This window comes from Amphibalanus amphitrite, unplaced genomic scaffold, assembly GCF_019059575.1.
Source record: "Amphibalanus amphitrite isolate SeventyFive unplaced genomic scaffold, NRLGWU_Aamphi_draft 000873F_arrow, whole genome shotgun sequence".
NCBI classification, from domain to species: domain Eukaryota; kingdom Metazoa; phylum Arthropoda; class Thecostraca; order Balanomorpha; family Balanidae; genus Amphibalanus; species Amphibalanus amphitrite.
In genome coordinates this window covers 243,515-314,728 of record NW_024882367.1, presented here as the reverse complement: position 1 = coordinate 314,728, position 71,214 = coordinate 243,515, and the positions used below count along the sequence as shown (strand labels likewise).

Genomic DNA, 71,214 nt, shown 5'->3' with positions numbered 1-71,214 from the left:
GCAAACATAGCCTTTTGCACCCTCCAAAAGCCGTATAAGAGGCCTGCCACACCCCCAATACATTTTATCCTAAAAACCAGTGATCGGGAAACGAACGATCATGTGGAATCACCGATCATCAGACGTCCAGTTGTTGGTCAGGAGCGCCCTATGCTGGTCTGTGGGGCCCTCGCCCGCTAGGAGTGTCCCGAACCGCGTTTGGTGCCCCATGACGGCATCTGAGGACCCCACGGAGACTCCAGGGTTACGCTGCCTCTGAAGGCCCCCACGGCGGTCTCTGAGGGCCCTCGTGACACGGTCCTAGACCCATTTAAGGTCTGAGTGCCCATCGGGCTTTAGACGGCCCACGACGGCCTCTGAGGGCCCCAACACAACCAGGCTGCAGGGGCTATGCTGGCATCTGAGGAACCTGTGACGGTCTCTTGATGGCCCTAACGATGGACTCTGATGTCCTTACCACAGCCTCTGAGGGCCTTGCAAAGATACCTGAGGGCCCAGGGCCTATGAAGACCGTCATGATGGCCAAGGATCTTCATGATGACCTCTGCTGGTCCTCTTGAAGGCTTCTAAGGGTCCTCACAACGATTTCCACAGCGATTCCACCCGAGACGGTCCCTGAGGGCCCTCACGACGACCTCTTTCATCTATGGGCCCTCACGACGACCTCTAGGACCCAATGCAAGCTTCAAATGCCCACGCTGGCGTCTGAGGGCCTCACGACGGGCTCTGATCTGGCCTCAACGCAGGCAGACTGCAGGGGTCATGCTGACCTCTGAGAGTCCTGTAACGAAGGCTCCAAGGGCCCACGCTGGTCTATGAAGAACCCTACGACGGCCTCTGGAGGGCCTTAACGCAGGCAGGGGACATGCTGGCCTCGGGGCCCCCGCGAGATTTCAGATTCAGAGGCCCTTCACAACGACCTTTGAGGGCCTTACAAAGGTATCTGAGGGCTTACGCAGGCTCGTGGGATTCCACACTGATTGTCAGGTCCCATGTAGGCTTGTTGAGACACTGTATCCGCTCCTGGTGCCCCTTCGCCGGCCTCTGAGAGTCTCAACACCGGAACTTCTTGGCCCTACACCGGGTTTTATGACCATTACATCGATCTTGGTACCCACGACCCATCAAATATGTGTCCAAGCGGCTTCTAAGAATCCCCATGCATGTTCCACGGACATGAAGCCGAATTTTGGGCTCACACGCGAGCTCTTGGGACCCCATGCTGCACGCTCCAGGGACCTACCTGCCTCCAAGAGCCTCACACATACTTTTGGGGCCCTAACGTTTGCCCCTGAAGGCCCCACTCAGACTTCTACCCTTTCCTCCACACCGGTTCTTTAGGCTAAACATCAGCTCCTTTGGCCTCTATCCCGGTTTTTGAGGGCCTCCATACAGGCTTTTTGGGTCCGATGCCGGTCTTTGAGAGCTTTCCAGACTCTCGAGCCTACGCTTTCTGAAACCCTTCAGCACCTTCTGAGGAACCGACCCTGGTCGGGGACTCATTCAATCTGAGAAGTCGTGAAGGCTTCTGGAGGAGCCTCCATTGAGTCATTAAGTTTCCAGAGGGTTTTTAACGGTCTTGTAAGAGTGGACCCGTAGGGCTCTCAAAGGTCCACTGCGGATCCAGAAAAGTAGTTTGAGGCTTGCGGGTGGTGGTTAGCATAAGAAAAATCACCCAGTAAAAAAAAACTTGTTGCATTTCACTTATTTAGGTATGCTGTGATTTTGTTAGGTTCACTGAAATATACAAACATTTTGGATAACTTCCTGTATGGATTGTTTCCTTAACTTTTGGTTTTCATAAATCGATGATTGACAGCTTGAAAAAGTAAAGGGGCCCAAAACCTTCAGTGGGGCCCCTTGAGAAAATTTTGCATCCCCATCCAAAATTTATCTTACATTCCTCCCAGTGCGGGGGCGGATAGGGGTCGTCGGATAGGTCGGAAACTTTTGCCCTCCCCAAACGGATCGGCTGGATCTGCCCCTGTCCTCTTGACTGCCTATTTGAGCTGTGTGGGGTTGCTGGGAGGTTTTGTCTGGTTAAGCTCCTGCTGCACAATTTTTTTCTAATAGATTTAGTCCAAACATTTTGCTAGGAATGATTCACAAGGACAGAGCCACCGCTAAACGAAGCTGGTTGTGGTGACCCTGCCCCCTACCCTCTGATCGCGCTATTCCAGTTCTATGACAGAATTTAGAGTACAAAGTTAAACGTGTGCACATAGCTGCACATGGCCGGTCTCCTCGGCCCTCACTGACTTCGCCTGGCTACGGCCTGCCACCAACTGCAACCATACCTGTCAGGAGGCCCATAAATGTCAAGCGCCCGTCACGCTTCGAACCCGGTCTTTTATAACCGGGAACACGTGCTCTCACCACATGGAGTCCAACGCTCTACCAACTGAGCTACGGGACCAGCCCATAGCAATTCGATCAAATTCCCCATAGCAACAAATTCCCCATAGCAACAAATTCCCCATAGCAATTTGATTGCATTTAGCTTGGGTTTGTTCCCTAGCCTTGTATCATTCGCCCAGATAGTAGGAAGATGCTGCTGGCGCCTGGCACCATCTCTAAGATCAGGGAGACCAATGAGAAGAAGCATTGTCTTCCTGGAAAATGTTATCCGACCTGTGTGGCAGTTGGCACCATGCACCGCTGAAGAACGGAACCCATGGTGGTCATCCTGTTGATGGCAGGTAGACAGGCTTTCTTCAGGATATTCTGTATATAGTAGTCAGCATCGATCACCATTTCCAACGGAATCGCATGCAGCTAGCCCAGGCCCTGATAGGAAATCCTGCGCTATGGCATCAAATGAAACCAGAATTTCACGATACAGTTTTCGGAACCTTAATCATGTTTTCAACCCATGCTCGCTTTATCTGGTGGTTTGTTGGTAAAACAGGTGGAATAGAGACTTGTCTCTAATGATGGCCCGTTTCTACTCAGTTCCACTCTTCCACCATCCTGTTCTTGCCTTTCTTGCAAAATTTAAGGCTCTGGAATCACTGATTTTCCGCCAATTTTGGCCTTACATGAGCCTTGTGGGCCTTCAGTAGAAGTTTGTCCCACCAGTATCGCCGGACAATCGTCCCGGACTCCAGATGATCCATTTGAGTTGGAATTTTACCCAGCTTTTTTGCAGAGTGCTCGGAATTTCCAGGTGCTTTCTCTCCAGGTTGAAATGCAGAAGGGCCACCGAGGTTGGGGTCTTCCTATGACGCCCCCCCCCGTCTCCTTAAACTTCTTCCACCAGCGCTTGATAGTGAGGACTGGCATCCTTAACCCTCGCCCGTATAGGGGGGGGGGGTCGAACGGACCCCCCCCCCATGGTTTTTCGCGAATATCTCGCGTAAAAAGCGGCCGATCGCGACGAAACTTTCAGTACCTACCCTCGCGTTAATCAATTTTACACCTACTCTGAAAATTTCATGACCCTGACCCCAATGACCTTTAACCTGTGACCTACTTTTCGTGACCATGTTTGGCCGGAATCGCGATTCGGCGTATGTCGGCTCGCATTAGCCGCGCGTTTGCAGTCTTTTCGTGGTTTCAAGCGTTCAAACATGTGATATGATGTTGCCCCCATGCGTTAGGGTGGGTGTCAAGGTCACCTGAAGGTCAGGTCAGGTCATTGACCTTTGATGACCTCGGTTCACTTTTTCGAGTTTTACATGTTTCTAGGCCAGTTTTTGCAGCTGAATTCGAATTTAGCAACCATTTGAACATTTGCGAAGTAGTTTTGGTGCCTTCGTAACATGTTACGAAGCTGTCAGAGGCGGCAGACACCTACTAGGAATACCCGGCAGGACCCCTACTGGTTGACCTGACCTGACCTGACCCGACCTGGACTAAATGCATGAAGACATCATCTGTGATCAAAACTAACATGATATTCGTGATCAGCACCCCGAAAAACCCCGTAGCAGCCACACTTTACGACGTTCTAACAGGTCCCGATTTTCCCGACTTTTGGGTCATTGACCTGACCTGCAAGGTCAACCAATGACCTAAGACCAAAAAATTAGGTATCATCGGCTTCCTCTCGTCACGGGCAACACGCTCGTTTTTTCCCCGAAGCTCTAGCTCGATCAGGGGCGAAACGGCAAGGGGGGGGGGTCCAACGGACCCCCCCCCCCCTTATACGCTCGCGGCTGGAAAAACACCAATACGGGCGAGGGTTAAGTGTCAGGCAACGTCATTCTGTGAGTTGCCACGATAAGGCATGCCAATAGCGCGACTACGCACCTCTTAACTGAAAAATTGGATCCTCATGTCTGGGCCGTAGTTCATGCTTCGATCACTAGGTAAGTGATGACCCAGGCTAGTTACCCTCTGGGTCAAAATAGCTGCTCAGCTAATCTTGGTACGCCTCAGGGAAGGATGCAGGAACGCAAGGACGTTCTCAGCAACGCGATGTTTGGAACCATATTGGAAATATTCCAAGTTATATCGGATAGACGGAAGGTATCAATACTTTTGACGTATCCTATACACTGTTATTGTATTCCCACTGTTATTCCTATGTACTGTTATTGTTCTGATGGATTTCTGTCTTGCCTACAGTTCACCACCAGCGTGCAGTCTGCACTGAGCAACTCATCCAGTGATGGAGGCTGACGGCACCCTGCCAGCAACACCCTGGAGAAGGGTCATGGCGATGGCAGTCTCATCAGTTTGTCAGCAGGCGGGATTTACCAGTATCGAGCCGGCAGCACTCTCCTCACTCACAGAAAGCTTCATCAGTGGTGAGTGAACCGAGTTAAACATCATCGGACTTGGAACCAGTCAAGTTTTTGGCCCGCAAGAAAGTTCTTGACTAGTCAGGAGAGAACCGTTTAACTATTATACATGCATATCGCACTAGCCATTTGTTAAACATTGAACACACTTTACACTGGTTTATCGGGAACAGACGTTATCAGGTATTTGGTCTATCGGGTTGCACAACAAGCTAGTAAGCATATCGACCCCCCCCCCCCCCCCAGCATTGCTTTTGGTCTGCGAATTTTACCGCTGCCTGCCGGTGTGTTTCAGTGCTGAAGGAGCTGGGCCGGAGCAGCAAGGCGTACAGCGACCTGGCCTGCCGCAGCGACCTCGTCGTCGGCGACGTGGTTATGGCGCTGGTCGACAACGGCTTCAACGTCGCCTCGATCACGGTATGATGCTGTCTGCTGCTGATGGTGCAGCTGATAGTAGTTGGCTTGTGTACGGTAACGGATGCTAGACAATTAGTACCGTGCTTCGTGGAACTCGACGCTCGTACTTATCGTAAAATGGTGAGGTGTCTCGTGCTAGCAACAGTGTTTCGCACATATTCTGCGGGCGCAACGGGCGCAAAATGACCTTAGTAGTCGGCGCGCCCGAAAGCCCCAATAAAAACGTAAAAAATATATCAATTTAGGCTAATTTGTACTTAATGTCTCACGTACATATACTTCCGTCGGCAGTCAGACTCGACATTTGAGCCGTGCACCATAAACTCCTGACCGCGCACTTCCGTCTCTCCCAGGAGTTCGCCAAGCGTCGTCATCGTCCGACGCTGCCTACGCCGCTGCCGTCGGCGCCGACCAAGCAGCCGCCGACGCTGCAGGTCGGGGAGAAGCAGAACCACCCGGCCCACATCCCCGACCACCTGCCCGCCTTCCCCGATAGCCACGCCTACGTGCAGACGCCCACCCACAAGCAGCCCATCACCAACTATGAGGCCGTTCGAGAGCGGGCCGCCAGCCAGAAGCGGGATATGGAGCGGGCGCTCACCCGGTTCATCGCCAAAACGGGCCCCGTCGATAAACTGTTTGACTCAGACGAGCAGGCCCAGTTCCCGCGTGAGTGATCCGGTGGGCTGTTGAAGGGTTGAGGGCTGGGTGGGCAGTTTTTTAATGCAGTTGCTGCAATCCAAGGTGATGCGGTGATTTAGACTTTGTTATATGATGTGTTTGAAGTTAGTTGCTATCTCTCTTTAGTCCGTTTTTTTTTCCAACGGATCTCGGATTTAGATAAATCGTTGCTCGCTAGTCTTTGCTTACTCGTGTTTGTGCTTTATCCTTGTTTAGCAGACAACTCAAGCTATTCTCGAACAATAGATGATTTTCATGATTCGTGCTCGTACTGATCCCGTGCTCTTACCGGGCGTGATCGGCCCAGCTGATCACGTCCGTGTGGCCCTCGCTGACGCGTCTCCCGCCGGTGGCGCCCCCTGTTCCGCCGTTCGCAGTGATCGCCTGTCGGTCGATCGTCAACCCCTACCTCCAAGCGCTGGACCCTCGCGACCAGATCTTCGAGGAGGAGGAGGCCTACGTGCCGCGCAAGAGAAAGAGCTCGCCGCAGGACGGGGCAGAGCAGGAGCAGCGCGCGCGAGCCGCCGCCACAGCAGCCGGAGGGTATCGACAATCCCTTCCTGAGGCCGCCAAAAATGCCGCGCAAGCGCAAACTCTGAGCGCCGATTGGGCTGGACTGTGAGAGTCGAGCTGTTAGCGGTGTTTTGCGTTGGGGATGACTGTGTCGTGAATCGGGACGAGGGCTACTATGATGTGTACTGGACACACGAATTGTAAGTTCGTTTTGATCTCGCTCGGTAATATTTCCCTTCGGTGGAGTTTAACTGCAGTTTTACAAGCGTTTGGGTCCTGATACCGATCTGGGTGACCGGAAAACACTGCACACTAGCTGAATAGGTGTAAAATTCCAGTAAAACACCCGTGTTTCTGGGTTAGATGATTGTTTTACGTCATTGACGTGCATGCAGACGGAATGCGGGACGTGTTGGATGCTGTATCTCATGCTCGCCGTTGATTATCTGATGGATGAAGCAGATGGATCGTGAAGATATTGCATTGTACGTCCTGTATTGCTCATCTTCGTACGGATGTTTCATTAGAAATTCATTCGTGTATAATACATAATGCACATTTTCTTGTATTACATTTTTAGTTATTGGGTAAGCCAGTGAGAAATAATTATGCTTTGAAGTAATTATGAACATGTCGCACATTGTGCACCAAATATGTTATTGTCAATTGCCACACAATGCGCGAAAGTTTGGTCGTAGTGCTCTCGTTTGCTTGGCTCCAGCCTTTCAGTCTGTATTAAGATGCCTTGCGGAGTCGAAATGACTAGGAATTAGGAGGGACATTGGTCTGGACTGCCATTATCGTCGGGGCTGAGCCCGTCTCTATGGACGGGCTACCCAGCCCCGTGAAAGGTCATCCCACCGCACGATGGGCCTGCTCCTGAGGAGCGACTCACTTTGGATGAAGATGACTGTCGAACTCGGATCAGGGATTTATTTAGACTTGAGTATCTGTGCGTCCTGAGGAAGGAACAGAGGCATCATAGGAGCGATGATGAGTTCCTCGAACAGCAATCGAACCAACCACAGCAGTTAGACCGACATCTGTCAGGTCAGATGATAGGGCGACCTACTGTCAGGTTCGGACAGGTGCATCCCATCCCACTCGAGTGGAGACTGGAGTGGACTGGAGACCGGAGGTGAGAGTTCAGGCATCGCGTCAAAACTACTGGTCGCTGGAACATGATTGCAATCCCTACGTACTTTTGCGATGCGTACTTTTCCCGCGGATCAACATGGTTGCAATCGAGGTCATATAAGTTGTTGCAATCCCCACCTGGAGATTTATGACCAAAGCGACCAAAGCATGGAAAAGTTCAATTTCCTAGATGTCGCCCTAAAGTATATGAGAGGTGGCAGCACCTTACGGAGATCCTGAGCTTTGCTAGGTCCAACTGGTTAAACATTGGAGTTCAACGATGTTCCAAAGTTGTTAATATGAAGGGCGAGTATTTCAGTTAAAAACGTTCCAAATTTTACTAGTTTATTTGCAAGTAATATTGCTATAAAATGGGTTGTGAAATACGGAGCTCACTTGGAAAAGTAGTCCAAGCAGCGGGAAGTGTAGACATATAGTTTAATTTTGATGCTATTTTAAAGCAAAGTTTTAGCATTTCAGTGTTAAAAATTGGTGTAGTTAGGCTTCAAATTAGAATTCGTGCTTGAAAATGTGAAAAAGCTATCGTTTGAAACAAAATAATTCTTACAAAAGTATTCTGCTTAGAGCCGTAAGATGAAAACATATTTCTTACGCCGTTCTTAGCGCGTCTTTATTCCCGCGTGACAAATTCGAATATTCGAGACGAAATTCTGTGTTGTGTGTTGTGAGGGGTTGGTGCAGTGGTTGTTTCTTTTGATTTTTTGAAAGTACACGCGGCAATAATGAGAGAGATTGTTCATATGCAGGCTGGCCAGTGCGGCAACCAAATCGGAGCCAAGGTGAGTACGTTCTTTTTGTAAAGCTCGACTCATTTAGCGGCTGATTTCAATTTCGTTGTGACCATGGGGTCGCTAAGAATTCGGTGCTTGTGTCGCTATTTCCCTTATATTTCTCTTGTGGCTGAATTTTGAGCCAATTATCTAGCATAGAAAAGTGTTGAGTCGTAAGCGAACTCAATCTGGATTGATACTGCTGGATTGTCTGCTGTTATGCGTAACAAGTGGCCGGTTGAAATGATTAGACGTTTTAGGTCCAATCTCGGTGCATGGAGAAAGTGAAAAGTTAATGTAATGTCAAAGCTAAAGCTTTATTGTGCCCTTTTCTTCCACGCTACTTGCCTGCATCCATCTACTCGTAGACGACAATTCCTATTCGCGAGGTGAATGTTGTTGTTGTTGTTTTCCCCGGAGTCCACCGGTGGTACATATATTTAATCATCAACGAAAGAAGCATTTGAGATCAGCATCGGGAGATTGAGTGAAACGTGAATCAATAAATGGCGCTGCATAGGGCTAAAGGTGAGGATAGGATTTGTTTAACAGTTAGAATTGATTAGAAGAGTGCAGAAGATTAGTGGTTAGAAGGTTGGGAGGCAGCACCATTTATAAATGTCCTCCCAAAAGCGTTAATTTTGTTTCAGTTCTGGGAGGTGATCTCAGACGAGCATGGTATTGATCCGACGGGAACATACCACGGTGACTCAGACCTACAGCTGGAGAGGATAAACGTCTACTACAATGAGGCGTCCGGTGAGGAAATTTTCCCGTACTAAGCACTTATTTCAATATACCTAATCTCAATAATTTATATTAATAAGTTTCATTGATGTTTGATTTGCTGATGTTCTGCATTAAAACGACAGAGGGGCTGTATGAAAAAGTGGCAATGTCTTAAAGCGAACTGGGGTCATCGTGAGGGTAATTTTAAGGTTTGCGGTAATTGTAAAGCGCAATTTGAAACGTTTAGCCAGCCTCATGTCATTTTTGCTTATGCGTTTTCTTCTGCGCTCGGGCATTCTGCATTGATTTTAGTTACGCCGCAAAATAGCGATGATTGAAGCGCTCGATTTGTAAGAGTAGTGCTGTCTGACGTTTTACGCTTTGTCTTCCATCAGGTGGCAAGTATGTACCGCGGGCTATCTTGGTGGATTTGGAACCAGGTACAATGGATTCCGTCCGTGCCGGCCCATTTGGACAGATTTTCCGACCAGATAATTTCGTCTTCGGCCAGAGTGGTGCAGGTACGCTATCGCGTTTTATCATTTTGTTTTTAACGTGTTATCCAACTCTACCGGCGCTTTGAGTTGTTTTCCGGTCAGTCGTTCCGGGAATGTCGCTCTTTACTTGTAAGTTGTTATAGCTAAGCTGCAATCGTCATTTTTGTAGAATAACAAGCAAGCTAAGCTTAAACTTATTTTTGGTGTTTTGGACGGTAAATTCGTTCGCCGGTATGTTACTCAATTCTCAAGCTATCGTCTTACGTCTTGATTTGCAATCTACTTGATTCCTTAGCATACGGGGTAACTGGCTGGCCAGCATCGTGCCTTGCATGCTCCGTCACTCGTAGACCACTTCCCTAGTTGACTGTTACGTTTCTGTTTACAGGTAACAACTGGGCGAAAGGTCACTACACAGAGGGCGCAGAGCTGGTCGATTCGGTGCTCGACGTGGTTCGCAAAGAAGCGGAAAGCTGTGACTGCCTGCAGGGTTTCCAGCTGACACACTCCTTGGGCGGTGGAACTGGATCCGGAATGGGAACTCTGCTCATCTCCAAGATCCGTGAAGAATACCCAGACCGAATCATGAACACCTTCAGCGTCGTGCCCTCTCCAAAGGCAAGTTGAATGGAGACAAACTTCTACCATACGAGTATAAGGCCTAGTTGTATGATTGGACACCCCCGTCTCCTCCCGTTCATTCGTCATTGCGGGTACATACATCGACCTAATTTATTCATTCGCCAACGCACTTGAATATACTTGCTTTGCAGATGTACTTAAAATGCATTTAAACAAAGATTGTCGAATAACTATTTGTCACATAGCCACTTCGAGTAATTCAGTGCAGCTTGTGTATGTACTCAAATGATTTTATGCTATTTGTGTTTCAGGTGTCTGATACGGTGGTGGAGCCGTACAACGCTACGCTGTCTGTCCATCAGCTGGTAGAGAACACGGACGAAACGTACTGCATCGACAACGAGGCCCTGTACGACATCTGCTTCCGGACGCTGAAGCTGACGACGCCGACGTACGGCGACCTGAACCACCTGGTCTCGGCAACCATGTCCGGCGTCACCACCTGCCTGCGTTTCCCCGGTCAGTTGAATGCCGACTTGCGGAAACTGGCCGTGAACATGGTGCCCTTCCCCCGTTTGCACTTCTTCATGCCCGGGTTCGCGCCCCTGACCTCACGCGGTAGCCAGCAGTACAGAGCACTGACCGTCCCGGAGCTGACACAGCAGATGTTCGATGCCAAGAACATGATGGCTGCGTGCGACCCCCGTCACGGCAGGTACCTCACTGTCGCCGCCATCTTCCGTGGTAGGATGTCGATGAAGGAGGTGGATGAGCAGATGTTGAACATCCAGAACAAGAACAGCAGCTACTTTGTCGAGTGGATCCCGAACAATGTTAAAAACGGCTGTGTGTGATATTCCCCCGCGCGGTCTGAAAATGTCTGCCACATTCATTGGCAACAGCACCGCTATCCAGGAGCTCTTCAAGCGAGTGTCCGAGCAGTTCACTGCCATGTTCCGGCGGAAGGCCTTCCTCCATTGGTACAGGCGAGGGTATGGACGAGATGGAGTTCACCGAGGCCGAGAGCAACATGAACGACTTGGTGTCCGAGTACCAGCAGTATCAGGACGCCACTGCCGAGGAAGAGGGAGAGTTCGACGAGGAGGAGGAAGAGGAGGGCGCCGAACAGTGAGAGCGCTCACTTTTGACCATCTGACTGCGAAATGGGGTACATGCACGACCTCCGTCCACCAAAACCCAAGATGCTTCGTGTCGTACCTTGAGATGAATCTGAATTTTGCCACGTAAAATACAGAACAGTCACATCATTAACGTTTTATTGGTACGCCACTATTCGTTAGGACATTGTCACATCAACTAGTCACATTGAAGAAGAATGTCATTAAGCTAAAGGTAACGCTTGATTATCATGCGTGCCCAAAGTCTTGTGTTGTAAAATAAAATATGAAAGAGGCTAGCTAGACGACTTTGGAGTTAACTGGTCCGTGGTTGGGTTGAACTTTGGCTTTTAAATTGATAGGTTTTTGGTTCATTGTTCAGCAGCCATATCATAACGAAATGAATTTAACCCGGGATATCGAGCGTAGGCGGAGGCGTGCACAGTGCTGAATATTTTGTTGCTGAGACGTAGACAGACTACCGATGAAACTATCTGTGCTGGCCTTCACACTCAATGACTGAAGCCAGGGAGGGTGCCGTCGTATTCTTTCAGGTACTTTGTTTTGCGTACGCACTAGTCTTCTGGTGATCGGATTTCTAGTACGTTTTTGTCAGGTGTACCCCGAAAATGACCCGGACGTCGATTATTGACGCACTTCCGCCTCCGTCGCCCGACTAGCGTATACGCTGGGTTCTGACGTCATACGATGGCAGCTCGTGCGCTGCGGTCGGGCCAAATCGGGAATCCAGGTGACGTCAGTGTATGACGTCACGGCCGGCTGTGGTGCCACTCGTGCGGGGTCGTCTCCTCAGCTGTAACCTGCCCCGAAGCGGAGCGGCTGGCGAATACCACGGTTGGGCCTCGGCCGTTCTGTTCAGGATTTTAGAATGTAACTCCGCAGTACGACTGTACCTATTTTATACACTTCTCGCCGTTGAAATTGGTGGATAAGCGTATAGTGATCAGTAATTCAGTATGTTTGCTGTGCGTCGCTTGAAGCTGCATATGCTAGCTACAGTGCTAATAGAGAATAGCATATGCCATACATTACGGGACCTATTTTATTTAACGCTTATTTCTCTGATTTCCATACTGAACATAGAGAGCTGCCGCAAATTCGAGAATTTCATTCGGTGCACGTTACCAGTAATGCTGATTTGGCCTGAACAGGCGTGTTTATCTAAATATGTAGGTACTGTGATTGGAGGCGTGGAACGTTGACAAAATGCTCAGCTTGCAATACTAATGTTCAACCAATAACCATAAATCGATAAGTGTCGAGAAAGAGCCTATGGCTCGCGCACGATTTCCCATTTATTGTTTTACGTAAAATGTTATTCAAGCAAACTATGCTGCGAAAAAAGCTACGAGCTGTTCATCAAAGATCTAAGGACAGTTACATTAATGTGCTTCGGTTTTGAGTTTCCACGTCAATAAAATTATTGCTAGTCATTTTTTCCTGAACAGGCGACTGCCGGCCGTGTATTTGCTTACCCTTACTTGATATATCGACACCTTTTTTTAAACCCCACATCTGTTCGGTGAATTTCCGGGAAGCACGAAAGATCTCTTTTTAGAAGTGTCCAATCGTCCGATCCTGATCAAATTTGTGTGTTCGTAAGCTTGCTCTGGCATTGCTTGATCTGCCAAGCCAGACAAACTTGAGAAAATCGAGTGACTGTACCTTTTTTGAAGGTTTCTAAACAACTTGTCTGAACTTCACGGGAGAACAAATGTGGGGTTTAAAAAAGGTGTCGATATAGCAGTTCATGTATTTGTATGTCTATTGTCCAGATTGCCCATGCCTTAAAATGGCATGAGTCTATGGCAGCTTAATTCTGACGGGCTATTCAATGGACCGGACAAATGCACATAACGAACCATAGGTAGGCATCCAGTGAGAGCTGGGTTTGTGTCATATTTTGTCGATCTTCGCCGATGCACAGTGGACCAGTTTGTTGTTGTTGACCAGTTTAGGGCGAATTTATTCGTAGCGTTGTTAATATTTCTCAATATGTTTTTCAAATGGTTTAAATGGGTATATTTAGGCATTTTGGGTCATCCCTGATGCTTTCGATATATTCGATAATCGAAAAAGCATAAACACACGATACATATGTATTGCATCACATGTTACATACATACACTTTGAACACTCTCACGACACGCCGCGCTGGTTCGACTCTGCCAGTCACTGCTGTCACTGCTGAACAGTCACTGCTGCTGTGGCAGTCGTCGCTGTCGACAGCACTGCTGTCGGTGCCGTCGTCACGACGTAGCTGATTCTCTCTCTCTCTCTCTCTCTCTCTCTCTCTCTCTCTCTCTCTCTCTCTCTCTCCTCTCTCTCTCTCTCTCTCTCTCCTCTCCCTCTCCCTCTCCCTCTCCCTCTCCCTCTCCCTCTCCCTCTCCCTCTCCCTCTCCCTCTCCCTCTCCCTCTCCCTCTCCCTCTCCCTCTCCCTCTCCCTCTCCCTCTCCCTCTCCCTCTCCCTCTCCCTCTCCCTCTCCCTCTCCCTCTCCCTCTCCCTCCCCCTCCCCCTCCCCCGGCGCTGCAGACCCAGGCTGCTGAGCAGCGGGTCGCTCGCCACGAGCAGGTAGCCCAGGAGGTCCGACATCGTGTGGATCCTCGAATCCTTGCGGGTGTGTCGAAGAGTCGCTTGTGGGTAGCCTCTGCTGCTTCCTCAGACATCATACCGATCGGGAGGTGGCAAGACTCCACCACGGCCGCGGAGTGGCTCAGCAGCTTGTGCAGCGTGGTGGACATGTACCTCTCCACGTACAGCTCAGCCGTGCGGCGGCAGTACGCGGAGAGAGCGTCGATGTCCAGTCGGTGCGGACAGCTGACAGCCTGCAGCACCGTGCCGACCCGGTCGATCAGCTCCTGGTCGACGCCGGTGCAGGCCGCGAACTCGGCCGGCGAGCGGAAGGCGCGGCGGGCGGTGTTGCCGTCGTTGGAGTTGCCGCTGCCTCCTGCCCGCGGCTCGTCCACGCGCAGCCCCATCCTGGTCCTGAAGGCCTCCTGCACCTCAGCCGGGTGTACGGAAAGCAGCAGTACGGGGCAGGAATGATCAGGTACCAATAATCGAAATCATCGTGGCCAAAGAGGACTTATTTCATACTCTCGAAATAGGTTACGATACATTTGCCACCCAATGACTAGCTGACACACATCCTGACCCATAATAACAGGCTCGATGATTGGCTGCTGTAGACAGTGACATCACTCAATGGGCGGGACTAAAAACCACACGTCATTCCGGATCCTGTCGGGTCACGCACCGTCCGCCCCCAGGTCAGGTCACGGCGCGCGGCTGGGTCATGACCGAGCGGCGTGCCGTCGGTCATGTTTAAACTCGAGCTACCGGTGAGGCGAGCAAGTTCGAGCAGGAAAAAAAGGTCGGGCCAAGTCAAAAAATGCTGGCAAATTGCAATCATGCTAGATCTGACGTGGCGGCAAACGGCGGTAGTTGTTGAAATCTTCGGTTTTCATGAAACATCGTTATGAAAACGCATGCATGTATTGGTTTGATTCTATCAGTCGTAACGTGCAGACGATAGGTCAGCCAGTATTGCAAGTTATCCTATCGTTTTTTAGAGACATTGGGAAGAACAATGGTGTATGATTTATATCAATTCAATATGTATTACACTATGTAAACTTGCGTTACAAAAGTCGCGTTCTTGCCCGCAAATCGGCAGGATATGAGAAAGCCAACAATCTGTCCACTTTGAGTAGTCAAATCACCTCCTAAAAGTTGCCATATGTGCAAAATTCAGGTGGTTTCTTAAAATTCAGGCAATTTCCTATACATTCAGCCATATTTCAAGCAGATTTTCGAAAGTCACTTTCTTGATTAAATTCGCCCTAAACTGGCGCGCGGCCCGTCCGTGCGATGATCCGGACTGGCATACAATGGCGGTCTGGAGAGAAAACCAGCCATGTGCCAATAGCGCTGTGGTAATTCAACTGGGAAAGGCGTCAGGGATGTTTTGGAAAGGTTTAGATATAAGCTTGTCAGACCTTGGGAATGTTAAGTGAAGTCAAATAAATCTGTTTTCATTATGCATTGTCAGGTCACAATAATTTTTATATCTTGTGTTTTTTTCTTTTTTCTTTTAGCTTCAGAGTCTGAGACTTGGAAGTGGTCGATAATGACATGTTTTCTCGGCTGATAGCGGCGCTGCCGTTATGTTTCGGTGGCCGTATCGTCCACCGGGCAGCACACAGGCGACTGTTGTATCTGTCGTGACTGGCTTCCACTCTGAAACGGTGTCAGCACAGCCGACGCGAGGAACAAAGGCGCAACGAGGTCGGTGGGCCGGTGTGCGGGCCGCGCCCGTGCCAGGTCACCGCGGCACTGGTGCACGGCAGCCACTGGCCGCTGTAACAGGGCTGGTTCGAGCTGCTGGGCAGTCTGGACGCCATATGCTGCACTGCTTGACCGTTTGGAGTTTGCAGGCGGTGTGTAAATCGGGATAGTGATGGGTCTGCTGTAAGTTGATTGACCGTTTATTTCTAGCTGAGTTATGGACGTCCTATGCTCGTAGATCAGGGACTGCAGCCTCGGTCATCGGTAAATGTGCGGTCCGCCCGGCAATCCATCACTATACTGCCAGATCGCGCCCTGGCATGGTGTGCGCCTCGGCTCAGATTCGTCATCAGTCCTGACTAGCGTGACAGTTCCGTCTTACTATTTGGATTACTAACGGATATTGAAACTGCAAATCCACTAGGTCGGCTCTAGACCCAAACCCAGACTAAGGTCATGCCTCTAAACTCAAAGCCAGCAGTTTCGTCGACGTCAAGCACCCAAGTTTTGAATGCTTGACTTTGTGATGGAATTTGTGATTCTTGACACGGTGCTTGCAAAAATTTGCGCGGGCAAAGTTGCGTTGTTTTGTGTTCATAGGATAACAGCTCTAATTTTCGAGCTTTGAGGAGTTGCATCGCTGCCTCTAATATATTTGGGTGTCCTCCGCCACTATAAGAAGTGAGATGAAACGTAACAATCACCCAACGCCAGATTATCTTGCCAGGCAGGCAGACAGCTGTTGAGATGTTTCCAGAGTGGAATGGACCACGAAGGGGACGCTGAAGAGTGAACGTAGTTTTCCTTGGCATCGTTTATATAATCTGAGGCCAATTTCTGATGTCAATGTGACCTCGCTGAACTCGAAGGGGTATTTTGAGCTCTGAAATGTTTTCACACTCCTCACACGACTATGAGTCAGTTGCAGTTTGGGGACAAAATATCCTCATTTTAGTTATTTTCATGCAGTTGTCAGGAAGCTGGCAGTCAGTGTGGTATGTGGATTGTGGAACGGATATGCTTCTAAACTAGGACAGGGATGTCATTCCTTTGAATTGACATTGAAGCAGTACGTACTTTCTCTGCACGACAGTTAAGTTTTATATTAGGTGTCTGGCTATTATACTTGTTCTTTTATTTACGACGGCATTTTCTATCGAAACTTAGTACCATGGATAAGGGCTGAGATACGTCTTATCCAAGTTAGTACCTGCGGCTACATCCCTATATTTTAACAAGAATATTCATTGTTCGTTCAATGTTCATATGCTGACGCTAGACAATGCGCTCAAACATAGACCTCTGTACGGTGTACAGAGGTCTATGGCTCAAAAAACCCGTCAGTTTCTGGCTAGCAGCAGATTTCCAGGAGTGACTTGCATGCGTGCTCTGTTGGCGTGTCCGTCTCGCCGGGTTTGTTCTGCTCTGTTACTCGGGTCAGGCCGGGGTCACCAGCCGTGCCCATACATTGTGGCTGTGCAGCGCCGGGCCGCCGGCTGCGTCGCTCGGTGTGTGCGTCGTTCTTTGTCTGTCGGTAATTGCGCGTGAGGGCGGGGTGCGCCGGCGTCCCCTCGGCACCCCGGCGGCCTCATCCTGCCCGCGGGCGCGGGCGGCGGTATGTGGGCGCTGTGGACCGGAGAGGCGCCGCCGGCCGGATTCCGGCGCTGAATGGCCGGTCCGCCAGCTGCCGAGCCGGCCCAGGCTCTACTGCGCAGTTCGCTGCGTCAACAGGCGCCGCAGCGGGCAAAGCGGGCGTCGGGACGCCGCGTCCCCGGCGGCCGGCGCTGGCCGTCCGGCCGTACCGGGCCGGCGCGGCGGGTAATTTCCACTGGCCGCTGCACGGTCGGCGCAGTGGCTCGGCCGACGCTGCGTGGCGCGCTGACGCACACGCGTGGGGCGTGCGGAGGCGGCCGGCCCGCTCAATACGCCGCCACCGCTGCCGCTCGCCTACTGCGTCACTGCCGAACGGCTGAGCGTCAACATGTTGATGCAGTCCTGCCGAAAAACAGCTCAACCTCACACGTGGGCCCGCGGCGAAAGTTCAGCACGACGCCGATTTGGTGCGCTATTTCAGTAGATCCTGAAAAACAAGCAGAATATTTTACGGGTTTGAAACTGCATGCTAATTGAAAACAAGGTTTATTTTTCATAGCACGTGGCTAATATCTCTAAGAAGATCGGTAGTGTGATGTCCTTGCCAGACGGTATACCAGTACAGAGGTGAAGCCTCATTCAAACCCTTTGGGTCCTCTTGAACCCACACCCGTCTGTGGCGCCGGAGGTCACCTTCAATGCGATCGCCAGTGGGGAGTGCCCTCAGACCAAAGGCATCCGATCGTGAGGCCATAATCCCGGTTTGTAGGCTTTGCAGGCTGCACGGTGCATGCGAGGTGAACTGAACCCATGGCACGACTGCCCCGGGCCGAATGCCGCACCGATCGGCCATTTGCGGTGGATATTTACGTGCGACGTTTCGTGGAATCGATGGTCTGTCGGCCGCCCCGGGCTGGGAGTCCCGGCCCGGCCCCGGTGACTTGAGCCGGGCTCCGGCGGTCCCTGGCACGCCAATGGTTCTCCGGCCCATGGGTAAACACCGGCGTCAGACGGCCCGCAGCTGGTTGGGTGCCGCGCTCGAACCGAACAAAGAAAGGGGCTGGTCGTCTGTGTATGTGCGCTTCTGCGTGACGTGCTCTGCGTACGCACGGATTTTGTGGAGTCCTCCGTCCTGAAAGCGGGAAAGTAGTGGTGGCACATGTGCCATATCATTATAAACGGTTACTTTCAATAAGAACATGCAGTTTCCGAACTTTGCCAAGCAGTTGTCAGTAGTGTGTTCGCGGTTGGTTGTACTGTCCATCTACTGCTTCTCCATTTTTGTGCCTATTTTCACCCGAATTTCAAATGAATGTTGGCTCGAAACCATCTATTATTTTTTCTGAGAATGAAATCAAACCGCAGTCTCACTGTTCGGAAGCCTACCTATAACCACAAACTTTTATATAGAGAAAGATATCTATGGTGTAACTTCATTGCGGTGTGGTCGCTTTGATTGCCTCAGCCGGACGACCGGCTCTTCTGTAACCGTCCATGGCCGCTGGTCAAGTTACGCTGACAACCCTTCCATCAGTCAGCAATTCTGTAACGTGGATGTTTCTCGAAGCCGCTGAACCGGTTGTAAGTTGTGACCTCGGTGATTCGTCCGTGTGAGGACGCTCGTGTCCGTGTGCTGCGCTGGAAGGGTGATACAACCACGGCTCAGGGACATAGCGAGCTCAGCTGATAGCACAGCGACTCTGAAATGTGATGAACCATGGCTCATAGGACGCGAACGATAGTCGATATTGATTAAGATTCTTTGTTGGGTCACCATGGCACGAACACTTCTTATCGACTAATCGGTGCTTTAGCGTTCAATTGAATTAACCGTACTGCCTTTTGAACAAAATTATCTTACCGTACTAGTTTGAGAATATTATAAAATGTCCCCACGTGGTCGATGTTCTTTGTTCGCGGTTTGACCGTCTCCGTCCCTGGTGGCGCCGCTCGGGTCGGGTCGGGGCTGTGGACGGCCATTTGATCCCCTGATCGGGGTGCCCGTAGTCGGGTGCTCAGATGTCCGGTAATCCGGGCCGCCACCCAGCTGACTGGGAGAGGGGGAGGGGTGTCCCCTGTCCACCGGTCGGCCCATTGACGGTGGCCCCGTTCACTGAGGCGGCGCCCCCGTCACCGGCAGGCAGTCCCTTCCGGCCCCTCCCGGCGGGGGACCGGCGTCCGTAACAGAGGGGTGGCTTATCAGCTGACCCAGGGGGCCTCGCCAGCTGAATGGATGTTATCTGGATTTTTCCACTGCTGCAGCTGATTAGAGACGTTGTTATTCGTGCTCGTGACCACTGACCAGAGGAAATTTAGGTAATAAGCGTCCATCAATGGTGATGGTCACTGGTCAGTAGATCTCATTGAGTCCTATACCTGGGTATATTGTATTAATCGCACTCGTTAATTCTTTCTGTTTTTACATTTTGGAGAAAGATATTGTTCGCTATTTGTCTCAGAACACCGCAGATGTTCATTCGAAGACACTTCCTTCGCAGAGCGTTTCTTCCGACGATTCTGCTTCTCTAGTGGTAAATGGATCACTAAGAGGGACTTTTTTCCTGAATTGTGCATTTTCTGGAATTGGGTAGGTAATGTCATCCCGGTCCTGAATAAGTGATAGCAAATGTTGAACTCCAAAAGAAATGTCAACGGTTTTGTTGTTTAACTCTATGAATACCATTGGTTGGTCGCTAGACCATTGTCCATGGGCTTCGGGCAGTGGGCAATGTTGCTGTTCAACAATTTTTGCTAAAAAAAAAACTTCATTGCCGTAATAGCATTTGCTTTGGCATTGAAAACGCCGCTTCACTAGCAGAAGGGGTCCTTGGGATGAAAGCTTTCGTTGATACGACCAAGTGCACCAATGGAATCTGCAGCAAAACTCGCCAAGCAAAGTTCACCAAGCAACTGTGACGCCGGAGCAAAGGTGAATTTTTCGACCTCATAGCCCATAGGCGCCATAGGTAAGTCAATGGGAGAAAATCAAACCGCGCCCTTTGGAGCAAAAATCGCACTTAACACATTTAAGTTTTTAATTCGTTTAGTGCTTGCTGAATGTAAGGCGTTGAAATCGTTTGTTTTTGAATGACCTCCTTACAAAATTATACTTTTCATTCATGTATTTTTGTTTTAGATGAATTTTCGGCCAAAAATACATGAATGAAAAGTATAATTTTGTAAGGAGGTCATTCAAAAACCATTAAACATTTAAGTTTTGTTTGAAACCGTGACTCCATTCCCGTAGCGTAGGTCATGTAAGGTCATGGAGGGTCACAACACAAATAAGTATGACAATAACTTTTGAAATGAATTTCATGGGGCGATTAAAACACCTTAGATGTGTTCAGGTCAACCATGACGATCGGTCGATATGCAGCGTGACGTTTTCGGGTAAGGTCGTGACCTTGAACTTAGGTCAGATTGTCAAGTTGACCTTCAGTTCATTCGACGCGTCTCGACGTCAGAAGGGCGATGCGGTAAAATAAGCGTAAAAACTTAATATCAAAAGTTATTAGAGAAAACTATTTTTTTCACACAAAAAAGGAAATCTATTTAGACAGACACTTTTTACGACTACGATTTCAGTCCGGCCTTTTTTGCCCCGGCGTTCCTCAAGAGGCTTGTTAGCCGCCTTAGGTCTAATCTGGGTACTCATTAGTGAAAGAGCTTTAAAATGCCTATCGAATGCGTTTCACCACGCGATCTAGCTTTATTTGTGCACTTTTAACGTGAATTAAAAAAGTAAATTTTGGGGAAATTTGACTTTGATTTTCTTTGCTAACCTCGCCTAACCTAACAAATGTTCGAAGTATTTTTTTTTTCGCTATTTTTCGTGCCTTTCCAATGCCACAATCGTCTACATTCGAACTTTTGCAATTCCCACTGTCCACTGATATCCTACGTGCAGGAAGCAATCATTTCACAGGAATGCTTTATGCTAAGCCACGCTTTTGAGTTTTGATTTTGTTGGTGATGGGTAGGGCTTTTGTTCAAGCAAAATATGTCTTAATAATTTTGACAAGGTTAAGTGAACTTGTTCTTGCTCATTGTACCTACAATGGCAATTGACAACCTTAATTCAAAATGCAGTTTTCAGTAAATATATCTTTGAAATGCTAACACGCCGCTCAAATGTTTCTAATGAATAGCACCAGCGTGTTACTGTTGTTGACTGTGTCCGTTTGTTTCAGTTGAGATTGTTTCCCTGCGCTGATGAGCCACCGTTGGTGCCTGGGCTTCGTGAACACGCAGTGAAGGTGCCCTTTCTTTGTCCGATGCTGCCGCCGGGACCCGCCGCCGCCGTCCCTCCCAGCGTCCATGGGGCCGGGGTGTGCTACGGTTTCAGTCCGACCTTTTTAGCCCCAGCGTTCCACCCCGCTTGGGCCCCTGCTGCTGGGGCCCGTCAGCGGCCAGGGCTGAGGAGACGACCCAGCGACCGGCACCCGGGTGTTATTATTGGGCCGGCCTACGTGAAACCTCACCAGCCGTGCTAGCTGCACGCTGATTGGTCGAGCGACGCTCCGCCTCTGACGTCAGAGGGGCACTCGGAATGACCTTGCCGCGCGCTAGAAAGCGGGCACAGTGCAAGAGAGACTAGCGAGCTAGAAGGTTTAGTGGGAGTGTGGCTGTTTCCCACCGTCCACAAGGACAAAGGCTGTGTCACCAGTGTGTTTGCTGGTCAGAACACTTGGTTGAGCGTGAAGAAATTACTGGGTGAAAGGCACAAAGCACTACGGCCGTTCCTGTCTGTGCCACCCTGTCTCTAGTCCAGTGCGAGAACCAAAAGAAGCGATCATATCAAGACTTGGCACTCGAAGCCTCGCGCCGAGAGAAGTGGCTGAATCTGTCTGTCTGACTGTCGCATACTGTCGAGATCATCATCATGAAGTCCGAGGTGATGGCCGCGTCCGACTTCATCGTCAACCTGCTGCGCATGAGCAGCCCGGGCAGCCTCAGCGAGCGCGAGCTCCTCCGGTTCCGGGACACGCTGGCGCTGGTTATGCGGAACCACTACCACAACCACTGGTTCCCCGAGAAGTCGTACAAGGGCTCCGGCTACCGGTGCATCCGCATCAACGGCCAGATGGACCCTCTGGTGGCGGCGGCCGGCGACAGCTGCGGTCTGGACCGGGTCTTCCTGCGGTCTCTGTTCCCCAGCGAGCTGACGATGTGGGTCGACCCGCGCGAGGTCTCCTACAGGATCGGCGAGAACGGCTCCATCTGCGTCCTCTTCGACGAGCGGGTGGAGCGGCCCCGTGCCGACGGCTGCAAGGACATGGTGCGACCGGCCTACGGCGGCTTCGGCGACCAGTGGTCGACGTCCGAGCCAATGTCTGCCTGCGCCTTCAGCTAGGGCCCTCTCCGTCTCGCATCCTGCCAGCCATAGTGTGATATGATCTCAAGCAAAGTGGTTATTATTGAATGGTGCTAGTGATAACGGAGCACCAGGGCATGTGAGGCAATGTACCCCTGGGTCATTCCGTGTGAACAAAGCAGCTGTCATCTCGCCCCCATATCCCCCTGACCCCAAACTAAGCTGGGACATGACGAACGCGGAACCCATAAAAATAGTAAAACACTGGAAAAAGCTATATGCAACCAAGTCAAGTGATAATGTGTCCGCGCTCGTTCGTGTCCCGGAGTGGTTCGGGGTCGAAGCATCCGAGGACCTCTCGCCCCCCGCCGCCGCTGTAGGTGCCGCGTGCTGTCCATTGGGACGGCCGCCGCCGCCCAGTGAGCTTTCTAAGTCATCCGCCGAGGCGGGCCGTCATGGTTGCTGGCGACCAAAATGGTACATGCCAACCGAGTTCAAATGTATTTGAATTGTTGTTGACATAATTTATTTTGTGCGAACATGCGAGGCCAAAGTGTGCACTGAAAGGCAAGAAGCATGTGATAAAGGAATCCTCTTGGACCTTCCGATTCGCGGGAGTGATGTCATCGATGCTTGTTCTCATCCTCATCGTTCTTCATGGCTGAAAGTCGCCTGCCGCCGGCCCGTGCCGTGGGGCTCATCTCAGGTCGTTAGTGACCCGCAGGCGGACCGGCGGCAAGCGATGTTTGTTCATCGGCATCACTCAAAGGTAAACTCTCTCACCTGCCTTGTCATTTCCATTAATTCCTGTTCGAAAACCGAAAAAAGAAAACCGCAAGTACAAGTCGACTTCGGTCGGTTCTTTGCACAATCATACATTATGGTTCGAAGGATGGTGCAGATAAACCCACGTATTTTATGTATAAAACAGAGAGGTACTTAGTGCGACAACTAGTGTAAGTCACCCGAAGTTAAAAGGTACAAATAAGTCGATCATAGCCTGTGATTGGTTTCGCCACGCTAGTTTCTCCCTTTCAGCCGCGCTCTGTCGGCTGCTTTGTTAGCTTTACCAAGTTCACAGATTGACGCGTTCGGGGCGTGCCTGTGTTTTAACCGTCGTGCAAGAGCCCTGTATATAGTGGTCCTTTTCGTTGGCTGTGGAGTGCTCCTGGGATGGCCCGAGCCGGGGCTCACCGTGCACCTGCAAGACGCTTCAAAAATTGTATTTTGTTCGCCTCCGAGAGTCCGCTGTGTCTAGGGTGTTTTGTACAGAAATACATGCTAATTCTGCAAGTGCATACGGTCGTGTCACTGGTTGAACGGGGAAATGAGAAGGGAGGGATGGAGGGAAATGTCTCGAATGACACGGGTTGATGATTCAGACGAAGCTAGTTTGCCACGGAGTTGCGAGTAATTGGTGCGGCTGCAGCACAGGTTCGCTGCTGAGATGATGACACTGGACACGGTTAGGCTAAGATTCGACGGCGGCATATTGACACCATATGTTCTATCGTAGAAACGCACACAGTGGGACTGGTAGCTAGAACACTGCCGATATCGATGTCGGGAGGTTCATTTTGTAGAGCATCTGGTGATCATTCCGAAGAGCGGGATGGCGAGAGGCACTCTCCGGCAGTGATGAAGCATCGGGCAGCTGTGCTACCAACTGGAGCACAGCTCGAATGGCCAGTCATATAGGGAGAAATTGAACGGCTGACACGAGCCGAGGGACTGGAATGTCGATTATAGGACTGGCTTGCCTAGACTGTGTGCCAACTGCCAGTGGCCGAAGAAAACTGTAGATTTGGTTTCGGAATCCGTGACGTATGCTGATGAAATAGCATGTTGATCAATAACATTTCCCTTTGTCGCGGTAAATTCATGGTAAATATTTCTTCTAAAGAGGCTCGAAGGTTTTCCACTACACATTTTTTGTTCGATGGTAGACGATAGCACTAACAAAGTGGTTTTTCGTTAGTGATAGCCTGTGGGATTTTCCACTGTGACGTCACTACCTATCGTTCATGAGCAGCTCTCGAACTGCGCAGTACCGTCCAGGATATGTGCCCATATATGAGTTCAGTACCTGACATCATCCTCATTATAAATGGGTGCATAGTACACTTTCAAGTCGTGATGCTTCATACGTCCTGAACGAGCGTCTATGTGAAGAACTATATGTAACGTGCTATCTTACGGAGCCATCTTACATCGTGATCTTTGGCTATACTTTTGAGACCTCCAGACCACATTTTGATTAAGTCCGTTCCAGCAGTTTGTATTTCTAAAAATGAGGGCGGCATAAACATGTCAGCTTATGCTAAATGTTGTGCATCAGCATACACAACTGTGACGTCGTCGCAGCCATACTGTGGCGTCCTGTTAAATCAACAATCTGCCCCAACTAAGGAGACCGGGGACTGCTCTAGAAATGCCATTGGGGATTGTGCCTGGTGATATTGCAGTCTGAGTGGAGTTTATTGTCCTGAACCCCTTACACCAATCTACCCGCAGCAATGGACGAATGTTTGTGTTCTTTGTTTGTATGTCTGGCGATCTTACCGACCCGGCTCCCAGTTCCGGCAACATTGACCAAATGGTGTGGACATCGGCAGACGTGCTCTCGAGTCCTCGTGTGCCCTGCTGTCTGTGAGCTTATAGATAGTGCCCTCCGACCTCCCACGCGCGGCGCTGGCACTCTCCCGTCCGCGCTGCAACGATTGCAACATCCGGGAAGGGGCTCTCTAAACCGGTCAGCCGGCCGCTCCCTACTCCGTGCTCCGCTCGAGCCGTCCGACCGGCCCCGTGCCGTGGCCTCGGCCCGACCGGCCGGCCGCGGACGGAGCGGCGCTGGACGGCCGGCCTCTGAGCGCCGCCATTGTGTGTCCACTGCATACAGCGAGGCTCGGCCGGGCCCCGCTCTCGCTGGCCCCTGATAGATGATTTCAGCTGCAGTAACGCGCTAGTATGTATGCTGGGCTGCTGCAGTACATCATGGCCCACTCCTTATGGAGTCAGATGTATTCCATCACCGATAACTGGCATGTGCCAGTATAAACCGGTACCTACATCGTGTCCCAAATCAGAGGATCCATCTGAGCTGTCGTCTTCTCACGTTGAACCGTCGCGGTACACGGTCGCTGCCAACCAGGCTAGCCTTCAGCCGTGCTCCGCTTTCCACCCCTGAGAGCGCTCGCTGCCGCTGAAGGATTTCTGCCTGGCGACTGTTCCGCTCCACGTCCGTGGCCTCCACGGCTGCGGGCTCAGTTTCAAGGAGAACGGCCGCTGACGGCGGCTGGCGCACACGGTGAAAGCCTGTACGGCCGAGAGCTCGGTCCGACCGCCTAACCACCGCTGTGGAGAGCGCGCCCATCACCGTGTCACCGACACCTGGCCTGACCCGACCGCGGTGACCTTTCCCCAGCTGACCTGACCTAGCGACCTTTCCCGACGGCCCGATCGCAGCCGGGCGGCGCCGCTCGCCAGCTCAGCGGTTTCTCATTTGACGGCCCTCCCGGGACGGGGTGGTCTGGTCTGTCAGTCCGAACTCCGAACGATTCGTTCTCGTCAGCGAGCGAGCTGGACCGTTCACCCAGGCTGCTGCCGGGCAGACCTGGACGGCAGAGGCGGAGTCAGCCACGATCCCTCGGTAGGCTGGACCCTGGGCGCGCCTCTGCCGCTCGACAGCGGGTTCTGTGTATGACTGGCCGTACGATCCACGGCAGATGTCGGCTCTGGTCCACTGGTCTGCCAGACGCGGCCGGGTCTCTGGTCTTGGTCCACCGCGCTGAGCGGACCCGAACGGTGCCGCACACGCCGCGGACACAGCCGCCGGCAACAGCGACTTGTAGCGATACGCTGCCATTCCCAGATTTGTGCCCAATATGCCGTGACATGACTGGTTCTGTCGATAAATGGTCGGTTTCCCAATGCTGCCTGCCACGGAATATGGCCCGTTTTCTGACGAATTTCGCCGCAATATGGTGGCAATATGGTGGGTGACTGTCGTCAGGCGAGTAGGACAGAACTCTGGCCTTCAACTCTAGCCCTACGTAGTAAAATTTGAACCTTACCCTTATCGCTATCAGCATTCAGCCATGAACTGCGCATTCAGCTAAATAAACATTTAGTGCGACGTTGCAATATTACTGAGCCCTCGCTGTATGAAGCATTTCAATGTTATGTTCGTTGTTCATTGTTCAATGTTCATCCTCTTTTTATGGGTGGCCATGCTCCAATTTGATGGACGCCTTACATTGCTGCGCATATGCCAGACACTGTCGGTCGTTGTATACTGCTGGATGCCGCGTTATGGATGTCGGACCGTATTTGGCATTGGCTGGCCGGCCGTGGGGCCGCGTCTGGCACCGTTCCTGCGCCGTGCGCCGCGGCCGCTGGTCGGCGGCCATTATTAGCGCTCGACTGGGCCGATTGAGGGCCGCGCCGAGCCACCATTAGTCTCTAGGTGGGACGCTAGATCGCGTCTCCCGGCGACGCTCCGAGAAATAATGGCCGCCGCGGAGCGGGGCCGGCCGGTGCGCAGTGGGAGCGGCGGGGTCACGGCTGGCCGGCCGGCGGCGCTCCCCGGCCCGTATACGCCCGGTAATAGGCAGTACATGCGCCGGCAGCGGGCGGGGGTGCAGGTGATGTCACCCTCCACCTACCGCGCCCCGCGGGCTGCGCTGCTCACCGGAATTAATGCACGGGAGTGGCGTGCACGCTGCGTGGCAAACCGTGCATTCAAACAGCGCTCAGTGCTCGACGCCCGCAGCCGGGCCGCTCGGTAATGGATGCTCATTTCAGCGGCTAATTTCGTCGTCCGCCAGCGTCCGTTTCGCCAGGTCCGGCCATTAAATCACAGAGTGGTCGCTCTAGGAACGCCCCGGGCTCCAGCAGAATGGTCGAACGACCCACCTCGACTCACGGACTTAAAGGGACACTCCCACCTTAACATTAGTTTTGAGTTGAGATAGCCAAATTGGTGGCCATGGCCTGCAAATACCGGTTTGGGCACTCACAACATCGAAAAATGCTTTAATTCGAAGATATGGAATTTCAAACTTGCAGTTTTCGGATTCTAAGGGGCTAATGCATTGGAATGCCCCCTTAGAATTTGTGACGTCAGCGGAGATCTAACGATTTTTAAATCTTAGACTAAAACCATCGTTAACACGTGGTGGTATACGCTGCTTTGCGCGCAACGTCTGCCACACTTTAAGGCTGCCAAATTATTGCTTCCAAATAAAGTCGCTAGTAACAGGGGAGATCCCAAAAAGTAAACAAAAGTAAAAGCCTAATATCTTGAAAACCAGTGAATATTTTTCGGTGAAATTTGGTAGATATTCGTTTTCGCTCTTTCTTAACCAAGGGACATCACTTTCATGCCAATTCATTAACTTTTTTGAAGGTGGGAGGGTCCCTTTAAACGTACCAACCTGTTCTCAGGTCGGCCCGGGTTCGACCGGTATCCATGCCGAAAGTGGGTACTTGAGCGGCCCGGGCGCGGCCTAACTAAACCTCGAACGGCTCCTTGCGGTATATTCTCGGAGCGAGATCGCCTCGCAGAGTGGATTGCACACACTTGGGGAAAGTCGCGTCGCAAAACGTGCTTTTTATCGCGCTGCTGATCTCTACAGGAAAGTCGGTCTCGTCTGGCCAGTAGCCGCCCCGGCGTACTATGAACTGGGATTGTGCAACGCCCACTATCCACCTACCTTCTGTGCACAGTGAACAGCGCCCGCCGTATCTGTGAGCGCAGCACCGTGTCGACGGGGCCGCCGCCGAGCGTGAGTCATCCACTGCGTGGGAGCGAGCGTGGGCGCTGAACCGTATCCAGCACAGTGCCGGGCGGTGGCCACGGCGCTGGCCGGTGACCGGTGCTGGAGACCAACACAGCTCTCAGCGCTGGGCGTGGTCGGCACAGCGTGGAGCGTGACCAGCAATAACGGCAGCCATGGCCAGCGACATACGCATTGCCGTGGTCCATGGTCTCCTTACCAAGTTCCGTCGCCGCTCGTTTGTATGTGCAGTTGCATGCCCGAGTACCCGAGTGTCTGTGTCATTGCATGGTGATACAGGCAGATATGAAACAGTCAAAGCCCTGCCGACCATTGCGACGTTGAAATGTCAGCGGCCAGACTGAATCATGGCTGCTACGTCCTCGGGCTGAATGTCGAGGTCAGCTGCTTGCCGGACCTAAACAGTGCAGAAGGGTGATCGCATCCGTCACACACCAGGAACTGTCAACGTGACACGTTTTTGGGCACGTGTGTCGTTGGCAAGTCACTTCTATAACTTCGAAAAGGTATAGCTAGTGAACCCAATGTTGGTTATAATGAGTCCACACGTTTGCTGTTGGCTCATGCATCATAGTTTTACTGTTCATCTCAAAGCCAATGTTATTTTCTCGACGGCGTCTTTCATCGACCTCTGTTATCGTGGTCCCTTCTCATTTGACCTGTTCCCATTCTCACTGAGGGACGTGGCTTCTTCCCCTCCTCCTCCCGTCACAGTCTCTGTGAGTCCTTTGGCCTACCCTATACTCGCACCGTGAATCCTTTGACTGTTCCGTCAGTAGCCGCGAGCCCTTTCTGTCAGCCCGCTATATGAACCCATTCTGTGTGTGACGGCCGCCAGAACGGTGCCGTGTGACCTGCTCTGTGACGGCCGGTGCGCGTTACGGTGCCGTCACAGCCGGTCCCAGTACGGGCGGTGTGACGGGCCGTCACGGCCGTCTTTGTGACGGATTCTCTGACAGTGCGCGCCCTTCTGTGCGGCGCACCGCTGAATGACAGCCTGTCCGTCTCCATGTGCGGTCCGCCGCCCACCCGCCACCCACGGCTGGTCTCATTCGCCTGGCTGAGCCCGGCTGACCTGGCCGCTGTCTGAGCCAGCCGGGCACACTGAGACCGCTACGGCCGGGGCTGCATACAGTCTGCTATGGCTGAGGCTACGGTCTGCTATAGCCGACTGCCGAGGCTATAGCTGACCGCTTTGGACGAGGTTATATGGTCTGCAACGGCCCACGCTACGGTCCGCTATGGTCGAGACTACGGTACGGTCCGGTCGAGGCTACGGTCCGTGGCGGCGAGACGTTGGGACCGCTGCTTAGCGCAGCCCATGGGCGCTGACCTCTATGCAGAAATGTACTGTTTGATGGTCTCCCATCGGAATTCAGTTGATGGTAGAACATGTTTGTGGAGAAAGGATCATTTGTGGTAGGATAACCTAATGGATGGGCGATGATCAAATGGTCATGCTGATCTAATGGTTTTGCTAATGATGGCAGAGCTACATAATGGTGAATTTGCATCAGGAGTAACTTATGGTCGGCTGACCATGACGGGATGACCTGACAGCATGGTCGGGAGATTTAATGGTCTCATGACGATGGAAGGACATCTTATGATTGGCTGAAGGTATGAAGGAAGATATACTGATTACCTGCCGATGGCAGGGCGATATAATGCCCGCCTGACTATGATAGGACGATCTAATGTCGGACCGACAATGACGGGACGATCTGGCGGCCGTCTGGCGCGTCCCACCGTCCGGAGATTGGTGGACGTGCTGCCGGCTGATGTTCAACACGAACATGTTGTCGGCTGATGTTGGCTAACGACACGTATCGCTCGGTCACTGACTGGTGAACGTGACCACTTACCGGCGGCACTAATGGCCGGACGTGCCCAATGTGAAACGTCACCGGCGCGCAATGAGCCCATTAGATACATACCCAGGGCGGCACAGCGAGCCCATTAGGTGCTGCGCAATGTGCCCATTAGGTGCCATCCGTGACCGGACCGGTAACCGGTACTGCCGCTCAGAAGCCATACGGGAGAGGGCATGGAAAGGTCATTGCATAAGCTTAGGAGGTGTTGTGGTTTCGCCAATGAGTGTAGTGCCTTAGCAGCGTTCGTGTGAGCGTACCCCTGGACTCTAAGCACTTACGTCGGCCTGCTGTGTCATATACCATTTTTCCTTCATGCAGATGTAGCCAGTCAGCCATGCTGGTGTTTTCTCCGGCCAACATTTGTATTGTGATCTCGTCATGAGACGGTAATGTGCTGGCTGCTGACGTAGCCTGTCAACACCGTGCTTCTCCTCTGTGAGATGTAAACAGGATGTGACGTATCCCACCAAACTTGTCAGATGAGCTCTCATGGGTATGGTACACAAACCCCTATGCATTGTATGTAATGGCCTTTGGTTATAAACGTCGCTTTGCCACCTCATGCACAACAGAAGCTCTAAAAGTTAACGAAAGTCGAAACTGCCTTTTTATAAAACCACCGACCGTCACCCGTCCCAGCTCATTTTTAGCATCGTGAATGGACGATTTCCCAATTTTCTCGTCATGTTTTATATCCATGCTTTCTGCGTTTGTCGCCCGGCTGGCTGCTGCGGTCGGGACAGGCTGTCGGCGGTTCAGAGAGCGTTACTGTTCCGTCACACAGTTCACTGCTGTGACCCGCCGGTGCCGCTGTGCCGTGTGCCGCGCGGCTGCGTGCTGCGGCGGACGCGTGCGTGTGCGCAATGAATGTATCGTGACTCTCACACGCCCTGATCGAACGCAGCGGACCGGCGCGGCGCCGAGAGAACGCCCCCGGTTTTTGCGCGCTGATTTTGTGCCGGCGATTTCGGTTCATCGCTCTGCAGCGAGGGCGGCTGACCGGAGAGCCGGGTCACATCCGACCGCCGTGTCGACCCACTCCCATTATGGGCTAACGACTGTTGCGAGACCCGGGTCGACTTGTGAAACCCGTCGGCTATGGCCGGGGCCGGCGGTACGAGCCGTCAACGGGCGCCGGTGAAAACTGGCCTCTGCCGTGTCGGTCGGCAGTTCAGTGTTGTTTGGGGCCGACCGGTCGGCCGGCTGACCTGAGGCGCGGCCGTGCCGACGGTGACCGGACGTCAAACCCGAGCTCGGACGGCTCCGCGCTGACGTCAGAGCCGGCGGCGGTGACGTCAGAGGCGAGCCGTGACGTCACTCGGTACGGTCGAGAGAGCGGTGTGGGTGCGGTAATGCAATTCCGGTGTGCCGGCTTGCGATTCGACTGTCCATGGGGGGTACATGAGTCCGTGAATGCAACCATTCGTATCAGTATTGTTGCCGTTTCTATGCGCGTTGCACGCTCATACCCCGTGACTGAAATGTTTTGCGTCATGACCTCGGAGCGTTGCAGCAACACACAGGCGCTCTGTCAAAATATATTACAGGTGTTGTTCGTCAGCGGGGCCGCGGCAGTCATGGGGTTGATTGATGAATGTTTCGCACTTGGTAACTGTGTAACAACAGCTATAGATCAATGCTTGCTTGGAAACGGCAATTATGTGTGACGTTCGTCCGTGGCTCTAATTTCATAATTTGTATCAAACGTTTTATATTTTCCCGTGTCTTGGAGACGAACTATGTCGAACTGACCTGCCTGAAGTTATATCGGTTAGCACCTTTTCCATTGCCAACAGAGAGCGTCATTTTGGCGTTTCGTTGTTGCTCTCACACATGAGTAAAACTGGCCAGTTTCTCTGTCTCACCGTCCACCCGGCGACAGAGGTAGTCGGCCCTCAGTTCTCGGATTGAGTCATCAGCTCAGTCGAACCTCGACGGTTGTAGAGTACCCACTTCACACACAGTATCCACCCACCTATCGCTGCCACATCAGCCTGCTATCGCCGCTTCAAGTGGAGAGTCACGCTGCCACGGGCTCGTGATCGGGCTCGTGACGCCGTGGTCGGTCCGCCTGGTGACTCCCGGAAGGGAAACGACGCCATCGCCAGTCGGTTGGGTACTGAGGAAAGTTACCGTGTGGCAGCAGCGCGTGAGGGTTTCATATCGGATCGGCGGGCTACCTTACCGTTCGGGTCCGCAGGCTGACGATGTTAGAGCTGACAGGGCTGCTTTCAAGGGAAAATTGAGGTCTTTCTGACGATTCTTTCCTTAATCCTTACATGTGCTTGTGGTAGACGTTGTGTATAATTAGTGATGCTATTTCTAGCAGAGCCAGAAGTGGGAGGCTTAAGTCTTTTCAGTTAAGATTTTTCCATTGAAGTCTCAATTTTGACGACATATTCTTATGAAGTCGGTATGACACCACTTTTGACGGGTGGCGACATCAAACGTCTCCTGAGATGCAACCAGTTATCTGGTATCAGAATTCGTGGATCAACTATTCACGAAAGCTGCTCCATTCCATGAATTGCAGACCGCTGCAGTCTCACCAACCCCAGAGCTGTCGTCACCCAGGAGCGATAGCGATCTGCTCGATGGTGATATGCGGTGGCGACCGTCTCAGTGTGGTGAGTCGTCTCTGCACGGACCGGACGTGGCTGACCGCGGGTTGGACCGGCCTCCGAGGACCGCGGACCACGGACCACGGACCGGTCCCCGCTGTGCAGCGGCGCGGTCCTCGCCTCTGACGTCAGCGGCGGACCGGCTGTTGCATCAGCCGTGCCGGCGCGGGCGTGTGTCCTCGACTCGGGCCGTCGTAGGACCGCCGGCAGCGCGCAGCCCCGGCTCGGGCCGAGGACAATGGGCTGCCACCCCCCGTGCAGGGTACGGTGTCGGGTTGGAGCCGCCGCGCCGGCTGCCGAGGTTCGTCTCCGGTGGAGTCAGTGGATGAGATGAATTATGGACCTCAGCTCCGCTGCAGCTGACATCCCGGCTGGGTGGAATTACATCTCGGCACCTAGCTTCCTGCTGACGCTGGCTGAGTAGAGGGTCTGTCCTGTGTATCCGTGACCGCATACGGTGGAGGATTCGGCCCACATAGACTGTCGTCCTCACTGCCAGTGGCGTACCGAGCTTGAAAGGCTCCGGAGAGAATGCTTAACGATTAACGTCAAATTCATTTGTTTATCCCCGTGTACCGTGAAAGGCCTATTAAAATAACGGTCCTTGGGTTGGCTTCTTTGTTCTCTCACTCCGTCTCATCTAGCTCCCCTACAGGCACGGGCGTAGGAACGTCATGAAAAGTGGGTGGGCCACACTGTTGAGGGGCCTCCTTTTCCAGGGGGCCTCCTATTTTCAGGGGCCTCCAACTTTTTCATCGTACTGCTTTCAAGTATGACCTCCAAATCTAGCTTCTGAGATCGGGCAGATGTACCCAGGGGCCTGGGGCGTAACCGCTTAAGCGAACAGCGCGGAAAGTCCGCACTATTTTTAAAAGTTATTCCCGTCTCTGATTTTTTTCTTCTTAGAATCTATTTGTCGTAAACGGCGCATGACCCCTGAAAACCCTTATACAAATTTCTTCCTCGTTTCCCAGGCGCCCCTAGCTCCATAGGCGCCCCTCTTTGGCATATAAGCACCCTATAGTAATCATCAGAGACATCCCTATATGACCAACAGGCGCCCCTTGTTGCATAAAATGTGCCCTTGTCTTAGGCGCCACTCTTTTATTGACACTGGAGGCGCCTCTCTTTGCCATGCCGGCGCCCCTGTTTCGTATGAATGCACCCCTATGGCATTGATAGGCGCCCCCTCTATTGCATGTGGACGCCTATATACGTAGGCCTCGGAGGCGCCCCTCTATTGCATGTAGGTGCCCTTACCGCCTCAGAGCCGCTCCTCTTTGGCATGCAGACGCCCGTCTTTCGTACGGAGGAGCCGCTATGGCATTGATAGTCGCCCTCAATTGCATGTCGACACCCCAGTAGGCATCATATGTAGGTACCGTCTTTTGCAATCAGACACCCCTATGAGCATCACAGGCGGCCGTATGGGCATCGCAGGCGCCATGGGCGTCGAAAACGGAGGGACAGGGAGACGCATCCCCCCGGTTGAGGAATCCGAGGGGCAAATCCCCCAAAATAAACACCCGAGGATGCTTAAAAATGACTATTTGCATAATAGTCAACTCCGACCGTCTCCGGATTCTACCCCGCAGTTCTTACACTAAATTTCCAACTTAAAGGAAACAAGCTGCACGTTTGATGCAGGACCACAAAACTTAGAGGCTGCTTGACTCGGTGACCCGACTTTAGGTGTTCTGACCTCTTACATGCTACAAGGCTTGCAAAGTCTGTATTTTGGGGCTGTATTTTGACAAATGTTTTTGCCATTTTTCGCGACGCTTCGCGCCGCCGATTCCTACAGCAGTCAAAAAGAGAGATTGTGGCTGTAATATCTCCCCTCCTCCTACACGGGCATGAATGCATTATGTATCAGATTCAGATTGGTGGCATGCGTCAACAATTGGTACACCCTAAAAGAAGAGCAGCGGCTTTGCCCCTAATTGCGTCAAATTGAATCGGACTTCAGATGTGTACTGCAAAAAACCGGCTTGTACGACCTTTAACACAGATAGTGTATTGGGCTAAGAGTGCGGCGACAATACCTACTTTTGGGTCTTAAGTCTGCCGAGTGCCGATATGTCCCCCCCCCCCCGTCAAAAATCCATGGCGACGACCCTGGCAGGCGCCCTTCTCTTGCACACAGGCGGGCGCCCCTTTTCCTATGAATTCATATCAATTATCAACTCTCTTTCGCATGTAGGCGCCCTTATCACCTAAGCGCCGGCGTTGCACTCTTGACTCTTATATGCAGAGGGCGGCATGAGACTTATCAGAGCTAAAGCGATAGAGCTTGCCAGGCGCCTTCAGAAGCCCTGCGTGGTTCTTAGACACCGCATGATGCTCTGAGACGCAGGTGGGGCCCTCGGAGTCGACAGTGTCAGTGTGGGACCTTCAGAGTCGCCAACGGGTGCCCGACAGATGTGGACCCTCAGGGACGCCGGTATGGGACATAAGAGCTCAGTGAGAGCTTGTGTGGTGCCTTCAGTGGCCTTTGGAGCCGTTAAACATCAACATAGCGCTCTCAGGCGCCGGTGAGTCCTCAGAGTCACCGGTGTGGGGCCTTCAGAGCTCAGAGATACTGGTGTGGGGCCCTCAGAGGTGTCGGTGTGGGTCCTTCTGATGCACCTATAGAGCCTTGAGATGCATAGGTGTGTGGCCCATTGAGGCGCCGGTGTGGGGCCCCCAGAGCCACCGATGTAGGGCCTTAAGAGACACTGGTATGACCCTCAAAGGCGCCGGTGTGTGGCGCTCATAAACACTGGTGTGGAGCTATCACGGGCGGGTGGAGCCGTTAGAGGCCGGAAAGGGCCCTTAGATGCCTACAAGGAGCCTTCAGAAGCCGGCGTGGCACCCTGATGGAGATAAGCGTGTCTACTTAGGAGCCCTTGAGGTGCTCTCGCCTCTCATGAGCTCTGTGGGGCCCTAACAAGCCGAAATATGGCCCGAGTTTTTTCAACGGCCAGTTGCCGCCACATGGCTCTTCGGGCTATTATTCTCAGGCGCCTCCTCTGCCTAGTTTGAATAGAAGGGCCTCTCAGACCATCAGTCTCGGAGGCCTATTCTGGCCACCATCAGTCTCAGGGGCCTCCTTTGGCAAGTATTGATAGAAGGGCCTCTCAGATCACCAATCCCAGGGGCTTGCTCTGGCTAGTATAAACAGAAGAGCCTCTCAGATCATTAATTTCAGGGTCGTCTCTTGGCTACTTATGAATAGGAGTGGCTCTCAGACCCTAAATTTCAGGGACCTCCTCTGCCGATTATGAATAGTAGGGCCTGTCAAACCACCAGTCTCATGTGCCTCCTCTGGTCAGTATGAAAAGAAATGCCTCTCAGACCATCAGTCTCATGGGCCTCCTCTGGCTAGTATCAATAGAAGGGCCAGTTAGACCATCAATCCCAGGGGCCTCCACTGGTTAGCATAAATAGAAGAGCCTCTCAGACCATTAATCTCAGGGGGCTTTTGTGGCCAGTATAAATAAAAGGGCCTCTCAGACCATCAGTCTCGGGGGCCTCCTTAGAACAGTGTGGATAGATGGCCCTCCCAGACCACCTGTTTCAGGGGCCTCCTGTGGCCAGTATGAATATAAGAGCCTCTCTGACCATCAGTCTCAGGGGCCTCTTCTGACTAGTGTGGATAGAGGGCCCTCCCAGACCACCGGTTTCAGGGGCCTCCTGTGGCCAGTATGAACAGAAGGGCCTCACAGCCCATCAGTCTCAGGGGCCTCTTCTGCCTGGTGTAAATATGAGGGCCTCTCAGACCATCAGTCTCAGGGGCCTCCTCTGCCTAGTGTGAATATAAGGGCTTCACAGGCCATCAGTCTCAGTTCTGACTAGTGTGGATAGAGGGACCTCCCAGACCACAAGCCTCAGGGGCCTCCTGTGGTCAGTATGAATAGAAGGGCCTCTCAGTTTATCAGTCTCATGGGCTTCCTCTGCCTGGTGTGATTATAAGGGCCTCTCAGACCATCAGTCTCAGATGCCTCCTCTGACTACAGTGTAGATGGAGGGGCCTTCCGGACCATCAGTCTCAGGGGCCTCTTCTGACTATTGAGGATGGAGGGGCCTCCTCTGACTAGTGAGGGTAGGGACTAGGGGGTCTCCCAGACCGCCAGTGTCAGGGGCCTATTCTGACTATGTAGTATGGATAGAGGGGCCTCCCAGACCGCCAGTGTCAGGAGCCTCCCCAGACCAGTGTGGATATTGGGGCCTCCTCAGATCCACTAGGGCCCCTCAGGCCATAAGTCTCAGAGGCCTCCGCTGACAAGTATGGATAGAGGGCCTCCTTGGACCCACTAGGGTCCCTTGGAGTCCGTGCGTGGGGATTCGTGGAACTTATTTTTACCGAGTTTGTTTATTCTGGAAGGTGACGACGTCCTCTCAACTCGAGATGGGAGGGCCTCGAGTAAAAAGTGGGGGGGGGGGCAAAACACATGGTTGGCCCCCCCCCCCACCTCAAAAAGTGGGTGGGCACATGCCCACCTGGCCCCCCGGGTTCCTACGCCTATGCCTACAGGGGATGAGCCGATCCACCGCGGCCCGTCCTCCCAGGAGGATCAGTCGGCCTCCCGGAGCCGCCTGACCATGAGGCGGCCCTGCGCGATTGTATCGGCCCCGGTCCAAGGCGGACGGGCGCCCGGCCGCCTTTCACCGGCGCGCCGGGCCCGCACGCCACTAATGCACCCGCTCACAGACACAACTCTGTAGCATGTTCTCAGAATTATCCCCCATTTTCGAGATTACTTAATCGCAGCATGCATGACATGCATGTGTGCTGGTACTGAATAATGAGGTCTCTGCTATCTGTGTTATTTTATGCAACCGAGATGCATTAATTAGCCTTTATTTTCGGTGATATTCGGACTGACAAGCGGATTCAAGGGAATTGGACACAGTTTCGCGCGCGTTTGAACTATTTTCTGCACTAGCTATGTGTAAAAGTTGAGACCCACAGGTGTTTGACTTAAGCACAATGGATAAAATCACAGGAAAATCACAGCAGACAAAAAAAAATTGAACAAACTCATAAGCATATAATTAGATATTCATGTATGGGCTTAATGGCAAGGATTATAGGTACGGAAATATAAGCCTGAAAACATACCACAACCAAAGGCTGTTTACCGCTTATATGTGAGACAGACGCTCGCTTACCTCACTATAGTTAGCAACAAAGACAATGGCGATATAACGCCACATTTCCTTCCTTGCGCCCATCATTTTTCTTCACATCGCCCTTCCCCGTTGTGCGTTACAAATTACATTTGCCCTTGCGACAGAGCTCATACAGTCCAGATCACGTCTCGTCCGTACAGTCGTCTCTGGCAAAATGTTTCGCCACGCATGTGTTCTCCCCGGCGACGTGGTGAAACACTGCATTCGAACGCAGCTCGCCGGTTACCGCACGCGCAACCCTCGAGCCAGGCGCGGCGCGCGCGTCCGAGCCGCTCTCCCTTACGACACCGTGGCCACGGGCCGAGCGGCTGGGCGCGCTGCGGCAGTGGAGCAATACAGGAAGAAAGGGCTGCGAAAGCGTGCGACGTGCGTCCCATCATGAAATCACTCTACGCGTGTATCTGGGAGATATGAAAGCAGTTTTCAGACAGATTCTGGCAGATAGCAAAACGCAAACGTGATTCGTCTCGAACGGGATTTCGCACGATTGCTCAAACTTCCTGTAGTAATAATTGCATTTATTTATTTTTTGTTGTGTACTCTGTAGGATAACTGCCCTCATTATTCAAATAAAAAGTAGCCACAAATAATGACCACGAGCCTTATGGCTATCGTGTTCTGTACTAAGGGGATATTTTAGCACAGGAAATCATCTAAAGGAAACATTTAATTGGGACTGGCGTGGGCACCAACCGGCAAATTTCCACGTATCATGCAGCCGCTGTCGAGGTCAGGTCCTTTCCAGGCCAGGGAGTGGTGTGTTGACAACGCCGAGCCGCTGTGAACGGTGACTCATGCCACGAAAAACGTGTGAGCTAGTTGTCTCAAGGCTACGCAAACCGGGGCCTCGTTATTATCCGCCGATCGGCTCCACAGTGTGCAGGGCGCGACGTACATCGTCAGTCTAAGCAGGGGGCGGCCTAATTGGACTGTCGGAGCGGCTAACCTCGACTGGCGATATTTTTACCCGTCTCGACGCCCGGTGAATCGCGACGAAGGCCTTGGACGAGCCGTGCAGAAACTGTAACGGGAAAGACGCCTTAATACTTGTTTCAGAGCCTGAGCCGGTTGCACTGACGGATGTTAGCTTCAGCCGTCTTTAGGTAAGAGCATGCAAATCTTCCCGACTTGCCTCAATGCGGATTCGGTGTTTTATCTCGAGCATCGGTGGGCCAAGCACCACGGAGTTTCCTAAGTGATTACCTGCGTGTTCACCTGCGTGTTCTTATCTACAGCGCGTGTTAGTCTTGTGGCTGATAGAACACCTGCCCTGCTCTCTATCCATGTTGGTTCAGTAGCCCGGGAATAGCTCGCTCGGTGTGGTATCAGCGGCCCACGCGGTGCGTGCCAGCCGCCCGGTATATTACACACCATCCCGGGAATGGAGCCGGCTGCGTGGGCGGCACGCAGGCGGGTACGTGGGCGGCGATCTAGCGGGCCGGGCAGCGGCCGCTCCCGGCGACACCGGAGCCATGTCAGTGTGGGCGGCCGGAGCAGATGCGCTGAGGCGGTGAGGGGGTCAGCCACAGCCGGCCATCCATGACGCTGGGTTTGAAGCCACAGCCAGCCATTCACAGCCCAGCCACGACCAGCCAATAGTCATCCATCCATAAAAAGCTGGTCTCAGTCAGGGCGGCGTCATCGACACCAGACCAGAGTCGTCATGGGGCATTGGCAGGACGTCATCCGACCGGTGCGTGCCGACTACAGACGCGTCATCCACGGCTGTGGGTCTGACGCGGCGGCTGGCACCGTCTCCTGTGCGAGCCGGCTGGCTCGCGGCCGGGACTATTTTGGCGTGGCCGCGCTCCGGGGCCGAATTCCTGCGAGCCCCTGGGGGCCTCCCGGTCACGTCACCGTCCCGCTGATGCCAACTGAAGTCCCCCGCCTGCTCCTCTTACCAGGCCACTGCCAAAAACGCCGACCGCCCCACAAATATGAGGCCGTCAGGAAGCGCGACCGGTCACATTCTTGGACGGGCTTTCCGGCCGTGTGTATTTATCGATGCGTGTAAGCGGAGACGAGCCCATGGCAGACCACCGTCATTAGAGACGCAGGGATCAAATTGACGCACCATGAATGGAAACCCAGATACCTTTCGCTGTGTCTGGATGGAAAAACGATGAATTGCTGGGAACTTTCAAGTTCAGCTAAGCTGTAAGTTTAGGCGCATTAACAGAACATTTTTCACGAAGATACGATAAAGGTGTACCGAAGCCTGACGTTTTTATGTATAGTTAACATTTTTGATTTGTTTGAACCTTTTGAAACATGCTTTTAACATCATTAAAGGTACTGTTTGAAATGAAAAGTAAAACAGAAAAGGTATTTTCAACCCCAGCACCGTGGCGGTTTGATCTCGAATCCGATTGTGGTAGCTGCGTATGCAATTTCTCGGGTAGTTGTATCTGCGCACCTTTCTGTTTTTAGTGCGTCGTAATTGAAAAGCCACTCTACACGTTTCGCAATGTTTTGATTTTGTCGTGGTCTGATGCAACTTGAGATTTTATCTGGACCGCGTCAACTACAACGACGCATGATAACTGCGCAACAATTGCGCGTTGCCGGAATACCTGCGCGGCAGCGCTAGACCATCGAAGTAGATTAGCAGATTACCTCATTTGGGCATATTTATGCCGGCTCAGTGAAACTTTTTCAGCTGCGAATGCAATACCCGGACGATGTATCGCAAAAGGAACTAGCCAGAACGTCTACACCTTATACATACGCAATTTCAGAAGCCGATTTACTTACAACAAATTTAACCACCGTCCCCCAACCTTTGTCTCTCCACCTGTATTTAGGGCCTTGTCTCCACCCATCTCTAATCGTGTCCGGTATCCCGAGCTGTGTCCTACATGGTGTCCCCAGGGAGTGTCGGGCGGCGTGCGTCCAGGTCCACCGTTTCCTTTGTTCACCTGTTGTTTACCGGCCGCAGTGGCCGCTGGCCGTTGGCGGAGTGTTGTCATTAGTGGATGGCCGCTTCGTCTCCCCCGCCTCCGGTAGGTGGTCTGTGGCTTGACTTGGGGCAGGAAAGGCCTTAGGCAGTCTGACATGGAATGATGAAAGTCTGAGAGGACAAAGCTTCAATCTGGAAGGGAGTATGGAAGGGTCGGTCGTCTTGTCGGTAATTTGATATAGGGGCTGCATTAGTCTAGGATTGTTGACTCTGCATCTTGGCGTTGTGTCATGTCGATGTTTAGGTGCGACCCTCCGGCCTCTGGCATCGGCGCTTGGGTAACCACCGTAGCTGACATCACCGCCATCTGAAATAAACTTGGCCAGGGGTCGTCAAAACATAAAACTGATCAAACTCCTTGTGCCCATTGCTCATAATAGAGGTAAACCCCGACGTATACCACCGCTGGAGTAGCATGTATATTTTCATTGTCCTGACCATGGTATGCACACTGTGCAGTCTCGCCTCTACAATGTATCACTAGCGCGGCCGTTGTGTCCCAACGCCGGCTCATCCTTTGTGTGCCACCGTTCAGATTGACTACATGGTATGAGGCGTTGTGCTTGATACCCGGTAAATTGCCCTCTGCTCTCCGTGTACTACCTATGGCCGGCGTGATGTGGACTGGATGTGGACGCGGTGGTGGAATAGTGTGGACTGCGGACTGTCTTCTGCCGATGCGCCGTGCCGTGTGGAACTGAGGTGCGCCGGGAGCGTCCGCCACCGGGCGGCCCGGCGCCAGAGAGGCGCCGGTGAAACCGGCCGCGCCCCGGGCCGGCCGCCGCCGCCGCTCGGCTGGGAAAGCGGCGGCGCTGTTTCACCGGCAGCTGCCGGCCACGCCGAGGGGAGCGGAGCCGCGCGGTGCCTCCAACAAAGGCCGCCGCAGCTGGCTCCCGGCGGCGAGGGACGCCTGACGGCAGGGGAGCGACGCTCCCCGCCCGGCCGACCCGTCCGCGGCAGACGCCACTGGCGGCCCGTCAAACTATAGGGGAGGATGATTCAGACCGGTCGACGCCCCAGTCGCAATCAAGCACAAAATCCTCTCGCAAAGTCCGCTACAATGACAGCTGAGTGGAACCCTCGCGATTACATTCAATATCAGGCTCATTTGATCTGAAAATATAAATGTCTGGTTGAGATCCTTTGTCTACGCACCCACAGACCATATTTGCGGCAGACCACATGACTCGCTGGCTAGTAACAGTTGAGTCCTTTGTTCTGACATTTCTCGACACATGTATTGCAGCACCGCCACTCGTTTGATGATGCCACCGATGACTGGCGGCGCTATTGGCACATGAATGCCCTCTCCCCCGGCAGGGACATCAGGTTATGAAGGTTCTGGAGAGGCATGGCGCTGCCTTGCGACTCTGCTGCGGCTCATATCTGTCACCGAACCATTTCAACGACATGATGATTGGCAGACGCTGTTTGCACTACGTAGATGTAGCAAATAGCAACGAACTGCGCAGACAAACGACCTCTGAAAGTGTCTACCCAACGAACCTGAGTCGAGCGAACCCAATGAACTCCTAACTCCTACGTACCCAGTCAATATCTGATTTACCTGACGCGTCACGGACACATCGAAAGTGTCTTTGTCAGACGCCTTTCCACTGTACTAGTGGGGGCCGCGGGAAAACTTTTTGATTTGACGATAGCCGAATGCCGTGTGCGGTAAACAGGCCCTAGTATGCAATGCAGGCCACTATCCGACTTTAGCAACTGTTGTCCTTGTTATACCAAAAACCGCTTCTTCACACCATCAATCGTTGTGAGCCGGTTTCGCCTCTATATCGATCTGGGCTGGTGCAGAGCTGGTGCCGCCTGTCACCGTGAGCTGGTGCCGCCCGTGTGTGAGATCATGTCTGGTGCCGCCTCTGTCGATGTGAACTGAATTCTGGAGTTAAGTGCCACCTCTGTCTGTATTAGTGGGAGGCTGGTGTTGCCTCTGTCGATGTCATCTGTATTTTGGTGCCTGGTGCCGCCTCTGTCATGTGAGCCCCGTTCTGGAGCCTGGTTCCGCCCCTGTCGGACCACCGCGCCGTCCCCAGAGAGCGGCGCGGCCGTCACCGCCGGCGGAGAGCCGCCATCCGTGTGGGGTCCGCGCCGCGCCAGGAGCTGGCCCCGATCCGTCGCTGGGCCGCCGGCGCCGCGCCAGCCCTGATGGTCCGTCTCCGCCACCCACTGCGGCGGGACGGCGCACCACCAGATCCCCCAGCGTACCGCCCGTCGGTCCAACAGATTCCCCTCCCGCCGGCCGAGCAGATCCCCGCTGTACGCAGACGCGCCTTAGGGGCGAACATGGTCCGAAATCCGGACACATTTAGGCCATAGCGATTTGATACATGACTCCAAACTTCGTCGGTCGCCTATAGAAAGTGGGAAATACAGGTTCTGGCGCAGACAAAAGCAGGACAGAAACTTAGTATTCCGGATTTTATAAAACTTAGTGCGCGTATGCCCTCGGGCTTTGATAATTCGTGTAATGAAGCAATCTTATTTTTCTGTGCTGGATTCAATCACGTACTCATACAAGTCGATGTGCAATTACAACAATCGTGATCGGGTAGCTTAACCCGCGCCCCACTGGGGTCTGTGTATAACACGCCCTACTGGGGGGGGGGCTATTCATAGCCCCCCTCCTAACTCCGAAACTACTGGGCCGATCGTCAAAATTCAAACGGCGTCTGATAGCCCCGGAAAAACTGTCGAGCGAAACCTAATTTCATTGACCTCGAGGTCACCGATGACGTCACAGGTCAGGTCAAAGTAAAAATTATTAGCACTTTGGCTTGTTCACATTTTGGGCTCTGGCCGCCGTCTTACAAGTCAGATCAGGCTCATTTTTGGTTTCCACACTCGTGAACAGATGCTCTAGATACCTTGAGGGTACCAAACTTGTACTTTGATTTTCAGGTCAGGGTCAGGTCATCACAGGTCACGAAAATATTATATCATGCGTCGGTCACGTGACACATGTTTTATGGTCCATTTAGGCCATAGATTTCGAATTTGATGTCGTCTATGTCATTCGAGGTCATTTTGAGTCGAATTTAGCTTAGGTCAGGTCACTTTCAGGTCAAAAAAGGTCAAATTTTGAAGTTGAAATTTTTCAACAAAAAAGGTGTCTATTGGATGCAGTTTGAGCTCAGGAACACGATGGTACCATTTATATTGGTGTATGATGCCAAATACGTACTGAAAAATTGATTTGAAAAATTAATAATTGTGAATTTTTTGCAATAATGCGTATAACTTGGCCATTTTTGAAGATATTTAGCTAAAACTTGCTAGAGTTAGTCATAATCATGCGTTCTGTCACATATAGGGGAGAGTGGGGTGGGTTGTATCAGTTTTTACTCCGAGACCCATAAACTCGTAACTATCCGTGATAAACTCATTATTTCCATACTATCCCCTTCCTTGATTCTTCTGCTTTTTTGTGCAAAGTAACTTTTCCGCTACCTCTACCAGTTTTTCTTCTACGGTCTGCCGAATAGAACAATGTTTTTGATACAACTTGCCCCATGGCTTGGGTGAGTTGTATCACATGGTGGGGTAATTTGTATCACTATTTCACGTTTCAGGGAGTGTGCTTGCTACTGGTTTTGAACATAACAGCAACATTAAATGGGGTTAATACAATGTATACCTAGGTATGCTCAAAGGCTTCACTTTATTAGACCAAACTTAGGTCAATGCAATCCGAACGAAACATCAACAGACTAGACGCAAAAGTGGCCCGTTAAGAGCAAAGAAGCCAACACATTGTGCCGAAATGGAACGAGCATTGACTAGCTACCTACAAACGCGAGCCAGGGCATAGCTTTCGCGATCAAAAGCAACATACCCATGCATACATACATACATACATACATACATGTTACAACATACCCCACCCGGCTCTGATACAACATGTACCTAGCCGCCATCTTGGAAAAACATCCTCGTGCTAAAAAAACAGCGGACAGCTGGAGAAATACGTTTTCACTCACGCAGCCTTAGAACCTACCCTCACCACCGCTACGGAGATCTTTCAAATTCGTGCACATCTAGCCCAAAACACACATTTTCTTGCAACTTATTTTTTTTAGAATGACATTAAAAAAACATAAAATCGGCTCTCACCTCGAGACGCGTCCACTCAGCCACATGACAGAACAGGGAAAGATGGCGCCCGGAAAACCTCGTCGGCTAGTCGTGTCGCGAGCGCCATCCATTGGATAAGTTTGGCACAATTCGCCCTGATACAACTTGGAAATGATACAACTCTCCCCGCTCTCCCCTATTCCGGTTTTTTCGAAAAGTCAAAAACTTTTTGAAAAAAATATAAAAATATAAATTTTGAATATTATTATATAAAATTTTCGAAATTTTCAACATTTTGAAAATCCGAGATAGTAGTTTGATAGCGCGGTCAATTCTGAGTTCTTTCATGCAAAGAAATTGGATCTAGCTTAAAAACTGAGCTCTTGGGAGCGATTGCCGTGGTTCAATGTTTTGCGTCGAAATCGGACGAACATGACGTCACTCTGACGTCATTTCCGGCCGACCTATAGTAGCTACGAAGTTCAAATTTTGACACAAGGTGTCAAATTGATGCAGCCGAAGGTACTGAAAGTTTGGCGTCGATCCGTCAAGCGGTTTGGAAGTTATTGCAGAAAAACGGGAGGGGGGGCTATAAATAGCCCCCCCCCCCCAGTGGGGCGCGGGTTAAAGTCGTGTCCGGGAGTTGACGGCGTGCTCGGGAGCTCACGGCTCGCTCGGCGGTCCCGCTGCTGGCGTGACCGTGTCCCACATGCGCCGCCTGCAGCGACCCGGCCTGCCACTGTCAGCTGTGCAATCAGATTGATGGCGGCTATTTGTTAATCGCGTTGATCTATTGTATTATCGTATACAGCTATCTGGAGCGCGGGCACCAGCCGCTCAGTATGCATGAAGGTGCTCGAACTCCTCTGCGTGAAACACCTTCGACCGAATCGAGAGCAGTTTTCTCGCTAACGAAGGGTGTCACGGCGATAGACCTAGAAAAAGTCACGTGACCGGCCTGAAGATGTGGTCGTAATTCACGCTTTGTAGGCCATGCCGAGCATTGACACCGTTTGGAAGCGGTGATTATCCATTTGATTTTGCATTTCTACTGAGCAGTATCGCGGCCAGTCCCGCTAGCAATCCTTGCAATGGTGCTTCAGGCTGGCCCGAGCTGTAATTTTATGAGGCGGGCTTGCACTTTTGCAACGGGCAGCTGTGTGTCTTCACTGAGAACTGAGAACGGACAGTGTCCCTAGTCCCTACAGCCGGACCCTAGGCAATTTCGAACAAAGAAACTCAGCTTTTGCGTGTGTGCGCCAGCCTGCCCGCGGCGGCGGGTTTTGCACCTCACCGGCTGAAATGGAGGGTCGAGTTTGCAGCTCTGCACCGGCCGTGGGGTGCCGGTGACGGGCTCGTCCGTCTCACCATGACACATTTACGGCGCGTGGAAGGCCGCCCAGTGCAGCGGCGGCGGTATGGCGGCTGTAACTGGCCTTCTGCAGTGGCGTCAGACCCTGCACGGGCCCTCGGGGGCGCTCACAGAGATCAGGCCGCAGGCGGCGCCCGCAGGACGGGTCAGTATGCTGTGCCAAACTGCCAACTATGTATACCCGTCACGCAGAGGGCCCAGCGGCGCACCCCGCCCTGCTGTAGCCCGGCCCGTTGCTATGGCACCCCTCACCCCATGCAGCGTCCGATCGTGAAACGAAACACTGAACAAAGGAATACACCCCTGCCGGCGACAAGTATGGATTTTAGTCGGCCGCGTCAGCTGGCCCAGCCCACCCCTTATCAAAGCCTGCGCTGTCGCTAAGTTCGACCAGAAGTCGTTAGCCGAGCGGTAAAATGTCGTAAATAGCGACTGGAGTGCTGCTTCGGGCTGATCGACGTCATATGGGGGCTGTGTTATAGACCGGGGACGGCCGGCCGGCTGACTGCGACTCTCCCCTAGCCGGTGTTGGGTGACGCCGCTTGGATTACGGGGCGATGCCTTGCCTTACCACTGTATGGGGCCTCAAGACGCTGCTCAACGGCATACGATAGGGCGTTGCGATCCTTTCATATTGGTACGCTACTCAATGGTGATTGGTGGTTCGACCCACCCGTTTTGGTGTCACCCCACCGCCGTATCATGGCTACATTTTTTTTTAAATTTTGCTCCCGACAGGCCGAGGCCCTGGTCGGGGTAGGGGGAAGTTACTAGCTGGCAATTAGCCAGATCTTCCGTTTTACTTTGCCATGATGCGGCCATGAAACAGCCATGATACATGATACAGCCAGGCGACTGAACCATGACGGTGAACTGTGGCAGCTGAACCCGAACCGTGGTGAGGACCGTGCGGAGTGCCGTCCCTGCTGAGCGGACGGCCGCCCCGCACTCCGCCCCAGCTGAGCGGACGCTCGCCCCGCACTCGGCACTCCGCAGTCAGCTGAGCGGACGGCCGCACCGCACTCCGCAGTCAGCTGATCGCCGCCCGCCCGCCCTGAAACGGTGCCGGTCGCTCTTTGTCTGCGGCCCCGCAGTCGGCGGCGGCCGGGCAGGGAGCGGCACAGGAACGAATTTATTTTTTGTGCATTATTACAGCCAGCAACATAGATAATTTTGAGTTGGAGCATAACAACAACTTATGTGATATTTGTTTATCCAAAATGTTCATCAGCAGCCTGGATCTAGCCCCTAAATGCGCCGATACCGACCATATTGTGGAGCATACACCTTTTTCCCTCCATTTTTCTTTGCTTTTTCTTCATGAAAACATAGATATTTAGAATACAGTAGTAAACCCTGTTGCGATGCTTGTATACTGGGACTGAAATTATATGCAGAGTGTAATTTATTCCTCTGACCCTGTGCCGACCCCTGCCAGCGACGTGTCTCCTCGGTCGGCATACATTATACACTTATACAGGCATATGACGGTGCGCCAGCAGGCGAGCGGGGCTGTCATGATAATATACGTGCATGCATATATGTACGATAGACATTCGATAGCACATACAGCTTCGAGCTGCAGCCATTTTACCGCAGCTGTCCTTCGGCATGACGAGGAAAATCGCTGAACTGGATCGAAAGCGCCTTTCAGTGGTGGCTCTGTAACGCTTCGGTCCATGTAGACATTCGGCTTTCACGGCGTCCTGTTCAGTGTTTAGCGTCCTGCCAGGTGGGCGCTCGTGTGCTTACACAGAGGGGACGGCGACCGTCAGCTTCTTTGTGGGATGACGGGACGCTCTCTCCCCACCTGCCCCGCTCGAGCCGCTTTTGGGGACCGCTCGTGCTGCGGGGACCGGACCAAATGGTGGTCGTTCAGGGCCGGACGGGGCGCTAAAAACGCAGAACGGACCACTATACCACCCGATGAATGCCTTCGCAGTGCGCATTGGTCTCCATATCGCTGTCCATCGCCGCAGCCGCCTCCTACATATATGCAGATGAGGCCAGCCTATTCCGAGAATAAATTGTTAGCTCTGTGGCGACAAACACTGCCATCCCGGCCGGCCGGTCGGCGCCCTCCTCCCTCCGGGCGGCGCTGCGCAGTAAAAACTCGGCCCGGCGCGGCCGCGCCGCTGCGTAGCTCGCAGGAAAACATTGCGGGAGAGACGCCGGTCGAGCCTCGCCTCTGGGATCGATGACGACGCGGCGTGAGCCACGGCCGCCGAATGGTCGGGAGGGGACGCTGGGGAGGCCCGGCCCGGCCCGGCTGGCGGGCACGCCAAGGTCACGCCGCCGGCGGTGGAGGGCTCGGTGGGGACGCTACGGGTCGCAACGGCCGGCCGAGGCTGGCATAGCACCCTGGCTGCAGAGATTGGGCTCAGGTTAGTCCTGAACAATCGCAAAAAGTCAAGGAGTGCGACGCGGGGCCACAGGGTACCTGACCTCTACCAGTCTGAGGGTTACGGAGTACTTCTTAATTTTCCATCCATACTGGGTCCACGATCCTAATCATTTCTCAATATTGCGTAATTAATCGAAACCATAAATCCAGATCAGGGCCGTGGACGAGCGAAATACCCTCATAACTCGCACACCAGTCATGCCATTGTGGCACCGGTTCTGGCTGACGGGCTGTGGATTGGTGGTGGTTCAAACCATCTGTGCCCGCGGTGGCTGTGCTGTGCGACATGTGGCCGCCTTACCAGCACACATGTGAGCTGGGCTGCGCTCACACGGAACTCGCACACCTGAGCAAACGGGCCCGGAGCGAGCCACCGCGGCTCAGCCGTGTCTGCTGAGCACTCTGCTGAGCCACCCGGCCGTCGGCTCAGCGTTTAGCTCAGCCAGCTCAGCACTGCCGGCAGACTGCTCTCGAACAGTCAGCAGCCGTACCAGGATACATCAGAGCTTGCGTCGGTGGCTAAACGCGCAAAAGGTGACTCTCAAAAGGAGTCACCAGCCGTCGCCGCCATCGCTTGCATATGGGGAAATGGTCAGAATGGTCAGTTTCCTGACGAGTTCGTATCTCGGTTACTCGAATAGAGACAGCAACGAAATATTGGCGCATTTCTGGCCGTGGTACTGAATTCAGTCTCGCCCCGGGCTGCCGCCTAGGCGGCGAACTCTGTAGGAGGTAGGTACTGGTATAGAGTCATGATCGGTGCCTGTCCCCACCTCCCTCCCGTCCTGGCAGAGGGCCCGTCGCTTCCCATCACCACGACGTGCAGCCCCCGAGCGGGGATAAATCCGGCCCATGCCAGATGGCTGCCACTTGGCGGCGAGCACCGTCAAATAATCAGCCAGAGGCCCTAGCCGCGCTGCCACCAAGATAAACTCAAGGCTATAGGATAAACCATGGAGCGACGGCGTCACTGGCACGCTGTGAGCCCGTGACAGGCGACTGCTGATGGAATTCAGCCCCCCCCCCCCCCCAGCTCCGCACAAAGTTTGTGCTTCCGTCTATTTTCTGACATGTTACTTTTGATTTCGTGCCTTTGTGCTGTATTTTTGGTAGGAAAATTATCAACATCTTCCATGTTGATGTTTTTATAATCACATACAATTTAGGCAGGCCCGCCCAGTAAGGCCGCAGCAGCTTCGTTGACAATTTTGCTAGCATAAGTTGTCGGACGTACCGAATTTGGTGTCGTGGTTTTCGAAAAATGCAAGTAGATATGCAATAGCGGCATAACACTTGGTGTAACATGCACACAGGTTCCGATGTCACAAGGCTGATGGCAGTCTATAAGAATGTGGCGGACAGCCGGTTCGCCAGGGTCCCTTCCGGGTTCTGACCAGTGTTCGCCACGGGCCGGGCCAGCCCAACGGGCCATGGGCCGGGCTGGGCTACGGGCTGGGCCGGGCCCCCAAATATCATTAGTTAACGGGCTATGGACGGGCCGGGCCAAGAGCTTTGTGCACTATGGGTTTTGCGACTAATGTCAATTTAAGAAAATTTGGAAACTGATGCAAACAAAACCCACTGGGAAAATACAAAAACTAAACCAAATTTAAGCAATGTGAAAGAAAACCTACTTGATACTGAATTTTGGGAATCTTGAGAATTATCCAATATCACATCATGTCACACATAGGAGGGTTTTCATAAAAATTCCGCAACCAAAAAGATCAGAGAATCTCTAGCATCATTAGTTTGTAATAAAAGTTAAAATGTAGTCATCAGAATAACTTACTTAGCACTACAACTCCAAAAACTAAGAAGCCACTCAACAATGATGGGCTACAGGGCTACATTAAGTTTAACACTTACCAAGGCCCTATATACCAGGTAGGGTCGTCCGGCGATTCTACCTTTTCGTGACGTCAGCTCGTGACGTCATTTGGAGTCAAGTCTCGAAGCCCCGTTCAATCCCCATGTAAATGAGCGATTTTCGAAGCACTGTAGAATGAAGTCTGCACAAGATATATCAAACCTAAGTATCTTATCTGAAAGAGCAGACAATTTTCTGCAAGTTATCTATTGCGTGTTTTTCGCTAAATCTTTTGCTTTTTTCACAAAACCGTAAAATGTCCCCCCATGTCTCCGCAGCCTCCCTGCCGCCGGCCGCCGCGCGGTCGCGGTAGTGTAGTGGTTAGCGTGCCCGCGCAGTATTCCAAAGGTCCCGAGTTCGAATCTATGTGGTGCGGAACTTTAATTGCAATTCCAAGCTGAATATACGCACATCCATAATAAATTATTATTCGTATAGCTAAACTGTCACCAAGCTATCCATATAAATTGACTTCACCCAAAATATCGGCAAGATTCTATTAAAATATAAATTCAAATATGGCGGCTTGGACTGCCGCGTGCGTTAGGCTCCGCCCATAGCTCCGCCCACATGCGTGACGTCATTCGTGTTAGTGGACACGCAGAGAGATAGGGGACGACATGGGCCTGAACACTTACATATGGCGATAGTGAGACAATTCCAACACAGTCTTTTTTCCTTCACCGACGGCTTTTTAACGAACAGAACCTTAAAAGGATACTCACAAAACACACTGTAAGTAACGAGGAACTCTACAGAGTATTTCGCGATGAAAGCTTCTTTAAATGTCCATAAATTTGTCAAAATAAATCACAACAAACCAGCCCCTTCTCAACAAAACCAAGGCCGTATAAGTTAGGTAAGATCGTCCGGGCTCGCTAATGTTACAAATCTGCAACACTACGGTGACGTCACCGGCGCATACGCTCCCTGGCTCCATCCTGACCCTGATGCGGCGGCTGGAATCGCTGCTAATCGAAAAATTACTTGTGCAATAGCGCTTTTAAATGACTTTAAAAAGGGGGAAAATATGATAACAAAATAATTATGAGAATCCCCTGTCCCGACTTGGATCGTACGACCCCGCCACCTAGCGGACAACGCCGTAATTAGGGTTGAGTTGGCGATCTCCAGGTGGCTCGTCACTCGTCAGCTGTCAGCCGCAGGCAGGCGAGGGCCGGCAGGCGCTTAACCCGCGAGTTGCTGGGGGGGGGCGTTAAACGCCCCCACTTTTTTCGCTGGGCCATAGCATAAAAACGGCGCGCCGCAGGCGCGCCAAATTTTGGGTACCTGTAGGGAATTGATTGAAGTTTATTGTGCCAAAGTTTCAAAAAAATCGGTCGGAAAATTTTTGAGATATCGAGGTTTTAGTGACGTCATGATTTCTGAGTTTTCGACCAAAAACGGCATATGTTCAAAAAATCATATAAAATCACAGAATAGACATACAGACATGCCGTAAACGCCATTAGACTGCCAATACCATGATTAATCAAATGGCTATCTTCGATTATTGATTATCGTTCCACATTTTCCATAATCTTGAACTGAATCTTGGCAATTTTTCGTGACTACTTCACGACCATGATACATGAATTTCTTAAATTGAACTTTTTGAGCCAAACACGTACACATATGATAAAATGAATGTCACCATCGTGTTCTACGCCCCAAATTACTTATAAAACATGTGTCACAGGCTGCAAATATCAGTTTTGATTTTCGGGGATATGTGCCTACCCGGTTGACCTGACCTTGACCCTGACCTATGCTTGACTGACACCTACATGGAGCTGACACTCTTGTAGGCCTTATAAGATGGATTGTGCACCGTTTTGACAGAGTTTATGGCGAGAGGCGCCCATTGCGAAGTCCTGAAGTCCATGCTACGGAAAGCCCGATTTTAGGTGTTTGACCTGACCTTGACCCGACCCGTGACCTCAAAAATCAACTTTAAAGTACTCATCTGAAGCGTCTCGTCGCGCTCTTTCGTTTGCCGCCTCGTGCGTTTCGCTGCGCCTATTGGTTCTCGAGTTATCGGCTGGGGGCGTTTAACGCCCCCCCCCCAGCAAACGGTGGGTGGCGAAATACCCCAGCAACTGCCGGGTTAAGTTATGTTAACGCCAGGTCATGCTCAGGAAAATGCGACATGCTTCATAACGGTCATTTATCTCGAAAAAGATGCGGTGCCCTGTGGTGCTATGGCCCACATGACTCGGGACCCGTGAGGCCCCTGTAGTCACCAGCAGCTCCCAAGGCTGCTACGGACGCGATACCGCAGATACGTACTCCGAAAATTGCTAGACAAAGGACTGCGATGGAGCCTGGAGGAATGCATTGCAAGGACTATGTTTTGGTTTATGTTCCTGTGCGTAATCGCGGGGCTATCGGTGTTAGGGTCCCGGGGGCCAAAGCCATGCGGGCAACTGGGGTGTATCTGGATGGTGAATGGTGATGATATCGTGTTTTTGTTCGGCCACATGGGCACAATAACGAAAGCATTGATTCACTCCGTCCGAAAGCCTAGGTACCGAACCAATTAAGAACCACCAACAGATGTATTCCATGACAGGAAACAAAACGACCCCAACACTGCTCGCGCATGTCTATCCAATATCCATCCAGTGAGGGAGCACATGTGGTCCGTGTCCCCGCACACACGGGCACACAGACGATGGGTAACGCAACCACGAGTCGGCACAACGCAATCACGAATGGTTAACGCAACCACGAGTCGGCACAACGCAATCACGAATGGTTAACGCAACCACGAGTCGGCACAACGCAATCACGAATGGTTAACGCAACCACGAATGGTTAACGCAACCACGGGTCGGCACAACGCAATCACGAATGGTTAACGCAACCACGAATGGTTAACGCAACCACGAGTCGGCACAACGCAATCACGAATGGTTAACGCAACCACGAATGGTTAACGCAACCACGAATGGTTAACGCAACCACGAGTCGGCACAACGCAATCACGAATGGTTAACGCAACCACGAGTCGGCACAAGATGAATGAGCAAAAGCGACTGTCAACCACGCAACCACGAATCCGCACAAAATGAATGAACCAAAATTACTGTTCAACAGGGGTCAGCACTGCGCGCGTCCAGAGAGGCCAAGCCGGCAGCTCGCGTGATCACGCCCTGGGTCCGCGCCCTCAGCCGGGGTAGGCTCACCGTGCCATCGCCGAACTGGATGACCATCGTGGAAGAGTTCGAGGTCATCTTCCGGTTGATGATGGGTGCTACCGTCGACGGTCAGTCCGGTATCGTGCAGAGGCTGCTGGCGGCACTCCAGGTAAAGCGTCCATCTCTGGACGCCAGGATCGCGAGGAAGCTGGTGACGACGCGGGTCCACCTTCGGATCCGCTCACTAAACCAGCGCCAGGACGAAGTCGTAAGCACAAGTGATCCGCTCCTCGCGTAGGCCGGCCTGGCTCCCAGTGATGGTGCGCCGGGAGCTGCTCGCTGCCCGGCTGAACTGTCTGACAGCCTCAGAAGACAGAAAGTGACGGCGCTCTCCACACTGGCGAGTGATGCCGGGGTAAAGATGTCGGCACTGGACGCCGCCGGCAGACGCAGTGCGTTCTCCACCTGATTCAGCTGCTTCCTGCCGATTTACCTGAAACAAAGTCAAGTGAAATCAATGATCCTTCTTACCTAAGTGGTGGCCTGAGCTCTGCAATACGTGGACGTATCAATGGCCACAAAATCTATCTAATTAAGGTGCTGTTTAAATAAAGATAGAACTAATAGTGATTGTTGAAATGGCGACGGTCGGTGAGCTTAAACTAATGTAAAGTGGGAAACCCCAAAATTTAGTGTGTACAATATCTTAGCGCGAGCACCACTTATCGTAACAACACTGCTCGCTGGGAGCACTACTAAACGATTGGTCTAGCGGAAAGGAGGGTCGGTAGACACTTCAACCATTCTGACTCTCCGGAATTTTACTGATTACCAAAGTCAAGATATAGCATGCAATCCGTCCTGTTTAACGCCAACTCCGATTTCGACTATTTGTCCAATTGAACTGGGCGCAATAAATAGACACATTCAAGTGCAAAACAAAAATAGGAGAGATAATGCAGACATTACACTCATAGAGCTGGTTACAATGGCTTGATTACCATGACGATTGAAGACGATTGAATGATAGCGATAAAAATGTAGAGCATCACACAGATTGACTGAGTCATGCTTTGTTGATGTTTCCATGGAAACCCAATTTGACACGTGTAATAGCAGCATGCTGCTATCACTGGTGAAACAGGGCCCTTGTATTGACAGTTCAAGCACCTAACAAAGAAAATATCAAATTCAATTATCTCCTCACCTTGATCTATCACTCAGAGATGAGGACGCTCCCTCAGTGTTGATGATGTCCTGCGCAAGGGACTTCATCTGTCGGCGATCACTCCTTGAAGCCCGAGTGCTTTGTTGCGCCGGTCTGTGAAAACACCATTTACATCAACATTCAAATAGGGCACAACTTCAGTGAGCTGCTTTGATCATTGGTGACTGATGCACAGATTATATTGATATGCAAAATGTTTCAAGTATCATGCAAATATGGTAGCGGTACCTAACTTGGTACCTACCTGCTTACTAGCAACCTAATTTACAAATTAATGTGTCATGGTACATATCTGACAAGCGCACACAGTCACAGTGCAAATCCAAAAGCAAATATAAATTTGTTACAATTTCCATCACAATAAGAAAGATTCGAATTAGTACATTACCAACTGAATAGTTGGCATTCATATCAAATCCATTAAAATGAAATACATACCCCGAAGACCCAGCACTGCGCAGATTCTGTGTTGGAACCGCATCAGTCTTCAGACATGGGCTCACACCTGGCATCAGGGATGCTTTCACAAGGTAGGAAGGATCATAATCTGAATCAAGAAAGTGGTCTGAGCAAATCCTTGCCTGCAACACATTTATAGGATCCTGCCTCGAACATCTATGCACCCAGGTCGCACATGTGGCTGGATCCTTCGGGAACCGAAAAACGATTTTGTGCAGAACTTGCCAGTCCTTCGGTAACTTCGGCATGTAGCCACCGCACAGTACGACATCCTGATCCTGAATCAAGTCCTGAATCATTCAATCAATTTAAGTTTCAATGGTTTCAAACAATCAACTCGAGGGTACAACCAAGGTACAACACAAGCAAGAAACAGGAAATTAACTTGTTTACAACCGTGAGTCCGTGACCCTCAAAATCGAATTCAAGGCCAAATTTGCGGGGAAGGCCAGCTGAGAAGTGTCCGGTCCGCTGACGTCACGGGTAATGTTAAAGATCCGGGTGCCCGGCAAATAGGAAAGCTCGGGATGACAGCCCCCTGAACAAAACTTGCAAGCATGGCGGCGGCGCTATGTTTATGTGGCGGCATCTAGGTAGTATACACAACAGTATATCAAATAAATACGTTTTTTAAGTAAGTATCCAGGTGAAAAACAAAATTACACAAATAAAAAATAAAACCTAAATCACGAAGTCTGAAAACTCGAACGAAAAACAAAACAAAAACTTGATCATATATGTTTTATTATACAATTGGTCAAAATCGTTACCTGCCGCAGCTGCGACAATCAAGAAGTGTTCGCTTATTTTCGATTGATGATGATGATGCGTAAAAGTCGCAAAGATACCCAATGATATTTCAAGCTTACCATGTTTTCTGCTTACGCTGCTAGCGATATCCATATCTTGAAAAGAGCCTAACATAAAATAGCAAGGAAAGTAGCAGATAGTTGTCCACAGAGATTCGGTTGACACGTGGGCATGAATTGAAAATAGATAAGATCAGTTTTGCTGATAAATGGATGGATTTTGTCTTTTTTTGGAAGACAGTGCTAAAGTTAGTGTCACCTATTTTGTATGCTTTCTCAGGCTTTTGATATTGCAGCATCTATGAAGTGAATTTAACAGCAAGGTCAATCCCAGACAGATTCATCAATTCCCATAAGTCAAGCTTTTTTCTGCTGGTAAGTGCTGGGAAGTATAGAGTATGTGGCAAATACTTCCTTCAAGTATGCATTAGAGTCACCAATTATGAATGATAATGTTCACACACATCAGCTTGCAAGATAACTTTACTCATAAAATGTAGTTAATATAATCATGTTAACTTTTTATAGGTGTGTAATCATGACCTAATTGACTGAGGTGCTTGCTGTTACTGTTAAAATTTGTGCCATAGGTGCTTGAAATGATTATATTCATTGAAAAGAAGGGAGTCATGATTGCCATGTTAATATTCATGCAATTTGAATTGTTCTCAAAATAGTGTAATCAATCATGCTTATTATAGCAATAGACTAAGACAATAACTAGATTGTTATTTTTGACGGGCCGGGCTGGGCTTGGAATATTTGCCAAGAGCGGGCTACGGGCTGGGCCGGGCTCTGAACCCATGGGCCCGGGCCGGGCTGGGCTGGGGATTTTGGGGCCCGTGGCGAACACTGGTTCTGACAGCGCGCATGGCTCAACCCGGGCCCGGCTAACGAGTTATTCAAGCACGACCCGGCCACGTATCCCCGGGCGCCGGGCTGAATGATATTTTCTAACTATGCGGCGCTGTTCATCCACCGGTTGCGCCGCAGTAAATGTCACCGTCGATCCTGCAGGGTCGTCCGAGGTCGGCGCGCGCGGCGCGCTGCCCGGATCCGGGGCCGCTGAATGGCCGGGCAGTGTCAATGGCGCGGCCGGCCGGGCTCGGCGCCGTATTTAGACGAGCCGCGGCAGCTCGGGCGCCGGAAGCGGCGGACTGACTGCCGCCGCGCCGGCCGGGCTGGCGCTGTTTATAGCGGAGAGCTGCTGCAGCTCGGCTGGCAGCTCCGGCAGAGGTGCCGCCGGAGTGCAGAGGCGGCACTCAGTCCTATTGACCGGCCGCCGCCCACGTGGTGCAGGGATGCCGCTGACGACACCCACGGACCGGCGCACGCACCCACGGATAGACGAATGGATAGACGAACGAATAGAGACGAACACAGATGGACGAACTAATAGAGATGGACACGGACGAACGGATGGACAGTCATACGGGTGGTCACTGGTCACGGACAGGGCTGGACAGTGAGACGAATGGTCAATGGACACTGGACAGTCAGACAGTTGGACATTAGCCACTTCACACTAGACAGTCGGACGGATGGAAGCGGCTGGACAGTCAACCTGAGCAAGACTGAACAGTCTGACGGACTGAAGGAACGAACGGATTGACTGACTGAATGATATTGAACAACAGACATGGCGGGAGCGGACGAGCGGATACTGGTGAAAGGACGGACACGCGCGGGGACGGACACGGCTAGACGAATGGACGACAGGCGAACAGACATACGCGGACCGACAACGGATACAATTGGCAGATGGACGTATCATATATGGCACAGTAGCACATTGCAAAATCTATAGATGGATGAAGTTCACTTCTGCGGTGACCCGGCAAGACCTCTGTGCTGCCCAACTTTCTCCCCCAGCTGACTGACGATCCATTTACCGTTTTGTTTAACTTTAATAATGCAGTATACACGCGGTACGCGAGTCTGCATTCCCGTCCTCATACCAGTGCCCGACGTGCTAACTATTCCAGTCAAATTGTCAGTTTGCTTGAACGGTTGGTGTGGCTTCAACTTTTGTCGGTTTCGGCGCCATATTCGCCAATATATTCGTGCTCTGTCGTATTATCGGTCGAGTGCTGGCTATCAGCACCCGCTCGGTGGCACGCACAGTGCACGCGCCCTGCGTCATAATCAATACGGGCACCCACGGGGCTGTGTTGCGTCAGCTGTTTGATCGGTTGCCAACCGAACCCTCGCGGCAGTACACGTGCCGGTTTTACCGACTGGGACTGTTTACTTGGACAGCCACTGGAGTGGGGCGCGCAGCGGTATAAATTCCGAGAAATTTGGCACGGCTGCTGTAGCATAAACATCGCCGGCCATCGCGCGGCGCTCTGGTTCCTTCCACGCGGCCTGGTAGGCCTTCAGTGAGGAATGTTTGACAGCACTCGGGGCCTGTCTCCCCACCATATGGTGGCTGCGGTGGCGGGGCGCCAGTGGGGCAGCGGGGACAGACGCGACTGGAGCAGGTGGCCTCGGAGGGTCGCGCTGTCCCTGTCCCCCCCCCCTCCCCCCGCCCCCGCTCCCCCACGACGCCGGCATGTGCCGGAGTTCACACGGTCGCGCCGTCTGCAGGATGCTCCCTCCCCCGGGCGGCGGCGGCGGCGGCGGCCGTGCGGAGTGCGGACGCTCTTCCTGTCGGAGTTCGAGGAAGGGCGGCCGACCGTGCCCCCCCCCCCCCTCCCCGGCCCGGGACCGGAAGCCAGCTGCGGCAGCGGTGATACGGACGGCGAACGACGGACGTGCGCAGTGGCGACGGGCTGCGACACAGCTACCCCATCCCCATCGGACGACTGGGGCCTCCCAAGTCCCCCGATTATACGGCTGGGGCCTCCTAGTGCGGACTCCGGAGCAATGCTGAGCTTCAATGCAACGCTGCATCGAACAGAGAATGGGAGCAATCATTTCCAGAAATAAACAACAGTCCTTTGATGCATTTTCTTATCCTGGAGAGAACCAATCCAATCAATTTCATTCCAGCATTTCATTGGTAACAGTGATCGTTCCCCAGCTTGAGCCCTGACACCAGGGGGAGCATGGCACTCAGCGGTGCAGGGCAGTGTCGGACCCCAGAGGTCACACTCGGCGTTACAGGGCAGTGTCAGCCCCTGTCGCCGTCGGTCCTGGCGCCGACAGGGCGTCGCCCACCGACAGGTGCCTATCGCTGGGTGTGACGAGGTCGCTCGCCCGGCACTGGGTGTGGCAGACTGGTCGGTTCGGCTGCAAAATAACGGTGACGTCAACCTGGTCTCCCCTCTACACCACACCCCGGCCCCTGGCAGGGAAGGGTCTGAACTACGCGACAAAATGTGCAGAGTGCCGTTAGAAATGTGGGCATGTTTATAACAAAGGAAGCTTATAACCGTTACAATCCAATATACGTATGTATGTATAGGCATGTCTTTGCGTTTGCGCTCTATATATAGGTAAAGGGTAAAGATCTAAGAAGTCAGTGCTACCACTGACCTGACCGCATCCCTGGCGGTCAGTAATACGGCCAGTGGCGGGCCGTATTCGTTGGGGCCTGCATCTATAGCCGATTGAAACAATTTCGCTGGCTGAAAGTATGAATAGACATCTGGAAACAACTCTAGGGAAACGAGACGTACCCAAAGGGTGTCTGGCGCACGACTTCTCGTTTTAGATTATATGAGAGAGATCTGTTTTTTATGATCACTTCCTCCAAAGTTGCTTTAGTCATACGTCAATACTGTAGTCTGGACAAGTGCCCTTCGCTGATCGCTCGCCCTCGACGCAAACAGTTTCAGTAACTGTGTGTTATCCATGACAGATATATATAAAAAACGACAATATATATATATTAATTGTGTATTTGAATATATTGTCGTTTTTTAAGTTTCAGTAACGTCAAGGAGAAACGGTCACGAACGAGCCGTGTTTTATCGCCCTGCCGCCGAGCGACGCGGTGTAAAATTGGCCCTGTATAGCTTCCGCTCGCTGTTTGGGCTCGTTTTAAAAGGCGCTCGGTGCGAGCCGTGACCAGGAAGTGGCTGGTGCAATGTTTGGGCCGTGTGGCTCGCACGGCCGACGAATGATGATGTGGGCACAGGCCCCCGGTACTGCGACTCAGTATATACAGGGACGTGAGGTCCATGCAGTGTTTCGCTGTTCATGCTGGGGCCTGGGGCGATCGATGAGGCTACCGGTTCGGTATTTATTTTAAGTCTTTTAGAGAATGTGATGTGGGAATGTCTATCAGAGCAATAGTAATGTGGGATAGTGAGTAAGCGCTCTCTGAGCCCTTGCAAGATACACCTTAGCTCTCATAGGCCATCACTAATACCTACTGTTGAGATGGCTACAAAACGTTCCTTTCGATGATTTCATTGCGTCGGATAATGGATATACCTACCTACCATTATTCATTTTTCTTGCAAGAAAGAAATCATGGCTTTCGATGCTCTGGAGTCCTGAACAAGGGTCGCTTAGTCATTCGTTCTAGGGCAAGACAAACCAAAAAGGGGTGTGCTATGACAACGGAGTCCCGCTGAACTTAAAACACCAGGCGGCGGGTGTCATACATATCAGAATGCGCTGATTCAACTCAATATTTTCATTCACATTTATGGCATGCTTACATGGGCGGCGCGACGGTCTGAAGAATCAACAAGGATTTTCCTCCGTGACCGCTAGCCCAAACCAGGCCACAAAAGTGCCGCGGTCGGCTGGGTATTGTTTTCCAGCTGTGTTGTTTTCTGTCGTGCTGCTACGGCGAGCCTTGTGCCGAACCCTTTCTCTGTCCTTCCGTCGGCGGCGGCTTTGCCAGCAGTCCTGCTCCGTATTTGAACACGAGTCATTGGTCGGCGCGGCTACACGCGATAGGAGCGGGCTTAGTGTGCTGGGCAGCCAGCCGCCGCTCGTGTTCAAGTGTTTACGGGCGATACAAGGACGGTGACGACGGCGCGTCCAAGGCCAGCGGTCGGACCGCCGCCGCTCGGCCTCCAGCGTCGGCGGGCACCCTCTGTTAGGGCCGCCTGGCCAACAGGAAAGTCGCCGCGGCCCGGTCCTGGTGGGGCGGCGAACGGATACAGGCCGTATCCTGCAGGTGTTCACCGTCCATGGCGGACTCATGGCGACCTTTGTCGTCGCTCTAGTCGCTCCGGCTGGTCGTACTTGGGAAGCTGATTGCAAGGCTCAGTAAAGACCCTGAGAATCCATCAATGATTCTCCGCTTCAGTGCCCAACCATATCAGCATTTTGTCAGAAGCCATCGTCAGTAGTGACGAATGGCAGTGTCAGCCCTGTGGTCGTAAAGTGTGGAACTGAGAAATCGTCATCGACCGTTGCCGTTGCCCTACGGCAGCTCCCTATCTCTCATCACCTCTGCTCAGTAATGGCCCTCGGTGCTGTCCGCCCGAGCGGCCCCCGGAGCCGGAGTCAGATCGTCCTCCATCACCGTCACCTCCACAGTCATCCAGGTACCATAATCGGCCTTCGACGGTCGCCCACGCCGCTCCCCGGCTCCGGCTCTCTGGTGATGTATCCAGCCGTCCGCACCGCCACACAGCCGGCCTCGCCGGGGCTCATCGTTCTGCCCACACGTAACGCACCGCCGCCTCCTCGCCATTAACGCAGTCACTCACGGCGGCGAGAGAGAGACTGAGAGAGAGATAGAGAGAGAGAGAGAGAGAGAGAGAAAGAGAGAGAGAGAGAGACGCTGTCCTCTCCTGTCCACGAGAACAGTGCCAAATAAGGCAGCCAGGCGCACCGGACTGTATGAACGTCAATCCCGACAATGACGCTGCATTAGGATTAGGTTTGGAATTCACGGCAGACTGGGCTGATGATGGCGGGGATGGACGTGTCCTTGTCCGGGTATGGTCTGACGAGGATCTGTGACGTCAAGGATCAGAGCATGACATCAGCGTCCGTCACGACTCAGCCTCGTGCTCATTGTTCTGAGCTGTAGGACGAGCGGAGTGGCTCAGAGACCGGCGGAAGTCGCACAGCGCGACGCTGCGGTCCAGTGCCCTCTCCTCTGTGCGGGAGTCGGATGGCCTGACTCGGCAGCTCAGCTCTGCCCGCCTGGCCTTGGCCGGCCGAGCCGAAATGTAGTGCAGCGGCGCTCTGAGTGTCTGCAGACATAGGGGCTGCAGTCGGCTGACCCTGACCCGCTGGGCCCGCTCCCAGCACCCCTCCCTCCCCTCCCCCTCGGTCCGGTCGCACGTGCGTGCGTGCATGCGTGCAGAGTGGTCCGTTCGTTCCGAGTCGCCGGCTATTTTCAGCACTAAATCTGCTCCGTACATCCGACCGACCGTCCGTGTTCGTTAGGTCGGTCGTACAGGCGGCCGGACGGGTCGGCAGGTCGGCCGCTCCTCCGGGCAGACCAGTTAGTGTGGCGTCTCTGCACGCGCCGCTCACTAATGAAGCGCCACGAGGCTGTGTTGTCCACTCTGACCCGTCAGACTCGTGCGCAGTAACCCGTTTGACCCGGGTGAGGTGCAACCTGTCCGACCTGTGCGCCGTGACCCATCTGACTTGTGCGCTGTGACCTGTTTGATCCGTACGCTGTGTGGTCTAATCCAACTGACTCGTGTGCTGTGACCTGTTTTATCCGTTTGTTGTGAGTCTGTGACCCGCTCGCACCGACTGCTGTGATCCATCTGACCCGTGTGTTGCGATCCGTCTAATCCTGTCACCATCTGTGACCCGCCTGAACCATCTATTCCGACTATGTCACAGTTGTGAGTTACGGCGCATGTGGCGGCGATGTGGAGCGTGCGAGGCGCCGGCTGTGGCCCGCCCGGCGGCTGTGACCTCGTTACGGCCGGGTCAGCCGTCTCGGTTGGCCCGTGACGGCACCGTTACTGTCGTTACACCGGCCGGTAGAGATGTTATTGTGTGGGCTGGGGTCGTCACCTGCCCGGTCCCTACCTACCGTTGGCCTGTGGCCACCCCCCGCGGTGGAGCTCGCCTGGCACCTGTACCGAGAGAGCCCCAGCAGCCCCCGGGAGACGGACGGTGGCCGGGATTCCGCCTCGCACCTGCCGCTGTCGCCGGAGCTGACCAATGACCACTCGGCCCGGCCCCGCTGCTGGCCCCGCGACCTCACCGTGCACCTGCCGCAGACGTGACCAGCGTGCGGTGGTTCGGTCAGGTCCGAGCTCTGTTCGGGGAATGGCCAGGGAGCAGCTGTTCCGAAATTTGATGGTGAATGGATTATTGTCAGGACGCCGATGGGAGCAGCCTGCTTGGAACCAAAGCTATAAGCAGAAGCTGATGCTTTTAGGTGGCCGCGGCATCAACACGCAGTGAATGGTGTGACCGTTATGTTTCGTGCTCCCTGTGACAAATAGTATTTGGTGCCAGGCACAAACCGGACTGAGATTCGTCATTTTCCCTGAGATTGTGACGTTTTGCGACACTCGTGCTGTTGATGTCAGTCACATTGCCTGATTGCCTGCCGACTTAGTTATTTACATTATTCAGACCCATGCCATATCAGCTCCTTCGCGACAAATTTACTGGCTTTCCATGCGTCAGCTTGAACAATGCAAAGATTTTCCTGTATTTTTAACTCCTTAGCCGTTATGACTTTATGCATCTGAATCACTTATGATATCATCCCTTCCGTAGTAGCTGTGCCGTACAGCGGTTTTCACATTATTGTCCCTAACATGTAACATATTTGCATAAAAAACATGTTTAAACGGAGACATTTGTCGAACGAAAGTAAACCAGCGAGTCAGTTTTCCATATTGTCCTACAAAGGACAATATGGAAAACTTTTGGAAATGGAAATTGTCCTAAATTTCTAGCTAAACATTCGGTCGACCTATTCGTGCGTTATCTCTCCGTCTCTTGGCCTCGAAGTTCACGCATCTTCCAAGATAGCATGATTTCAGGCGAGCACATTCCGAGAATTCATCGCCAAACGTATCTGTCAGAAAAACCACGGCTCCTTCGAAGAATCCATCCCAGAGAGGGGCCAAACCACAGTTTACCGGCCCTCTGAGCGGAGAGGTATCTACATCTGTAAGCTCCCGTTGGTATCGTTTACCGACCGTTCCTCGATTCGGCAGGGTTTCTTGCACTCTGTCCGCGATTTGGCCGCCGTACCCGGCCGCGTCAGCTCAAGGGCTCCGTCAGGGGCAGCCGCCGCGGCCGCCGTCGGACGGGGCCCCACGGACCGCGGGGGGTGGGCAGGGGTGAGGAGGAGGTGTCCTTGAACGACCGGCCGTACTACAGCGAGTTCTCGCGAATCCGGCTCAGTGGTGCCGATTTGGCAGCGTTGCCGGCCGCAGCTGGCAGGCGCTGGCTGCTTTTTCAGCCCTGGTGGTGGCTGATCGGTGTGGCCCCCTGCGGTGGTCCGCCCGTCCCCTCTCCTCACCGCGGTGACCGCAGCTCGGGTCACCGGAGTGTGACGGGTGATCGAGGCCAGCCACAGCCGTGATCACGGCTCGGCCACGGCCGGGTATCGAGGACAGGCGGTAGAGGTGCTGCGCTGCTGTATGTACGGATAGGAGCGGCGGTATGCCCTGCGGCTATGACCGACCGTGCCTACTGTATGTACGGGGCCAAGTGGATGTGCCATACGGCAGGGTCGCACAGTACGGAGAAAGGTGGCCATACCGTAAATACACTCAGTATAGCTGTGAGTGGCTGTATACCGTGCAGTTATGAGCGGTCGCATTGAGCGGCGTTGAGACTTTAGCGGCTATAATACTGTTTGGCATCTCACGGCCATGCAGTCTGATATATGGGTTCAGCGAAAGTTCTTAAAAGTTTTGTGAACGTAAGCACTTATTTTAATGCATAGCATGTCATCCATATTTTTATATTAAATTCCCTACCTTATTTTAATGTATAGCGTGTCATCCATATTTTTAATTTCCTCACCACGACTAAATAAGGTTATCCGGTTACTGCGAATCCTGTAATGTACCGTGCCGCAGCACTTACCGATATGGTGCGTAGTCACGGCACGGCCGACAGCGGCGCAGCTCTGCGTGCAGTGCATGCAGAGTTTGACCCTGACCACGTTAGCGCTGCATGGCCAAACCCGCTGGCTTCCACCTCTCAACCCTGAATGCGCATTACGTAGTTATAACTTAGACCAAAAGATCCGGGACTCGTATTCGATTGCGTCGTTGTCTGCTAAAGTTGGCGAGGTTGAAACGCTTTGAAGCTGATCCGGTACAGTCTCTCTCATGGGAATGTAAAGGCATTGTGCCACGCTAAGCCAGTTGGTGAAGTCAAAACAACTGCAGGCTGTGACATCTGCCCGAACCCTGCACATACCGTGTACCCAAGCATACGCCTGCGGAACTTTACATCATTTATATAATCAGCTACAATCTACGGCCGCCTCCGCTTCCCGGTAGCATAAATAAACATTCATCGTTTAATTAATGTGTTTTGGCACTGTGCATATCTGGTCTGGAATGTGTTGATTTGACCGAACCTCGTTAGCTTTAGAGGGCCTGTCGCCGCGCTCCGTCCAACTGCAGTAAACATGGTGCTGGTCCAGCGGAGGCGCACCCTGCACGTATCAACTGCCACTGCTATCGCATGAACGACCCGTCAGCGTCAGAGCGACACGGACGGGTTGGCAGAGCGGCGCCCGGCTATCAGCTGTGGGCTGATTTACTCGGCTGTTGACTAGGCCGGGTCATGGGGGCGTAACACGCCGCCTGCCCGGGGCCGATAACCCCTCTGGCTGAGAGCCAGGGCGACAGCCTGACCCGGCGCGGGGTCAGATGGTGGGGACGAGATGGGGTCGGCCGGAGGGGAAGGGGGGGAGTGAGGTCATCGTCGGTGAACGGAGGTCATGCGGTAGGCGGGGCACGGAGTGGGGTCGGCTAGAAGGGCACGGAGTGGGTTCATGCGTCGGGGCATGAGGTGGGGACATACAGAACGACACGACGTCTGTCAAAAGTGGGACAGTGCGTGGCTACGAAGGGGCATGGGGCGGGTCACATGGTGTGACTGGGGGCGTCGACCGTGGGCACAGCTCACCATGAGTCCCAGGGCCGGTGGTGCTGAGCGCTGCACCGCCACAGCACTCTGTGCTGTGCCAGCTAGCCGCCGGTGTTACGTTTCCTGTCGGCAGGTCAACCCGCAGTCAGCGCTGACGGCCGGACGCCGGTCATTGACAGTGCTGAGCTGCCTGTGAAACACTCCAGTCACCTAACCCAGAGCTGAGACGGTGCTGAGTCTCAGCCGTCTCTGTTGACGGCCTGCTGACTGCTGGGCCGCCTCTGTTGCTGCTGAGTCTCTGCGTTGCCGTGGCTCCGCTGCAGTTGTGGCTCCAAAGGAACGGGGCCAGTCGTCGGCGATGACGTTACCTGACCTGAAAAGAGGTCACCGTCACCACGGCCCAGCCTCGGGCGAGGCAAGGCGGTACGAGCGACTTCGGTAACCTGCCGACCGACCCGACCCGACCTCCAGACGACCCCAACCCACCCGTATGCTCTCACTTCTCAATATTGAGCCGGAGATCGTTCCGTAACTGTGCTCAATGGAGGCGGGCGGCGGTCGGGAGCACCCAAATAGATATCCCGAGAGCATCGAGTGTGCTCGATTCCATCACGACTTTGATTGTTGAGTCCAAACCAGCGGAGCGAAATACCGGTCAGAGTGGCGACGCACTCCGGTCGTTCGGTGTGAGTCTGGAGGTGACCTATCGCGACCTTTCGTCCGGACTAACCTGACCGTGCGACCGAGAGCGCCGTTCACACGGCGCAAATGCCGCGGTGCGCTGAACTGCGCCATTCCTGCGCAGTTTGCGGCTCTCTCCAGGTGCGCACTTTGGCTGTATCGGACGATCGGGACGCACACAGCGCTGTGGTGGGGTCGGTCGGCCGGACGGGTCATCCGGCGGAATTCTCTGCGCTTGGGGGGACACGACCGTCCGGGGACGTGGCTGTCAGTCTCCTGCGCAGTACGCACCGAAAAAAGAAAATGTGAAATAAAATCGAGCGCCAATCAGAATCACATCAAAGCTCAGTGTGGCATTTCAATTTCAATCTCAGAATACCAATGAGTGGAAGATTTCGGGTGGTATTTTGGAGCCGGTTTCAATAAAAGCAGCGGAGACCGCTCTCCATCTTGACTCAAAACTACAGACAGCTTCCGGGCCGGTGAGACTGACAAGAACACTAGCGGTGACGTGAGGCATTCTCTCCGGTCGCGTGATCTGGACGGAGGCCAGATGGGCACACATACGTTCTGTCGGCAGGCGCGGATACAAGGGGGGCCATGGGGGCCATGGCCCCCCCCCCTTGGCCGATTTTTTTCAAAAATAAAATAAAAAGTTAAAAAGTTAAAAAGCTGAAAAGGGGGCCTCCTGAAAATAAAGTGGCCGAAATCCGATGAGTTTTTTTTTTTAACCTACCCACTTAGTTATTTCTTAGAAGACTAGCTGAGAAGACTTCTTTGTTAGAAGATTGGTAAAGCTTTTCATAACTTGGAGGTCTCTTATACTCACAGAGATGACCACTTTTACAGGGCCTCCTAACCTGCACAGAGGGCCTCCAAGCCTGCACAGATGTTGAGATGTTGCCTGAACAGCTAGATAAGCTCAATAGACGCAGTTTTTTTTTGGGGGGGGGGGCCCAACAAGTGGGAAGATGGGGCCTCCAACAGGTGGGATTATGGGGGGGCCTCCTGGTTTCTAATGGCCCCTCCCTTGGAGATTTTCTGGATCCGCCCCTGTCTGTCGGTGTCTCTCCCCCTTACCACCTCCCCCCACCCTCCGGCCATAGAGAGCGGGGGGGGGGGGGCTCGACCGGTCGTCTCGTCTCCCCAAGACCCACTGCTTGGACAGTGCAGAAAACGGCTGAGGTGATCTGTGCCCTGTAAGGTACAGACTAAAAGGTCCCAGGCTTCTGTTGACCCGTTTGGAAAACCATCAGAGGCTGTGCCATGGCACTAGTGCGACTGCGACGAAAATCGAGACAGGGACGCGGCTTTTCATTTACCTATGGCAGTCCGCTTCCATGTGTGTGTCATGGTTTTTAATATACTGTACAGGGTAGACCAAAAAGGATGGAAACATTTTAAACTCGTATAAAACATGTATCATTGCATGCATGTGACTGGGAATGATACCAAACAAGAGTACCTACATTTCGTGGAAATTCATAATGGCATCACTCTCATATGCTTTCTCTCGTTTTCAGTCTCTCACAGCAGATGTTCGAAATGACCACCTTCGCGAGACAGGCACAGAGTGACCAGCCTGGCTGCTGACACGATAGCCCGCTTGTATGGCTCACACAGCCTTGCTGACCGCTCTCTTCAGTTCAGAGGCTTTCTGAACCTTCCTTGTAGACCTGGCCCTTGAGATGACCCCACAGTAAAACATCCATAGGGGTCAGGTCGGATGAGCAGGTACCTAGGCCAGTTCCGACTGGCACCGCGGGATATCAGCCGGTCACCGAATTGGTTTTCGATGCACTTGAGCGTTGTTTTTGCGATGTGAGGAGGCGCACCGTCTTGCTGGAACCACATAAGGTCTATGATGAGGCTGTCATGCTTCGTTTGGACTCGCTCTCAGAACTTCCTCAGCGCCGCCTGGTATCCGCTGTTGATTGACGGTCACAGTGTCGCCGCTCCCTTCCTCGAACCAAAGTGGACCCACAATTCCTTTTCCGCTGAGGGCACACCATTTCGGTGACCTTGGTGCTGTGCAGTGACTTCTTTATCATCTCATCTCAAGGGCCAGGTCTACAAGGAAGGTCTCTGTGACCTGAAGAGAGCGATCACCAAGACTGTGTGAGCCATACCAGCGAACATGTGTCTTCGGGCTATCGCGTCAGCCACCAGACCGGCCGCTCTGTGCCTGTCTCGCGAAAGTAGTCTCTTCGAACATTTGCTGTGAGAGACTGAGAACGAGAGAAAGCAGATGAAAGTGATGCCGTTATGAATTTCCACGAAATGTACTCTCGTTTGGTACCATTTTCAATCACTTGCATGCAATAATGTATGTTTTATGCGAGTTCAAAATGTTTCCATCCTTTTTGGTCCACCCTGTAATGTATTTTCGTTTTGTATTATTTATTATTTTAGGCAGGCTTCTTGGAATGGAGCCTTGGGAGTGAGTGTTGTTACGGGCTGCGGCACGGCTCTGCCTCTGTCACCACCTTGGCCTGTTCCATAGATGGAGCGGATTGCGAGAAGGCGGTACTGTCGCCCAGCTCTTATCTGATGATTGTTTCTTAGCGACACCCTCGGCAGATGCTCATACGTTTTATGAGGATGGCCTGCTCTTACATCAGCTGCGGCTCCAGGCGACATCGCGATACCTTTACCGGGCTGGCGTTTTTCTTCCTCTCGCCCGTCCCGATTTTCCGTTGACATGCTATCAGATAGTGTCGAGTGTCCATCTCTCTCTCTCAGAGACCGGGTGTGAAGTTGAGGCTATCGTTCGGAGCGTTTTATTTTGCTTGCCGTGACATCAGTGCACGTTGTTGCTCATGTGACGGAAGAGCTCATGTGTATAAATGTAATGCCAATGATGGCGAGGTCAACTTATCATGAAGTACGGTCACTGCACAAGCATATTGCCATTGTTTGTTTAGTCCGCTCCTCCATGTTTGATTACTGAAGCTTGGCACGACTGGCAGGGCACGCCCCTTGCCGGCGACTGAGGCTGCAGCACGACCGGCAGGGTTTGGCCGGCCGGAGTGTGGAATGCCTGCTCCCCCGGTGGGGCCTCTGGCAGTTCCAGGAACTCGCTGCGGCCTCCCCGCGGCGCCCCTGGGCATGCAGCTGGCCGCTGGCGTCATCACGACCATCCGATGGACGTGTGCGGGCTGCAGCCGAGTGTTTGACCTGATGCAGCAGCGGGAGGGGCGGATGCTGTCCCCTGACCGGCCCCCGGCTGCAGCGGGACGGTGCACTGTGCAGTGTGCAGTGCACGGGACCGGCAGTCTGCTCAGCCCATGGCGCCATGGACTGCGCCTGTTGCGGCTGAGGGACCTCACGGACATGTCCGGGAAAGCCGAGCCGGTCTGCGTTCTGGGAACTCTAATCGGACAGCCCGCGGCTCGGCGCACAACACGGACGTTTTTAGAGCTGAGGAGCATTACCTGAAACAAAATCCCATCCGGTCGTGAGCATCCAGAGGGGCAGGGCGAATTTTTCATGGCGCCTCGGCAGATCGACATGACGGGCAACTCGAGCAGGGCTGAACAACGAGCATCATCGTCGAGGTTCATGTATTCCGTCGGCGTCCGTCAAAGAACACCTGAGTACCTACTTTTGTACATCTGGGTACACTATGAGCTTCATCATACAGGCTCAGACAGGCGACAGGTAACTACTGACACCACATATGGCCATGGCCATGTGTGCCATGTGATACGTATCTGGAAACTGGATTTAAATCCCCTCCCTTTGTTTTCATGCAACCATTAAAAAAGTGGCGAAGGGTAAGTCATGTTGCATGGTATCCTGTTGTGCAGCAAAACTAGTTCCCTGCAAATCTTCTGAAGTTCAAGTTTTTCTTCTTCGTGACGGGAATGTTTGCTATCGAGCTTCCCTTCCCTCTTATGGTGGGGATTAAAGTGCTCCCTCAAGGATGGGATTGTGAATAGGATAAAGATTTAGTTTGCAATGGACGATAAACGTTATACCCCGTCATTTATTGACCCAGTTACACCTACACGTACATGGCCGAAATCCGAAGTGTGTATGTCCTATATTAGGGCTACTTCAGCACTATCAGCAGTTGCATATACCGACAGGGTTTATACCGGTACCGAACTATTTCGTCTGAATGTTGTGGCTCGACCGTCCATATCCACTGGGCCATGAACTAATCTGACACTGCGGTCGGGGTCGGATTATGTGGAGCATCCGACGAAAAAAAGGAAAAGAGAAAGGTGAAGCGATCGGGTATGATCCGAATTGGACAATGGACACCCCTTGCTGATCGAACACATTTCACCGGTTTTCCGATTGGTATTCAAGCCACGTGAAAGGACTGTCTGGGAGCATGTGTT

The 71,214-nt window shown here is 52.6% G+C and overlaps 2 protein-coding genes, 1 long non-coding RNA gene and 1 pseudogene across 3 annotated transcripts; 3 read left to right on the top strand and 1 right to left on the bottom strand.

The window, feature by feature from the left end:
- Nucleotides 1-4,082: 4,082 nt before the first annotated feature.
- Nucleotides 4,083-6,924, top strand: LOC122367497 (transcription initiation factor TFIID subunit 8-like). The gene is made up of 5 exons (XM_043340605.1): nt 4,083-4,310; nt 4,570-4,751; nt 5,041-5,162; nt 5,516-5,831; nt 6,221-6,924. Exons 2-5 carry the CDS (start codon nt 4,613-4,615, stop codon nt 6,463-6,465), a joined length of 822 nt encoding a protein of 273 aa, XP_043196540.1. The 5' UTR covers nt 4,083-4,310; nt 4,570-4,612; the 3' UTR covers nt 6,466-6,924.
- Nucleotides 6,925-8,111: 1,187 nt separating this feature from the next.
- LOC122367490 lies at nt 8,112-11,509 on the top strand (annotated as a pseudogene).
- Nucleotides 11,510-21,308: 9,799 nt separating this feature from the next.
- LOC122367489 (protein BTG2-like) lies at nt 21,309-23,727 on the top strand. Its single transcript, XM_043340600.1, has one exon. It carries the CDS (start codon nt 21,998-22,000, stop codon nt 22,466-22,468), a length of 471 nt encoding a protein of 156 aa, XP_043196535.1. The 5' UTR covers nt 21,309-21,997; the 3' UTR covers nt 22,469-23,727.
- Nucleotides 23,728-53,133: 29,406 nt separating this feature from the next.
- On the bottom strand, nt 53,134-55,962 carry LOC122367493. The gene is made up of 3 exons (XR_006254068.1): nt 55,401-55,962; nt 54,942-55,055; nt 53,134-54,227 (listed from the first exon to the last, which is right to left on the bottom strand). It is a non-coding gene; the product is annotated as an uncharacterized LOC122367493 (long non-coding RNA).
- Nucleotides 55,963-71,214: the final 15,252 nt, after the last annotated feature.

What these genes read in the sequence shown, in the direction of transcription:
- LOC122367497 (XM_043340605.1), top strand. Translation starts at nt 4,613, where the DNA reads ATGGAGGCTGACGGCACCCTGCCAGCAACACCCTGGAGAAGGGTCATG. An exon ending in CACAGAAAGCTTCATCAGTG is followed by an intron (nt 4,752 to 5,040) that starts GTGAGTGAACCG and finishes GGTGTGTTTCAG; the next exon opens with TGCTGAAGGAGCTGGGCCGG. An exon ending in TCAACGTCGCCTCGATCACG is followed by an intron (nt 5,163 to 5,515) that starts GTATGATGCTGT and finishes CGTCTCTCCCAG; the next exon opens with GAGTTCGCCAAGCGTCGTCA.
- LOC122367489 (XM_043340600.1), top strand. Translation starts at nt 21,998, where the DNA reads ATGAAGTCCGAGGTGATGGCCGCGTCCGACTTCATCGTCAACCTGCTG.